Here is a 70,577-nt window from a genome sequence, read left to right as displayed (position 1 = left end):
AAACCCGGAAGAGCCATAGTGGGAGACCACGACAGCCGCGACTAACGGGCTCCTGATTTCTATCTCGAACGGTGCCCTTGTCAGGTTTGGCGCGCTCTATTCAATTATCGTTCGGTATCCCGGTGCGGCTGACTCGTTGACACCGGGGATGATCCACCCCGAGGGTGGGCATTATGAAAAATCGCTTCCTTCCGCCTATCCGGAGATTGTTGCATCGATCAATCGGATCCAGTGGCTTTTGGTGGGAAGTAACATCGTTGAATACGTGTTGGAAAGAAGCTGACGTGGGAATGGCGAAGAAGTAAAAGATACAATCGTATACCGTTAGGTGGTTCCATATGCCCCGAAGCCAGATGGTTATCTGTCGAGAACCCTTCGCCCACGTCCGCCATTGGGCTTGCTTTGTTGGTGTGCATCAATCATCTTCGTGCCCGGCTGGCAAGCCGCCGGCCCGGATGAGTAAGCCGTGCATACTTTTGTGTACTTCAACTTTCATCTCAGAGTGCCATGCTTTTTGCCTAAACCGATCGAAATCGGCTGTTTTTCGTTTTTTGCAGGCTTATTTTTGGCGTCTTTGACTCGCTCTCGTCCCACATATCTGAAGGACGACAAAAGAGAGTCTTAAACCGGCAGCGGTACGAACAGATTACACTTATCACAACATTCGCTTTGGTCGCAAAAAGCACCACAGTTCAATTGTTGCTCGTACTACAGGAGCGGATCTGATGCCGTCGTGCTTGGGGCTCCCGAAAGTGGAGAATAATTTTATGGGTTGAATTATCTAAGCCATGTGTGTGAGAGAGCTTGAAGGAGATGTCACGCATTATTTTCGAGTGCCTAAATGGCAAATCCGTTATTGATTGACGATCAATAAATGAGTGATGAGGGTTGTTTCGCCTTCAGTTTCCATTTTATGCCACTCGAAAAGAACCGATTCAATGAAGCGTGTTGTTGTGAAGGCAAAACATGAGGCTGTGTGAACGTTAGAAAAAAAGGCTTAAATATATTTTAGAAAAAAAAACAACTTACTTGAATACATTGTCAGTATTTTTTTACAATAATAAATTACATTATTTTTTCTAATGCTGATCAACTAAGCATTCGATAATACTTGTAGTTTTAAAATTAAAAGTTTTATTTGAATTTGAAAAATGCCACGAATTTAAATACTAAAATTTATGGAATATGAAATAAACTCCACAAAAAATAGGATATGTCTAAAACAAAAATGTTGTGATTGAGGCTAAGATTTAGACACACTGAGCAAATGGCCGATTCTGAATGAATTTCATAAAAGGTAAATGTTTCTCTAATAAAACGAAAAAGGTAAATGTTTCTCTAATAAGATCATATCAAATCATTAAGATCAGTAGCAGTATATTTTCCCATAATGCGGTCAACCATAACGATTGTTAAATAAACAATGAGTAGTTTATGAAACGATTCCAGCATGAATCAATATCATTTACATTTGTACAGCTTCGAATATTCCCCTAAAACAACTCGAATAAGGACAGATTTTGTATGTAATTGCCTGTCTTTTTCGAGGAATCGTCTCAAAGCAAGTGAACATGAAATAACCAGAAACCTTACATAGAAATGGCTCCTGTTAGGCGGAATTAGCGATAAAAGTAAATCATGCCACTCATCAGGGCTTCCAGGTCTTTTCCACTGGCTAAATGGCTCGACAAGCTAAAAGCCAATCGATACATCATCAATTACGTGCTGCTAGTCCTTCTCCCTTGTACTTCTCCGATTTCCTTCGTTGGTCGTATGAGAAACGTATCAGCCAGATTGGCTCTATTTCTTCACCCTGATTTCGACTATTTACCACCACAGATACTACTCGAAGAAGACGCTGCAATTGTTTTAATAGGGCAAGTAAAACATAAATCCCTTCTCAAATAGAATAAAAACTGTAAGTGCCGCAGAAAAAAATGCATGACAATTGTTCAATGTCGTCCTTCTATTTGTGCGGAATTACGTTAGCCTTCGTTGGCGTTGTGATGGCTTCCATTTTATTGTGATGAACGTAAAATTGTGTCCTGTTTACCGCGAGATTGCCGCTCGCTTTGCCGTGAGCCTCACGTTTCTTTTAAACGCGAGTTTGTTTGACTTTTTTTATCGTCCCGGGCTCGTTTACTTTGCCACATAATGGTGATTTTCCTGCAGTCCAGGACACAGCTGCGCCTTTGCAACGAAAGTTAGTTGCTGTCTTTCATCAGCACAGCACTGGCTTTTGTAGTGGGTTGAGAAGTGTCCCTTATTTTTTCGTCCCCGATGCATTCGATGGCGCTTCACGGTTGATACTTGACGGTGACTGCATTCTTTTTACCCAGCTTACGTACCACCGTGGCAGTTGAGATGCGATGTCACAAAGAGCTGCTCTACGTTCTTCTGTCGCTATGAGAACATTCTGCCAGGATGGGCAAGTGGAAATAGAGAAAAGCGAAGAGAATCTCTTTTTGAAACCACCTTTTCGATTGGCAGTCGGTTTCCTGCTATCTGCACAGAGGACTTTTCCCTTTTTTGCCTAGTTGCATCCGGTCCGCTCTCCGGTAGGGTCGAATACAAAACAAATTTATTTGCACCGCTGAACTGTTGCCGGTTTTGGTTTATTTCCGGTTAAGAGTTTCTTCTATTTTTTGACCATCAAGTTTAATTCGCGTAGAATTTTGTAGAAAATTCAATGATTCTGTGAGATATTTTTTGCTGAATGATTGGCTTGTTACAACCTTTTTTCATTTATTGTTTTTTCCTATCAAATTTAATTCATTTTGTATTTGTGATACGTATTTTGAAGGTTGCTCAATATAAAAGTTACATAAAAGTCAGTATCTACTGGCTTACTTAAAACACAAAACATAAGATTAAAGTTTGAATAAAATGTGTTTGATGTAAGTAATGCACTTGAATTTGATAACAACGACATAACCATTTCCTAAATTGAACACCCATTTCAATTTAACTTTGATTTTTATAAAAAAAAATCCTTAATCGTCCGTGAATGTAGGTTCCCCGAAGCAACGGGTGTGGTGTTGCGGAAAGTTTCCATTAAACGATCATTTTGCACATTTATCAGTGCTTTCGCTAAGCGTATTATTAGATTTATAGCATTTGCTGTCATTGCAGGTCAGTATCTGCTAGCGGGCAGCGAATTTTGCGCTCCAACTTTTCGTCGAACTTTGGGAAGCGAAATTTCTCGGAAAACTTAGGAAGGGAAAAATCCTATCGTTTATTTTCAACTCAAAAACCCACTAGTGCAGAAAGTGAAGATGGCTCTAGCGTTTTTTACAGCATCTCTTCAACGTAAATGGCTCGTGGAGTTTGCGTTAGCCTAGGAAACCGTAACTCTTCCCGGAAACAGAGAAATATGAACTATTGATAACGGGCGGGAGAAAAACGAACATTTTTTTTCTGATTGGAGTAAAATCTTTTTCTACAGCATTGTCAATTAGGGCAATTTTTTCTTAAATTTTTGTCATCACGATAAAAATTCCAAGCCAAATGAGTACACATCAGAATAGAAAGTCAAATAATACTTCTAAGAAAAGTACTTTGATAGCCAAGGAAAAAGCTCAACTTTTGATTCCAAATGAAGCACAATAAATAAAAGTTATTAATAGCTAAGTAAGGCTTTTTAAAATGAAATTCAAGGATTTATTTTATTTGGTGGTTGAATAGTTCAGCTATATATCTTATAAATAAAAAAGTGTTTATGCTATGAGGCTAAGCCGTTTTTCGGCAATATCTGTTTGATCCTGTTGCTAATAATGGTGCAAGTTTGAAATTTCATATTTATATTTGAACAGTTGGCTTTTGTGGTTTGTGATTCACTATAATCTTAATTAAGTTAAATGAAGTATGAAATTATTGCCATATGAATACCAAATGCTCCCAAATCAAAATTACTGATATGATTGAATTGCAAAATGTATTCTTCTCTGTTTGACCTGATTCACTACACTTTGCATCACTGATCCAGTATTTTGAACTTATTGCTCATACTGAACAAGATTGACGATAGCATCAGTTTACAACATAACATTTCAAAAACCGCCTGAAACTCGAAACACGTTCACAGTCCAATTTCTGCACCGTATGCACATTGTGTGCTCGAAATGGAATTGCACGGCCATCGGCACACGTGTTCGCCTTTCGCACGGGTAATTTACAATCCGTTGCGTGTTTTACACCAGCGCCATGCACCATGCGTTCACCTGCCACCCCAGCGGTGGGCCATAATTTATTTCAGAATGAATTGCTTGCCCCCATTAGCATGACATTCGCGGTGAAACCTGGCAACTGTCAAAATGATAAATGGCGTGTGAGAGAACGCTCGTTTCCGTGGTTTCGTTTCCCCTTTTGCATGAAGAAGATACTATGGCGTCCTTGACAGGTGACTTCATAAAATGTGCCTGCCTTCGCGATCCTTTACCGAGTTTAGGAGCTTCTACCATCCTTGCTCTGGTAGAGTGCGAGGCGATTGAAATGCAAAAGCGAAAGGACACAGACAGGCGCACATTTACGATCACTTTTTTTTCCTCTTTGTGTGCTTCATTTTAGCCGTAACTGGATGCAAAATGGTTCAGGTGGCTTGGCTATTGACAGCTTTGACGGCATTTGCATGTGCTGCAGTATTCATAGCTCGGCATTTGAAACCGGCCTGAAACTGATGCCACTGCATGTTTTAGCCGCTTTTTTTTAGCCCTTACGCTTCGGCACTCGTAATAGACACCGTGGGGAGCGTTTGCGTGACTAGAGCTTATAACGTGTTGCTCTGAAGTGAACACGAGAGGCTTTTTAACGGTTCCATAAGTATCCGGGCGTGATTTTCACCATTTAAGCAATAATGAAGACGCCTCCAACTTTTCATGATATTAAAAGGGTTCGTGTAAACGCCACCATGCTAGAACTAATTGCTTCTTGCAAAAGTTTTGTTGCGTGATAGTCAGCGTTTAAAATCAGGACAATTGACAGCTATGAAAATATGACTTATTTCAATATCAGTGCTACCTTATTGAATCGAATTATACCTTGTGTTATTAATATTTTACCACATTTTATAAAACTCACTCCATCGCCTTCCTTCCGATGTAATCTACTGCCATTTGCCCAACAATCAGCTCCACTCAATGGAAAGTAAATAAGCATTAACGTTCCCGAATCAATCGGGCCATTACGAAATGACTGATTGTTCGGTAAATTAAATTAACATAAATCACACGAACCAGAAAGGGTTATTCGTCGTGTGTGATTGCAGCAGTATCATTCGGCTCCTTGAATGTAGTTGTAGAAATACTCTCTCGCTGGAGCCTTTTCACACGCATACAATTACACTTCGATTCAATCAGGGAGGGAGGAAATGTCAATGAAAACTCGATCGGTTTGATTCCACTACGGGCGCTTGAAGTGCACGAAGAGAGTGCTCCAATTTTCGACACTAATGTAGCAGGAACAGGAGCCTGATTGATAAGTTGCCTTCTAGTGATAGAATGATTAATATGTTCTTTATTAGCTCAGGATTTCCTTTAGAAAGATCAATGTCACGATTTCGTTATTTTGAAACACTTTTTTTGTATGTCATAATCATTTGTTGTAAGATGTTTCAATTTTGCTAGTAATAATCAAGATGCGATTTTGTTTAGAATATTATTTCAAAAAAAATCATTCGCAAATCTGCTGTACGAAGTTCATATATTGAGCAATCTTTATTGCAATCCTTCACATGCTATCTTTCAAATTAATATTATCCGCACTATACCTTCAACCTATCAATTGGCAGTATCAGCATCTGATCCTACCTAGGACGGCAGGATATATGCCGATGAGATTTCGGCGGTCGTTAGAAATACGATTACGGATTCATGCCGGCTGAACGTATGTCAATCTGGCTTTTGCACCAGAATGCCCTGTTCTCGGTGGCGGCAATATCCGAAGTGACACACTCCACAGCGGCCCCACGAGTTGAGAAGGGTCGTTTTGTGGGCTGACAAAATCCTCGAAACGAAAACATACGCTGTAATTAAACTTTGTTGCTCTTTCTGATTGTGTTTGCTTGGCACACAAAATGGGCAGCGATGGCCACCGAGCCGACGGAGCGAATAAATACATTAGCCGGTGAGTCCGTTTTATCGATTTTCTTAGAGCCTTATGTCGGCGAAGGTTCGCAAAAAATACGACGCTACATTCAAAGAAAGCAAAACCGTTGAGCGCTCATTTTACAGCCCTAATTCCCGTCGTCCTTGCTTTCGGGGAGTGAAATGTCTCAAGTTCGCGTTGTATCGGGCATATTTGATTAAGGCAACCATTTACATTGGGTGAGGGCACGTTTGATGAACTTTGTTTAAAGTGTTTGTTGATCGTACAGCTTCTGCTTGTATGGTTATTAATTCCTTGATGATTGCTGAAAATGTATTTTTGATTTAAAAATGTAACGCATTTTTATTCATATTTATGCATTTGCCAAGCACACATAAAGTTGATTTGTTTTTTTTTTGCATAACAAATTTTGCGGCGTTTTCAAAATATGGCGCATAATGCAATTAATTCCGATTTACGCGAGCAGATCTTCGGCTTTGAAGTTATTGTTTTTCACTTTTATTCTCGTGCATACACCCATCGCACATCTATGGCGCCATTTGCGCGCCCGTCAATAATAAAGCCACATAATCCGTGCAATTTCTATCCTTCACGTACGCCGGTCGCACGCCAAGAAGTGGCGAAGATGCATGGTTTGTAATAAAACAGTAATGCGAGAAAAAATCCACACAGTCGAAACTTGATGCCCGGCCTTTTGATCGTTTCGAGCGAGAACCCTGCGCCAAGGCAAGTGTAAACAGCCAGGGCGTAGCCTCGTAGAAGTAACATTTTATGATTAAATTTTGAACACTACCCTCCAGCCCCGTGTCGGTGGTCCTTTCGAGCGAGGTTTTATTGACGCGTGTGCTTTCCGTGTTGGGTGGCGCGAAAGCGTTGCTGCTCCATATCCAAAGCGCCTCGAATGAGCGGAGGATAAAACGGTCTCCAAAATTTGGAATAAAACACGCGCCTGGATTATATTTTATTATCATCTTTTCGAGCTATTCGTTCAGGTTAGGAAAAAATGTCCATCAAATTAAAAAGCGCCATGCTATTGATGCTAACAGTGCGTTGTGATGTAGAATGCGCCTTGGCTTATAGCCAACGTGTCAGGAATTCCGCATAATATTGCTACAAGAGTTACAGACGATCCATTTTTGCTTACGTTTGATGTCATTAACTAATTTTCAACGCTGCTGCAAAGCGAGCGAAATTAGACGTACCGTTCGGATTGATAAATACGCGCGCTCTGTCCACAAATGATCAAAATCTTCCTCCGTAACATCAAAGAGCGGCTCATTCATTTGCTGCCGCGAGTGGCAGTGGTAGCGGTCCAGTTCCCCTTTCGGACATGGACGTTAACGCGTTACAACTGGTACCGAGTATAAAGCAAAATTTCCAGCTCGTTAGCCAACCGCAATGGATGGACGGGCGAAATTTAGCGGAAAATTTGGCCAGCGAAAGATAAATCCCCGGGAAAAGTTTATTTGCATTCGTCAGACGGTTTATTTGCACCACCACCCGGAAGCGTCCATCGCTCACTTCCGGAATCCGGTGCGGTCTGCGATGGCCATCGGAGCCGGTCACTTCAAAACCGCTTCGACAGCAACGGCCTTACAAAACACCGTTTATGTGTACTTTCTTTTATTTTAATTCCATTTTTCTGTCCCCCTTCTAGCGAGGGATGAAGTAAATCTTTCCGTACCTTGAAGTACTGCTGATGATGTTCAGCTCGAAATCACAGCATGTGCCACGGTCATTTTTAGCGTTCTGGACGCTTTCATTAATGTTGGCACCGTTTAATGTTTGGCAGTTTCGCCGTATCCTGCAGCAAAAACATTCTTTTTACTGTCAAATTTAATGCCTGTCCATCGTTTTGTAAATTTAATGCAACTTGTTAAATGTAGATTTGTATTTAGAATTGTAACATGATAATTATATTGGCTTGTTCAGCGTAATACAGAAGCATCCTAATACAGAACAGTTTTAATTAAAAATGAGGTTGAAATCCCATTTGTCACGGTTGAAAAAAACTTAAATTTTAAGATAAAATAATTCTTTAGATAACTGTATAGTAAAATTTACATGTTCTAATAAATTTTTCGTTTTATTTTTATCATTCCAGCTAGTATCATTCCAAGCACTAGAATATTCGCTTAATATTTTACTGTTGAAGTTTTGGTAAGGAAAAGTTTTGCATATTTTAGTATTGATCTTAAAGAGATACAAGCACATAACGAATATAATGAATTCTTTCACAGCTGAGTGACATAAGGTCGTAATTTATGAAGCATTTTATGAAGATTTTGTTTTTCTTCTAATACAACGATCAACTACGCACCTGAATCTTGTTTTGTAAGATCATGTCAAATAGAGCTCTATGAAAATAAGCCCAACTCTAGCGACATACCCCGCGCTGATTTGATTTCCGTAGTTACATCAGGCAAAATTACATGGATCAAATGTAACTTATACACACGTTTCGATGAAACTACCCTATGCTGAGAGCAAATCAACATTTCATAGCAAATCGCACCATACCCGGGGGACCATTTTTTCCCGCTTAGCATTTCATTAATCTTACACCTTATCTGCCAAAACATACCAGCATGGCGTTCGTTTCGTTTGATTAGTTTATCGGATTACTCGAAACCAACGGCCATCCTTGTTGCCATTTTTTTCAATAAGCCCACTGCAATCACCTACGCGCAGCGTGAAACTACTCGGGTGAGGCCCCAGATGGATTCACTCAATTTCCTTTGCCTGGGTGGCGGCCGAGTGTGAACAGCCGCCTCCGCTTTCACGAACGGTCTCGTACTGCTGATCTGCAGTACGCCGTACGGGCAACTGGAGCCAATCGATTGCGAATGAAGCAGCGGGAAAATGTCGAATTCGCTTCCACCGCCATCCGATTTCATTAGTGGCACTACGTGATAAAGCAGCCGGTTTCGCAATCCAGTACGCCGGCACTCAAAGCAACGACTACCAAATGGGGCAAAGGAAAATCTAATTAAATAGTTAATTTTCTCTCAGTCGTCTCTGTTTTACTTCCCGTGCTTTGGTTTGGGCTGAATCGGTGTGTTTTCAAACAGATCCACAGTGGTATTACATAAAAAAAACGTTACCGACGATGTGCATCCACTGGTGCCTTGGGGCAATCTTTTGTGAGCTTTTGCTGGAGCTGGAGAAAAAGTTTGCCGCATAAAGTCAATTGTTTTTGGGATTGAAATTCGAGATACGACATTTTCAACGGATGCATTGAGCTCTTTATTTTTATTGGTTAGACTTTATATGTATGTATGATTTATTAAAGTCATATTAAACGTACTATAAACTTTGTTAATGATACAGAGTTAAATTAAAAATATCAACAAAAATAATGTTTAGATAAAAGATATAAATTATGTAAAAAGAATGATTTTATTTACATGTTGTCGTGATTCATTTGAAATGTGTTACACTAGCAAAGAAATTTAATTTAATTGTAATTGTGTTAGTTTTTATACGTTTATTTTTCTTCTTATTGAGTAATGGAAAATTTATTGTTCTTGTGGTTTAAATTGTGATTTTCACAAGATACTTTGCATTCAAAGTTAAAACTCCTTAAGCTTATAAGCCTTCAAAAAAAAAGATCTCCAGCTTGTACTTTTTGTTTCAACTTCCTGCTTTGTTTATTCGACTCGGTGTACAGTTACCTCCGCTCGATACACTCAGTTCGAAAGATGAGAATCAACTCGACGATTGTCAGCACAGATGGAAGCCAGAGAGATCGGACCAAAGAACATTTCACATCTCCACGTATCAGCTAACATTGGTACCACTAGCTTGACATGCAGTTTGTTCGTACGCTGTGAAGTGATGCTAATCACATTGGAGCGATACAAGCCGGTCCCGATATTAGCGCCCCCAGATGGGAAACGATTTGTGGCTGCTGATAAATATTGGTATAATTGATGGATCCCCGAAAGGTATTGACGTTGATGGGAAAGGCCAAGAAAATTGATAGCCACCATTAGCGGAACCGTAGCACCAAAGCGAGGGTTTGGTCGCTTGAAACTGTAGATGGCGCAGGAGGGCCAAACACCAGGCGCCTCCATCGGCGTACCCACATGGAGGCGCCTGGTGGTATTCTCTTACCGAAAAACCGGCACTAACGATGCGAAATTTTTCCTTGTGCTTGAAGCAAATCGGGGTTTTTTTGTGAGGGGTTGTGAAAAACCTAAAAAGTGGGCGAATATGTGCCCTTGCGTGGGTAGTTCCCGCGCCGGCACATAAATCACGCTCTCGAATGGAGTTAGGGGTGACACAATTTAATGGTTATGCAAATATTGTGTAAGCAGTTTTGCACAAACAAGATAATGTAGACATACAAATTTATCTAAATGCTGTTGAAAAAACACCTTTTTTCAGTCTTTCCGCCAGCTTTCGGTAGGCGAATTTCAATTAAATTTAAACAACGCTTTGGTGTGAAATTATGCACTTTTGGCTCGCATATCCTTTCCTAACAAAATTTCTTCCATTCGCTACGGCCCATAAACGCCCGTCCATCATGGAACGAACTTTTCTGTATTCGTAATTGGATGTCACACTGTCCTGTCCTGTCCTGTGTCCGCCCTACCATCGTACGTGTACAAGGAAATTGGACGTAAACTCGTTTCTTCTGAAGACCACCAGCGGATGTCAATTTTTATGGTAGCACCTTTGTGATGGGTGTCAAAAAACGGAACGATAAACTTCTTGGTCATATTCTGTGTTCACCGAAACGCCATGGAGCAAATCTGTCATCCCTCTCTCTTTCTCTCTCACTCACTTTCGGCTTCTTCTATCATACTGACCACAAGTCTGGATGAGCTATCCTTTGTGGCGCCACGTCGGTATGACGTTGAAGCTTACACCAGGGCTCGAGTGCCAGCACAGGAAGCGTTCACGTTCTAACACGCGCCTTACAATGATTTGCAGCTTCTTTTGTGTGTTCGTGCTGCCCCTATCCCGGAAGCCGCACAGTGACCGACGGAAGCGCAACAAGTGACTCGACGTGAAGGCACGATACCATTGCTGGCAAGGCGATGGCGAGTTCCGCCGGATTTGAAGCACTTCCTTGTGAGTCAATCTCGCAAATATGACACTCTGCGGTTGCTGGTTGCCCAATTTTCGTACTAGTTTGAACGACGAGCTGCAAACACGTCGGTACTTCATCAGCAGCAGTAATCAATTATCACTGGAACCGCTTTGATGTCGACCAACTGAAGACGCGCGGGAAGCTTGTGATTGATGAATATGGAAAAGGCAAAGCAGTAGCTTTGTGTGCTGATTTGTTTGGAAGAGCTCGTTCCCACACTTTATTGCTTCTTTTTTTTTATCAGCAAAATATGCATTACCATGCGTTTGTTTGCTTCAGAACTTTTAAAAGCTCTTTCGGATGGAATAAATAAGATACCACTTTCGTGTAGAACATGAAGCCATGCAAGCATTTAGCGTCGACATTTGAAGGTCCTTCCACAAAATGGGGTTTCAGATATCAATGTTGATAAACATTATGTCGCTTTACGTAATCCGATTTGTCGGTACGAAATGCAACTTGCCGGCCGTGACGGCTGTTTCTGGAGAGTTTTCCGTTTCCAAGGTTGCTCCAATCTTTGGCGTGCTGCACGATATGACTGAGAACAATTTTCTTACGAACCAGCAAAGCATGTTGCCCCACTGCAATGGAAGCCTACCAACGGCAAGGCGAACATTCTTCGCTCAGCCACACACAAAAAGAAACACCGCACAGATGTGAATGCCGTAACGATGAGCTTGCGGAAAAAAGGAAACTGTGCGGCAAAAAGGAATCGTGCAATGGGAACAGAGAAAAAAATATCAGCACGAGAAAAGAAGCGACCCAAAGCTGAACGTTTTTGCCACCGGAGAAGATGCCCGAAAAGTTGACATCGCCCTTCGTGGTTCGTTTTCCGGGCAATGCCGCGATTCAGGTTTCATGTGCGAACTGGCACGCAATACACCTGAAAATTTAATCAATGCCCGCACCTTCGTCGGTGCCGTTTTTTCGGTTGGATCGTGCTTTCGTGGAGGCTAGAGTAGCATCATCTCGCCCAAAGCAACACACGCATACACACAAAAAACCTGAACCAGCAGGTCCTCAGGAATGTGGATCTCATCGGCTCCGGGGCCGGATATTTGCCGTGAATCTTAAGCGGAATAAAATTCCTGTAAAAAGCACATAAATAAGCTTAAATCTATGCGCTTTTTTTTGCGTTGTTGCCGCATTTTATTTTTGCGCAATGAACCGGTGGGTGGGCCCGTGCCAAAACCATCCGCATAACTCGCTTCCTGGAACGTTTTTGCCTCCGTCGCGGATCTGCGCCGGTGCTTCTTTGGAGGGAGAGCGCCGGTTGTGGCACGATTAGAGCGATTTATTTGCTCCAAAATTTGGGCTTAGCCAGCATAATCCGGCTGTATAATGGATCGGTGGGTGGTGGAGAGGGCCATTCTGAGCGCTCGAAAGGCGGAACGGCGAATGTTGCACTTGGCCCATTATCTGATTCAAACATTACGGTAAGCAAGCACCGACGCGAGCACCATACTTTACGAGCCATCGGTGCAGAGTGCTGAGAATCCGAGAATCGAAAACGCGCGGGATATTATATTATGCTTTCATATTTGGCTCGATCTAACGAGCAGCTTGTGGTCCGGTTTTCTATGCGGCTGCAGCAGTGATTGGTGGCGTTGCTGCTGCGGCTGGGCCAAAAAACCATTAACGAAATCATAAGCCGTCAGCAGTTCTGAAGGGCAGTTTGGTGTGGGGTATTAAATTTTGGTGCTCTAGATGGTGGCAGTGCCAGCCATTTATTTCAATCATTTTATGCTAGTACTTTGTTTCAATCATTTTATGAGAGCACGTACGTGATATAAGAAAACGAAACGCGTTGAAAAAACCATTTTACAACAGTCATTGCTCCATCAAAATAACATAAATTCTAAAGTCGAATACAAAGCTTCGGATACAAATTGGAATTTTCTAAAAAGATACCCGTCAAATTTCTTAAGTCCTAAAATAATTATGTAGAACAAATCACGATAATTAATGACGTTTTATTGTATCAAACTACAGCCCACATGATTATTTAAAAAATAAATTAATGCAGTAACAATCACCTAAGTAATGCATTCAAAATAATAAATTTTTCTATATTAGTAAAAAATAATTATGAAATGAAAAATTACTCAACAAAATATATCCATAATCTTCTACAACATTATCTCAATTTGAGTTTATTTATTGTTTGCATTGCCTTCATTGTTATTTAACTCAAAACAGTATACATTTATCATATGTATAGTTTATAAAACATCTTTTAAATTCAACATAATATTTTTAGTATCGTTTAACATAACAACCAATAAAAATTGCTATTAGTTGACCCCGTTTTCATAGCATAACAAACAAGGCTAAGCTTTAAATAATATAGAAGTAATTCCTAATCTCACGGTTGAAAATCGACAAAAACACGTATCCGTTCATTATTTGGCCACCCCAAATGGCAGTAACTCGTACGGTTCGTGCGTCCACGTCCGAAACAAACCACACCGCCTGTCGAATGTTTCCGGCTGCTTCATCTCGTTTGTGCGGCTCTCGTTGCATTTTTTATCACCCGGGACTGTGAAGTTAATTTAAAATTCATTGAAACTGTCGTTACTTTCCCCTCCAATTCCGCATGTCCGCTTCCCATTCGCCTCGTAGCGCGTTTCGTCTGGATAATCTTTTCATTGCCGCTATAAAAGCAAATTGGCCACCGATTGCTAGATTTCTCGTAGTTCTCGTGCCTGTCGGTGGCCGTGGCACGTCTCGTTTTCGTCGTTCCGGTCGCAACTAATTCGAGCGCAATCGCCTCAACCCTTCCGAAGCAATTTTCAAAATCGATAAGGGCCCCACGTATTTATCAATTTATGATCGCTCGTACCCGCTGGGGAGTTATTTTTTCCCCCTCGAGAAGGGGGAAAATTTTCCCTGCATTTGTGTTTTTCCTGGTTTCATTCCCAACAGGGCTTTTTTTATTGTAATCTATAAATAAGTTTTCTATACGCGCCCCTTCTACAAATGAGGAAGGGACGAATTTTTCCCTGCTATCAATAGACAAGAGGGAAAAATGTAAAACGCATACAAACGAGCGTCGGTTTCGCGGGAAACGACGGTCCGAGGCCACTTGAGCTTTCGCTTCGATACCTTTGCTCAAATTATTCAGCTCGAAATATCGGCAACGCAGGTTTCTTCCTGGAAACCAAAGGGAAGCTCAAACGAGGCCCTTCGGTCATTCGTTCGAGAGCGGGTTTTTTTGTGTATTGGCTATCGAATTTCCTTCAGCCCCACGTGGTGGTTGCGTGAAGGTTTCCTTCGGACCGGTTACTTCTCTGTGTGTATGTGCTACGAACCCTAATCTTTCGCCTAATGTTGTCTTTTCCGATCGAGAAATCCCTAGAAACCACGCAAGAACGGGATCGACCAAAACGCTATCGTCCTTCGGTTGTCGATTTTCCACCGTTTATTTAATGCGTTTGTATCCATTGTGCTTCCGAGCGTCCGTTGTGATGCGAAAGAAATCGGAAACGCCTTGGAGGTGGCTTGGCGAGCCGTTCGATGAGATGAAAAATAGAATTGGCTACCGTAGGGATTTTGGAAACAATAAAATCTATTCAGAAATCCATTTCCCCGCAAACAACCGATTGCCGTGATGACAATCCTCGGAATTGTCACAACGTTTGTTCGCTGAACGAAAAGAAATGAATTTCTGAGAGGAAGATTTTCCCGTGCCGGTTGATGCGCTATGATGCAATCCTGACGAACGTGGCACGTATTTTTCAAATGCAGATTGCGTCCAGAGTCACTGAAAAACTGTGATACAACGGAACGGATTCTCTCCGGAGATGGAGAGATGCAAAATACCGCATTTCCGGTGCTGGGAATGAAAAATGCATTTGCTACAAATTCCCCGCCACGATCATGATGTGGAAAATGGCAAATTCAAACTGTATGAAAAAAAAACACGATTTGCTTCGAGAACAGTTTGTTTATCTCTTCAGCGAATGGGAAAAAAAACTCGAATATCGAGAGTCACGATGAAATTGCATTTCTTTCTATTTTTGCCACTCGTTCGGAAATGATTTCGAATTTGAGATGCACTTTTCGCAAGGATTCAGGGAATAATATGTTTTTTACACGCATTCTTTTGGTCCGATTTTTTTAATATGTTAAATCAAATTGATATTCCTTTGCATACCACTGAGTAAATCTGTTTCTGTAGTGGCCACGGAAAATGATTATGATAAAATGTGTTTAGTGAAATCATTAGCTTTATTTTTGTTTTTGTGAAATCATTTATTTATTTTTATTACTTTAAATAAAATATTTTTTTCTTGATCTGATTTCACGTAGTTAACCCATATCTCTTATCTCAATCCATAGCGTCGTAATGAAAAGTCACTTTTTTTTCAAATATACAAATGGTGACCTACAAACAATTATCCTACAAATGGTGTATTAACAGGAGATTCAAATCATGTTTGAAGTATGGAAAGTGAAAGTGAATAAAAGTATCTGAGCTTAAAAAGTTATTAAACCACTTCAAAAAATGATTCTATAATCACAAAATCAAATTATATCCAGCTCATTCGATTCAGTTTTCATAAGTTTAAAAATTATGTTTTATAACTAAACTAACTAACTAAACTAACCTCTTAATGCAACGAAAGCAAGACTTTCTGCAAAAAAACGCAACCACAATGTTCCTATCCAACATATTTCGAACGAATTGCAGTCGTGCAACTGGAAACTTCGAAATTGAAACTATTAATTTCCCCCAAGCTCATCATAAGTGCCGTGTCTGACAGACGTAATCCTACCGTGACGTTACAATCCGCTTACGATACTGTCACGAACGACGTTGGGTGACGATTCAATTGAATGAGCACACCGGCTAGATTTGATGTTTTATTGCCTTAACATCAATACCTTCTCTAGCATTACACCACACCGCTGCATGCACGGTACAACGTAGTCTTCCCGGAATGCTCGATCCTGTGCACATCATGCAGAAATTCACTTCACCAACGGTGCTCGCAAATCATACCCAGAGAAAGTGCTCGCCTTCAGGCTTCTTCCATCCTATGGGTGTTTTTGTTTGTGTGAAATCTGAATCAACAATGGGATATATTGTCGTGCGCTAATCTTTCGCAGCTGGTGGCACGAGCCACGATTCCCCGTTGCGCTATGGAGGTGGAGCTTTTCTGCCGGCGAAAACGTCCCGAACAGTCACATGCGAGCATAACTCATGCGAAACGATTTGTGCAAGAGCACCCAGCTGCTCGCTGTGTCTGCCAATGTCCCTGCAAATCGTTGCAGCCCGATGCAATCTCGATAATGTTCGGTTTTGTGGCGCAAAAGCGCAAGCTAGCATGAAGCTTCTGAGCAAAACGAGCTGGTATGGGAAGGATTTAGTATCGTTTTCAGTCATATATGCACATTCTGATCATACTGATCTTATTATTTCGTTTTTATTCATACTTTTCTTTAAATAGTTTGTGTATTGCACTAGAGCCAGATGCTCTTCTGTTTAATATTCTTATATTTCTATTATTTATACAGTTTTAAAATAATAAAGGCTAATCGTTCTCTTCAATAAAAAAACAGTGAAATTGACTATTGATGTTTCTTAATAACATGTTTGAATAACTTGTTATATTTGAATTTGAATGATTTAAAGAATCCTAATCAAAAAAAGGATCCTAAAGGAATCCTAATCAAAATTGGTAAAAAAAGGATTTCAACTATATCTTATCAAAACCAGTGCAAAAGAAAATCACAACATTGTCTTCTAATTCGGTGGAACATTTAATATAACTTGTGAATTCTACTGCAACAGTGTCAATAGCTCCATCAACATCCAACATCTCCATATTCGACTAAAGTATTGACTTTTGGCTCACCATTCGCTTCCAATGGCCTTTCCGCAGCCCATTCTCCGCATTCCACGATCTCCTCCAGCCAGGCGTTTGTGTGGCTTCTATCTTGTGATTTAACTCCACCAAAGAATCACCATTTTGGCGTTGGCCCTGAAAGTGCCGCCACGTGCATCATTGGAATGTGGTTTCTTTTGACAGGTCGGTAACACACACAAATACACATTCTTTCGCCTGCGTTCCACGCAGGCTTCGTATATTTCCACTGCGCAAACCCTTTTTGTGCTTCTCGTTTGCGCCAACAATGGCATGAGTTATGTGGGTGGACTTTCGTTCCCGAGAACTCCACTCGGTCCTCTCGATGCCACACTTTGGATAAGCATCAAAAGCCGGATGCTGCATGGATAAAGATCGATCCCTTGGTGTAGAATGCAAAACCGGTGCCCGAAGGGTTCTAAAATTCATTTGTGTGCATTTCTCACGCGCTGCACCAAGATCCGGGCGAGCTATGATTGGCTGCCCGGTTTTATCGTGCGGTACATAAATTTAAAACTAGCGCCTGAAAACGTGGTGCCGAGGGAGCGAAGAACGGAACCGGAAATAACTAAATCAACCCCAGCCCCATGCTGGAATGAAGACACGTTCGTTCTTTCCGGTTGAGGGGTTTTTCGAACACGCTTTGGAACATCGTAATGGACTCATTGGCATAAACGGACGCTAGGAAAGGGACTTAGTTCTGGCAACTATAATGCTAAATTGATTGAATTTATAAAACTGACTTGACCGTCAGACATTCTTGCAGAATTCATATTGAATTGATTTTCGATTCCTAGCACCATACTACATGAGAGAAACTATCCTCAAGAGTATAATGTAATGATTTATTCATACCGCATTGTTTTATTAGAAAGGAATAAATCTTGTAAATCAAGTTCAAATTCTGATTATTAAACGTAGAACGTTCGTTTTTTTAAATAATAAAGAAAAAATTACAACATGCTATGTTACAAGGACACCACATTTGAATTTGGTTATTCAATTTGCTTTACTTTTTTCAAATGCTGAAATAAATAAATCAAAAAGCGAAAATTACAATATTCTACCTTGCAACGACATCACATCTAAATTCGAGCGCCAGATAAAATGAGCAACGAAATCATGGAATCCAAGCAATCCAAGCAATCCTTTCCGTAATTCAAATGCAACACAAAAGCCCCACTTGGTTTGTGCATTTCATCTGCATCTTGTTCTTCTTCGGTGCACAATCCTTGACTTCTACCGTTGGTGTAAAGTGCAAACCAAACTGAGCAAGCACGCAGCACCCGGACTTCCGAAGGCGATCCAATGGAACTTTGATGCAACTGGGCGATGTCATGGGATTAATGCTCGTTAGATGCCCTTCCACCGAGCGGCCCTTTGGGAGGTCACCCTGGCAATTGCAATTTCACCAACATCCGACCGGAAGCGAACGAAAAACGACCAATCCCTGCTACATCGGGTCTCATTTCATAACCGACGAACGATTTTCATCCGTCCGGTTCGATGCGCCCGCTGAGTTGGTTTGTGTGCGTGAGGCTCCCTTTAGCTTCGATATTCGACATCTCGACGTCGGTGCTATTGAAGCGAAAAGTAAAGAGAAGAAAAAAAAGCACAAAATTTCCTAACCCAGGCTTCTTTCACCGGCAACGACGCCATCCTGCGACAGCCGGAACGGGGTTTGCCCATTCGGTGACATTGTCCTCCGGGTCGGGCTTTGCTTAACCGCGGAGACATCGACTTGGTCGTGGTGAAATGACGTTCTGCGTGGCGGCGTAAAGGACATGCTCATTCTGCTGCCGGGGTTTGCTAACGGAGATGAAACACAATGAACCCCGGGTGGCCCACCAGCGGCAGTGAGCTTATATCAGCTCGCTTTTTTCTGTAAAACCCCCATTGAAAGACGCTTCTTTTATGAGGTCTTTCATGGATGCCTTGCCTGCACGTGGCGTGGTTTAGAGTTCATGTTATACACTGCAAGGTCAATCGCCGAGAACCCTCAAATCGGGTGGAAATTCCGAGAAAATTCTAAAACCACTCGTATCGAAACTGGTATGCAAAAACAGATCCCGGAATCCATTTTTGAAAAGCGGAAAGGATGATTTTGTTCGTTTAGACTCATTTACACACTCATCGCATAAAGTTACAGGTATATAGAACTTTTCTAACACACAAGTCTATAATATTTATTAGCAGTAAATATTATAATAGTTTATTAACGTACATCATGGAGAAACCCAAAATATAGTATTTTGTTATAATATTATTGCAATATTTTCTTCCATGAACTAAAACTAAATATTAAACCGCTTTTCCGAACAATTTAATAAATACATAGTAATAACAGTTATTACAGACAATATTTGAAGCTGGGTTCAACAGTAATATAAAAAAATATTTTTGAATGCATGTTTCAAATATCAAATCATTTTTATATATTCTAAATCTCAAATCATTACTATGTTGAAATCAAGAACAACAGAAGAAGCCTCAATGTCAATGGCAATGTCAAATGACTTCAACCTGAAGTTCTTGAATGTATCACATTTAAAGCAGACATTCGTAGTAGGCGGTTGCTGCGTTGCATCCTTCGATCTGTTCACTCCTAACCGCCGAAACTAATCTGGTTTGTTTGTATGTCTGTTCGAGCCTGCGTGTGTGAGAAAAAGAACATCCGTTGGGATCCTTTTCGCAACCACACCTCAACACGTGCAACGGCCTTATACGAAGGTATTACCGGTATTAAGGTGGCTCTACTCCGACCTAAACGGAAACGTTTGACTCGAGCTGTAGCCCTTGCGTCCCACGTGGATCCTCTTGCGTCCTAGTCCCTCACCGGTTCCGCCTGTAATTAGAAAAGTTTCACCGCTGTTTTACTTACTCGGGTGCACTTAACGGAGGTGAACCGCATACATGCCGGTGGCTGGCGGTCATGTGTAGCCAGCTGACACCGGTATAGGTTTCGCTTCGGTGCCGGATGCAGTGTGCACGGTTTCAATTACGGTGACGGGCCCGGGAACTGGGTTGCTTTTTCTTTCACTCCTATTTTGGCATACCACTTCGGTCACGTTACTGAAAGGTGGCCCGAGTCCAAGGTATTGTTTTGCGGGAAAAGCGACAAACGTCCACCGAGGAATGTGCGGCATCTTTGGACTCCTTCTGTAGTGTGGTTAAAAACTTTGCTTCGAAAATTGTTTCGTGCACGTGAGTTTCATCTTTATCGCGTTGTGGGTGCCTTTTCTCATATCAAAAATAGCGAAAGTTTGGCACAAGGCGAAATTTTAAAGAAAAAACCATTGAAGAGATTTTTCATCCGCATTAATCCGTCTAATTGGTGCCATAACTTTATAACCTGTCCAATTATGGATTGTTCAAAATATATATACAAAAAGAGCGAATTTTGAAAATTGTTTTCAGCATTGTTTGTTGTCAATTACTATAGCAGAAAAATATTTTCCTCTCGAGAGTCATCACACTCAGCAGTTGCCCAAAATCACATTCCATTCCATTCCTTCAGACTTTCTCGTTCGGTGGACACTTCTCGCTCTTGGGACACTCTTCAGCATTCCACAAAGTGCTCTCAAGCGACCAGACCAGTGTTTAGGTACTGTTTCTCGTATTAATTCACTCTGGCCTACGCTTCTTCGCCCTCCCGAGAGCTTCCACTTGGCCGAACGTAGGCTAATCGAAAGTTTTCGCCGCTCGCACCGCAGCCAGGCACAAGGTGTCGGTGCATTAAGCTCTACCGTGCAGTGCAACGTTGTGACGCTCCGAAAACGGAGCTACCGAGCGGAACGGCTGGAGATTATCCGTCTGGTACGTGATTTCCCGGTGGCCTGCGGGAGGAATGCTTCCCCATCACCGTAAGTGGACCCATCAATTATATAATCCCGCTTGCCGGCTGTGGTCCTGGACCGGAGGTCGGCTCGAGTTGCACGGGTTGTCCTCTCGGATTAGCGTTTAGCTGCATAATTGAGTCGAAGTGTGAATATTTGATACCGCTGCGCTGGGGGCTGAGCGGGAAAGTTTCGCTTTTCCGGCGGTGAAGCTGCATTACACGAGCGAGCGAGCAAAGTTTCACAATCCTTGGGCGGTGCACTATTTTTTTTGTTTGAAAACTTTTTCCGTGTTTCGTTTCCGCTGGAATGTTGTTTTTATTAGTGTTGGATTTGGTCCATCGACAAATTGCACGTGACTGCGCTATTTAGCTACATCCTAAGTGTTAGCATTTGTTACGATCGAGCACTTAGCATGGATGAGTTTTGTAAAATATGGTAATAAATGAGATGTATAGTTTTTTTAATATTTTTATTGAACTCATTGACTTCATTTGGCACTGATGGCATAAATATATTACTAAAATAAAGAACTCTCTATTCACAATATACTCTTTTTAGCATCTTTATATTTAAAAAAATATGATTTTGCTGCAAAGCTAAATTCTAAAAATGTAATAATCATAGTAAAAGTGCGAGCTGTTCAAAGAATCATCAAAACATTGATCATCTATGTTTTATATTATATACTGTAAATGAGAAAATAATTCCGTTACAAATGACTTTTGTAACGCTCTCGTGTTTTTGCTGCGCGAACTGGTTTAAAAGCTCGTAACGATAAGCTTTTAAACCGATAAAATCAACGAATAAAAAATCAAAGCGGGTGAACTGCTGTGAATTCCAGGAAATAAATAAAAACACCTCTTTGAAGCGTTGTCGCTGAGGCTCTTTCTCTTCATAAAACTGAGAAAAAGTATGAAGATAATATGTTTTTAGAAAAGAAAGTAAAAGCTCTAGCATATGCTGTAGCATGTGCTTGCATAGAGCTTTGCAATAAAATAAAACTACGGCCAAAAATAATTTCTTTTGAAAGAAAACTGGCTAAAATTACTTAACGATGCCTGGAGAACTAAGAGGGAAAATTGCTCCGAACAGTCCACGTCTCATGCGTTGATAAAACATGCTGTTTCATCATGACGCCATGTTGGCTGAAGGCTTTTCCTAATTAAATTACATCTTATTTGACCTCAGTAACGCTCCCGCTCAGTCACCTCTATGAAGGTGAAAACATTCTCTTCGACCGACCGATCGCTCTTATTTGCGGAACGATTTGTATCTCTGCCCCTAGCCGGTATCGTGGGCGAAACGTGTGGGTCGGATTCGGTTGAGCTCGCATCAAACTTCGGTGGCAAACAAAACTGCCCAAAATGTTTGAGCAACGCCGTTATACCTCCATTCCCATCACATCGCAGGCACGTACGGTTTCTCGTCTATGGTTTCCACCGTGCCTTTGACAGCTTGTGTTTGTCCTTAAAATAAAAATGGCCCCAAGACAAACACACAAAAAAAATCTAATATAATTTATGCATTGCTATCAAAACTAACGCACATACGCCCGGTACTTCCGCCCGGGCCGCCCTTCCAAGATGTTGGAGAAGAAACATCGGAAATCAAATTACACCGTGCAAGGATCCGCGCGTCATGGTGCCTGCGGTCATCTCAACTTGCGAGTGAACAACACCGAACACCGTAGTGCTTGAATACGACATCCTCTTTTGCTCGCATCCGAAGTAAAGGGTTTTTTTTTTGAAAAACAATCTCAAAACAGTAGTAAAACCTTGAGCACGACTCGCAACAAGTGCCCATATCGAGCGGAACTCCTTTCCAGTTCCGGGGCGAGACAACATGGCCGTATGTTTGCTCGACCCACTCTCAATCCAGCAAACCCTTAGAACAGTTACGAGCGATCTTTGTCACCCCAGTTCACCGTACGCCCGCAGAATCAATATCTCGCAGGCGTCGTTTGGAGCTCGTGCGTGTTTTGCCACTTTTTCGGTTTGAGCTCGCCTTCGCCCTGTTTCGAAGGGTACCGAATCGGCCGTTCTGGGGAGGTTGGCCATCGATCCGTGTCCACAACAGCAAGTCCACAACGCGCGTTACACGCTTCATAAGAACCCCATCAGGGTTGCCGGACCAGGTCAATCTGCTTTGAGTTATGGCAACGTTCAGTGAAGCAAGCAACCAAGAGACCCTTGGCATATGTGCGTGTGTCAGCATCCTCCCAGACGGTGGAGTTCATTCGCTTAATCTGATGATTTCAAAAATATGACTTCTTTATCCTTCATTTTCACTCTCGCTATCTCTTCTCGGCTTCTTTCAGACATCGGCTGATTCGCGCACGTCATACTACTAAAGGAGAGATTAGGTAAGCAACCGCCATGGAGCCTCAGTCACCGAACAGCAAGGTACATCTGGAGAAGGCGCAAAACTTTATGCGCCAGTATCGGGATCCGGAGTCACGCGAGCTGAAGAAGCTGTCCGCCAACCAGTTCATGGACGTCTGGAGCCATTACGACCGCGACGGTGAGTGTCCTGGCGGCCGACGGCAGGATTGTTTACGAAAGCGCGCGTTTCGTTAACTCGCGAGGGTTTGCTGATGTTTGCCATTTTTTTTTCTTGTTGTTCCGAGCAAAAGAGCCAAGGAACGCCTCAGGCGCCAGTGGAATTATTTCGGGGCGTTTTGTTTTTGCGACGCTTTCTTAGGAGGGTGCCTGTTTCTCTCTTATTTGAAGATCTCTAACGTCGAGACGATTTAGAGATTATTCCATTTCCGTTTCCGCGTCGATTTCAATTGAATCCGTGTAACATTTTAGGATCGCAAAACCTACCCCACGATCCGGGTGGGGTATTTAGTTTATGAATGTTATTTTCCCAAGTCTACATTCAATGCCAGACGGAGTAGAACAAGGAAGCCGCGTCTTGGCTAAACTATCACGTTGGAATAGGGAGCAAAATAAAGCGATAAACATCGTTGTAGATAGAAAAAAAAATAGTTCGTTCATTCCACGCTTTCGGGCGGGTTTTATTAAGCGGTGTTCTTCCGCCGAGGTTCTCCCCTCAGCTTCCGGTAGAGAGCACCTTCAATTTGACTGTTTGTCTGTTGGTAGCACTTTATGGCTTGCGGAAGACAGTGTGCTTTGGAACTTTTAGCGCCTTCCCGTTTAGTTTATTGCATGTCGTAATAGATATGTTAAATGATCCTGTCAAACGAATGCCTTTCACACATCTAATGCATTTGTGCTTTTATGTTGGTTGATCCTGAAACGAATTCCTCACCTTGTATGGTGGTGTGTTTACTTTGTATGGATGGGTCTTTAATTTTCGGGAACCGGGATTAAACTCGTTGTAATCAGCAACATAACAACGTGCTTGATTTCAATTACAAATACCAACACTCCTTGACACTTGCGGAGTCCTTGACTAACCTCATGATGAGCATTTCGAGATCACGAGATCTGCTAAATTAATTAAAACTGCTCGTTCATTAATACGTCACGAACCAGAACCTCGAGGGCAGATGTGATTAACAATTTACACAGTCAACACATCTTGAACGGAAGCTTCATTAGAGACCCGTAACGAGCATCGATACGAACGCACGCACCTGCGGCGGAAGCGATGGCGAAGTACTTAGCGGTGCTTTCACGTCCGCGCCATAAAACGATTAAAGCTCGTATTTACTGCGAAAAGCCCCTCACGGTAGAAGTACATCACGTAGACGTTTCGCTTGCGATGTAGATTCATGCTAACAAGTGTTTTCTTCTTTAAAGATCAGCTACATATTCCTTGATTGAAAGATGTATGCCGAAGATCAAACTCATTTGGTAACACCTGTGACTTTTGAATTGTATAGTAAGTCTATCGTTTTATCGTATAAAATATTCAAAAAAATAAATATTTTTAATATATGGACAAAAAAATCGCTCCTACATTACAGTGTGTTTATTAAACTATAATCTGATGTAGATTTTTTAGCTCTAAAAAAATTGGGTCATAAATAAATCAACAAGCAGCACTATAATTTATGTTCCTCTGAAACAAGGTAGTGGAGGGTGTGAAACATGATTTTCTATTGAATTCATAACTTGTGCGTGTCTCATTCGTCACGTACGATTCCATTTTCGATTTTCCCGTCTGCTGGCTTATGTCCACTCGACCAAATGTTACAAGAAACAACCCGATAATAGGCGCCCGGTGACATCGTGTACTACCCACCCGCTACATAACTTACCTTCTGTTTTCACTTGACAGGAAACGGCTACATCGAAGGATCCGAACTGGACGGGTTCCTGAAGGAGTTCGTCTCCAGCGCCAACGCTACCGACATCAGCCCAGAGGTAAGAGCATTACTCTTCTGCAACGCCATCATTTTTGAAGCCCCTTCTCTTCCTTCTGTTTGACTGCGTGCGTGAGTGTGTTTGAGTTCAGGTACGTGTGCCTGGCCAGTATGTGCGAGCGTGTGGACGTGTTTCTGGTTGTTCAAGTCCTGATGTCCTGATGAAGTCCATCTTATCGGATCCGATTCGGTTGGTCAATTGTCCAACCGGTCCTGCCCGGTACAAGCAACACCATCAGTGTGTCTCTCGATGCGCTCTCTGTCTTCTTTCTCTTTCTTTCTCTTTCTCTCAAAATCCCGGTCCCTGTTCCCTTCTCCAATACTCTTTAGACACATTTAAAAAGCCCATGAATTAATTCACCGATGTGTTTCTGTTTCGGTTCTCGTTTCATTTCGAATTACGTTTTCTTTATTTCGGTTCCCTTCAGCAAAAAGCGGTTAGTATGTAGAAAGCCTGCGTGTGTGATGATTTGTGCTAGCCTAGACAAAGTACAACTAATACGAACTGCAAAACCCCATACTCTTAACCACTAACACTACTAATAAAGGCTTCTCCGGCATGCCGGTTGCAATGTCGGCCTACTAGATCAGCTCGGTCTAGGGGGACTAGGGTGTCCTTTGTTGAATGTTTCATGGCGTGCTTAGTTTGAAAATGTACGACTTATATCCAACTCAAGTATGACAGCTAGCATGAGTTGCATATCCTCAAAATTTAAGCATTAAAGTTTAAATTTTATGGAAATATTTAAAACCGCTCTTAGTTCAGTCTCATCGACATAAAACAGACAAAATATTTCGTAATGTCGTGTATCTATACAGCCACTTTTACCAACCTGCCATGAAAAATTAAATAAAGCGTCGCCCTGTTTGATCCACACAGACTTTCGAAGTCCTTGAGTAAATATAAAACCAGAAACATAGCATTGAAACTTTCTCTTTATCTAAATTTCAAAACTTCAAAACAATGAAGACAAAAGATGCGATCATATGAATAATTTCCAGCTCACTACTTATTCAAAACATTCAAAGCCGGCTTGAAATTAGCGCTAGTAAAAGTTCACTAAAAAACGAACCCACCCATCTCCCGCAGCTGGCGTGTTTTTAGGCTAAAATTTTCCCAAAACGCACCCTTCCCATGTTTCGGGATCCGTTTCCGAACCAATAGCCCCAAAGCTGCCACGTCGGAAATCGAGCCGAGCCCACTCGGTTGCGCCCAAGGTCAACACGACAACCGGCGTGCGGCCGTCGGGGGGCCAACGTCAATCTTCGGTTTGCGCGATTTCCGAGATTGATTGCTTGACAGGCCCGACCTGCCATTCGCCCTCCGAGGGCCCTTAAGCTCAGTTCTAAATTGTTAATAGTTTCACCTTCCCAATGCCAAATAGAAGAAACAGAAAAGCCTCCTTCACGGCCGCTTGATTGCTTTCAAACCAGCAAACAATAACAGGACATCAGCCTGCTAGCGATTTCTTGCGATTTAATTTCCCCCCTCTAGTCAACCACGGGGATCTCGGGGAAGAGTCACAGAAAAAAAAATAGCAACACAACCACAGCCAACCGTTGTTTCCTCCTTGCACCACCCACGTCCTCCTGCAGTGCTTTGTTCTATTCTGCTTTTCACCGCAGGACCTCGTCGTTTCGAAGGTGTCCTGCGTTGGAATTGATCTGGTACACATTGCTCACGTTCCTTTGCCACCTTCTTATCAAGGCACCGTTTCACCCCACGGCATCGATCGGTTTCGTTTCTGTGTTTTACTTTTCGCCCCTCCTTTACAGCGTGCTTTTAATAACGTTGTCTTTATTATTTTTTGTATTATTAATTTTTCATCACGCATCGTGGGGTTTTGGCGCTTTCATCATTCGACCTAAAGCCATCCGTTCGATTCGTTCGTTCCGTTCGTGTGGATGGGATTCGTGAAAGCGATCGTTTCAACCGCACCGTCCCCGCCTTTGATAATTTGTTGCCCGATACCGGCTTTGTTAAGTCAGGTGAAGATGATTGAAATTTCGTGCCACTTCGTGCCATCCCGCATTGGCCCCGTTTTGCGCCAATTGGAACATTAATATAACGCTCCAGCTCTGACGATCCATCGACATCGAAAAAAAAATGAAATACATTCTCATAAAAATATGGCATTTTTGTTCGTTTTACCATCCGTGCACAGCTGGTGCTGGTCGGTGCCAGAAGGTACCAACGGAGCTGGAGACATTTTTTCCCTTCAAACACGGCAAACTTTAGCTTTGGAATGCGATCTGATGATTTACGGTCGGACCGTTTATTAACGGCGAGTCACATTGACCTGGCTTGTAAATCACGGCACGTTTCGTTTCGCTTTAACATGAATATTTCCAGCGCAAAACGCGAACCGTTATCCGTGCGGTCGTTGTGGTTGCGCAATAAATGTTTGAATTTGTCATTACAACTTGGAATTTAGTGCTTGTCCTACTCCACGGCGATGATTATCACGCGCATGGCGAGCACTTTATCTTCACGCCGCTTCGTTTGCTCGTAGTTTAACGCTTTCCCGTCACGTTTACATTACATTTGTGTTTCTATTGCTGCTTTTGTATAATTCGTTTTGTCGCACACTTCACCGCACGCACCCTGGTGAAAATCCTGTACAAATTCTCTCACGATCCTGCTCTCGCAACCCCTCCCAAACCGTGCACTAATTGGATCGAGCGTTTTGATAAAAAAAACAAATCTGTTTGGTGATCGTTTAGCTGCCAACATAACTAACAGCATAATACTAGATCAACTAGTGAAAGTAGCATTGCTTCAGTGTGACGTTTTGCTTTCATGCGAAGGAGTGTGGAGCGTTGGAATTAAAATTTTATTCATGAATTTTCCCATGTCATTCAACTGCTGCGCTTCACCATCCAGTCCCTGACCGATGAGATGCTGGTTGAGCTGAAATCGTGCTTCATGGAGGCGTACGATGATAACCAGGATGGAAAGATCGATATCAGAGAAGTAAGTATGAACCGTTTCGTATGTCTGAGTTGTTGAAAACTCTACAGAGAATTGGAAATAGACAGAAATATTGCCTCGCGATAACTTCTATTCTATGGTGATCTATTGCTGTTATATTTGTTAAGAAAACTGGTACATAGTCCTTCAGAACTAATTGGTAAATGTTCGTGGACGGTTGATCTAATTAAAACCATTATAATACCATGTTTTGGTAAATTTTTTTTCTACAAATATTATGTGAAATTTCGCTGGTATTTTATAAAAAAATTCAACTGCATTTTCCTACTACATCAAACATAACTTTACAAGATCTTCAAACTTTACGTCAACTCTTTTGAGTAATAAAAAACCAAAATTCACTTCATTTAATGGCTAACAGTTCATTTGCATTATGTCTGTTCCGTTTTTCACGCCATTTGTGCTCCAATTTAACCTTTTCCCCACATTCATTCCAATGAGCTAAAGGCTTCTAGCTTGCGCGTTGGCGGAACTGCATCGCTCGGGCGCTAAAATATTCCTGCACTCGCCCGGATCAAAAGCTCCAGCGCGGAAAGCCCCATTTGGCAAATTGCCCCGGAAAAAAGGGGAATGTTTGCTGGCACCGCTCCATCTAGTCGCCCATTTTGCATGCATCGCACGTTTCGCGACGATAGTTCAAAAATTGCGCGTGGCGTTTCTGCGGCACGGTCGGCTCCATTTTCTGCGCGCTCCACGTGGTCTATGAGCGAAATGTATTCAAAATCATTTTACCATAAATCCATCCCGTCCCTGTTTCGGGCCGGGCTTTCTAGACGAGTCGCACGCGTGCGTTTTTTTTTTCCCCGACCGGAAGGAGTTTTGTTCGTCGTGTTCTTTTCCGTCTGTGTTTTTTTTTCGCCTTCCGGTCATGACGCAGCGCATATCGCGCTGGAAATGGTCGGGAAGTTCGCTCCAAACTGCGAGCTCGCGTCTATTTATAGCACCAAAGACAAATTCCTTCACAATGCTGTCCATCCCAGAGCCCATTGTTTGTGCCGATGAAGCGACGATTGCGGTTTCGCCGGAGGAGTCCTTTTCCCTCATCAGACAGATGGTTTCGTTGCCCAAAAAAAAACTCACACACACAAACACACGCAGAGATATGACTAGCGAAACCATCACCGATTACGCCCGGAAAAAGCCCTTCGTCCGTACCATTAAGGCGCAACAGTAAGCCTTCGCTCTATCTCTTTCATTCACCCTCACGTCCTGAGACTCTTTTTCCGTGCAAGCTTTTCTCGGAAGTCGCCGTAAGTGCGTTATGTTATACACGGCAACGTCCTCCATCGTCCGACACGTCTGTGAGATTCCGAATCGAGAGGCACAACTATCAAACCGGTCGTTATGAAACTAATTGTTGCTTAATTATCTACGCGAGCGAGTGAACGAACGGGTGACGAATTCCATTCGCTGGTTTGTTCGCACCAAAAATGGATAAAAAAAGCTCACCTCGCAAGACTACACCAGCTGGTGTCGCTTAAAGCGATAGAGAAGATTGAATTTTAAATGATTTCTCTCCAAACTCGAAGGAAACTCGGAGCCAGTGAACGAAGCCACAGAAACGTGATCGAAAGTTAATCGTTCCATATTCCTCCTCCTCTTCCTCGATAACATCGGGCGTGATAATTTTACGATGCAATTTATTACCATCAGTTACCGCGACTATTTTATTATCTCCTTCGTCCAACTCATTCCGCGTGTGTGTCCTTTTCTTTTCGTCTTCCCACCCAAACCGTATCGCATTCCACAGCTGGCGCAGCTGCTACCGATGGAGGAGAACTTTCTGCTGCTTTTCCGGTTCGACAATCCGCTCGAGTCGAGCGTCGAATTTATGAAGGTAAGCGAGACGGCGATCCGGAATCGTGCTGAATAATAACTTGCATTTTTGCTCCCCCCGAACAGATTTGGCGCGAGTACGACTCGGACAACAGCGGTTACATTGAAGCGGACGAGCTGAAGGTGAGTGTCCCTAAAAGGGCTTAAAGGCGTTCCATTCATCGCGTAAAGACGGCTTTCCGGTTGTGGGATAATCTTTAAATCGAGTGCTTACAAAATTAGGCTCACCTTTGATCTTACCTGATGCGATCATCCCCAGTTCGCAGCCACCCACCGGCGAGATAAGCGCCATCTCGGCGCAATAACAGACAATTTAATTCTTCGTACCATCACGCCGGTAACCCTTGGGCTAAACACCACGCAAAGTCTCTTTCTCTCTCTCTGTCGTGCAGCTCTCGTGCGGCACGCCGGGCTAATTTCGATAATAAAGTAGCGATTAAACGCCCACGGCACCCGCTCGGTTGTGGGGCAAAAACTTTGACAGCGGTGACAAATCACTGGAAGCATAATTTACGACCCCAACCATCCTGTGAGTCTGCTCCATTTCCACACCGAGATAGTTGAACGGAGGAAGCTCATCCACGTACTCTTAATTAGCCACACCACAGACCCGTTGCATTCCTTGCACGGTAGAACCCGCGAAACCACATCAATCAGCATAACTTCGCTAACCGGAAGCCGTTGGGTTTACGTTTCTTTCTTTTTTTTGTTTCGCTCTCCCCATTCTGCCACTTCAGAACTTCCTGCGGGATCTGTTGAAGGAAGCCAAGAAGATAAACGACGTGTCGGAGGACAAATTGATCGAATACACCGATACGATGGTAAGTGTCTGAGGCGGTGGCCTCGCGGAACGCGGGTTTTCCCGAGGAGTCCTTGTTGCCGGTGCTGCAGTGCCTGTATCCAGTTCAATTGTTATTGACGCTACCGACAAACGGTTGCCCTTTGTTTCAGCTTCGGGTGTTTGATGCAAACAAAGATGGAAGACTGCAGCTGTCGGAGATGGCAAAGTGAGTTCGATCAACCGTGTGATATTATCATTTTATTTTATTTTTGTTTTTTTTTCGTTAAAATCAATCGAATTCACATCTTTTGGATGTCGTCCTAGCATGAGAAGGTCTAAAATGACACTAAAATTATACGATCAGCCTTGAGTAGAAGTATAATAGGTAAAAATTATCCTTGTCATTCATTTTGCTTCACTCGTAAATGAACTCTCAATAATACTGATATCAAAGCTAACTATGCTAACTATACTCAAATGAACATATTCTGTGCTGTTTGACAAACCCTTTATATACACTAACCCTATACTTGCCCGTGTAAAAATGATTTCCATATAAGAATCACAACACTTAAAGTCTTTTCATGTCATTCTCGACGGAAAAACATACGTCGAGTGCCAAAATTATTCTAGATGATTCCAGATGCTTTTTATAACGGTCACAACATCAAAGGACTTACTAACAAGCAAACACTTCCAGCACACAATATCTTGGCCTCAATGTTGCAAATGATTTCTTATTGATTTTATCGATCACTTTCGGAGTGAAAAGTTGTGCGAATTTACCCTTTCCACTCGTTTGAAGCCAAATGAATACCAAATGAATGAAAAATGATGTAAAAGACCTTGAGAAGTCGTCTTCTAATGACACGGTAATGGTTATCGGGCTGTCATTAGCAAATAGCTGACTTATTGCACCAAACTATGGTGTAGAGAAAAACATCAGAAGATGATAAATTATTACTTCAACTATTATCTAAGATAATTAGATGTAGCTTGGATTAATTGCAATTGACACTATAATTAATTGGTTTGGTAAGATATATCTCAAATATCTCATCATTCCTAGCAAGTTATAAATAACTTATATGACCATATTTGGTTTTCAGGGAAAAATATTTAAAAAAAAAACCCTTGCACACAAAATGCGCAACACGCGGATCCGCAACACGGCAACCAATATGTCTGCAAATGATTTATTCATGTACTTTTATTAAATTTTTGCTAAACACTCGCCCTCGAGTCCTTTGCACTGCAATCTAGATCCACCGAAAGAATAATGAAGAAAAGCTGTGAAAAGGATTTTCAACAATCAAAAGTTTCAGCACGGGCGGAAAACATTCTACCCTAATTGATAAGCAACTTTCTTAAGCGCTGAATGAAATGTTTTATGTGTGTGGGAGAGTGAGGGTTGGTTTTCTTGCAGGATATAAATTTCGTGCAAATTTTCACACCAAACGCCACGTGATGCCGCTAGGCGCGTGCCAACATAAGCTAACCTTGAACACCGACACTTGTTGCGCTCGGGAGTATTAAATGGGACCTCCTTACAAAAAGCCCCCATCTTCCAGCAATGGCTGGCTGTGCAAGATCATTTATACACTCATCCCGTTCAACACGCACACATTCACTTTTTACACACACTTTCACGCACCACACGGGCTACCTCTTGCTGGGCCACGGCGTTATCCTGCGCTCCTGTTCCTCGGAGTATAAACTTTCTGCGTTAAAGCCCCCGTGCGGCACAGTTTTCCGGTGCCTTTGTTATGACTTCGCCCAAAGTTTGCTCAAATTTTATCCGTTGTTGTAATTAAACTTTTCCGTTCTCTTCTCGCTCTCTCTCTCTCTCTCTACAGATTGCTTCCAGTGAAAGAGAACTTCCTCTGCCGGCAGGTGTTTAAGGTAGGTGTCAATAAGCCGAATTCCCGAGCGCACATTGCAGGGCGGTACGCAATTCACGCAACCAGCATTTAAACGAAGCTGCTGCACCCTTTGCTAACCATGAGAAAAAGAATACCATTTCTTGCTTCTAAAAGCGTATTCAAATTTGCATTATGCCTCGCAAAAAAAAAACAATATCTCAAAAACATTCCAAGGAACCATCTCTTGAAAAACGCCAACGCCCCACGGCATTAGCAGTGTGCTAGCTAATTAGAGAGAACGATCTTCTGCTTGCTAAATTAGGGCAAAAAAGGCACATCCCCCAGAATCTAATGAAGCTCGACAACAACAGCAACAACAACAAAAAACCAACACAAACAAAAACAATTAGACTTCCCTATAGAGACGAGATGCTTGCACCATCCCCTGCCCGTAGACGAGCAAACCGGCCAGTAATATCAATTTAAGCTTCAAATTGCTGAAAATTCCTCGTAGGAAAATTAGCTCATCTACACGCCGGCCACTGGGACCGTAGAAGTGTGCTTTTCGCGCGCTTTCCTTCACAGTTTTCCCTCGAGTTTAGCATGAGTAATGTTATCAATTCCATTCCATCAGCTCGTCGATTGTGAGGCAAAAGAGAAAAACCTTCCCACACACTAGCGCATACATTTCCCGACACATTGTCATGCAAACCAGTCTTTAGCGATTTCATTTTTCCACGTTCAGTCGACATCGGGTTTGGCCGGCGTTACATTTGCGGTTCCCGGTTGCTGATGCTCTGATTTACGCCTTTTCGCCTCACCCGTTTTCATATTTTCCCCGTGGAAAATGGGAGCGGGAAAAATGAAAGTTTAAACGTCGGTCTGTTTGTCGGAAGTTGCGCCTTCGGCCTTCGGGTACACCCGTGCTGCTAAACGTGACCGGAAAAAGTTCTACTTCTGTCTCGGTGGGGCTGTTAATTTTTGCTCTCTTTCTCTGTCTCTCTCTCTGTCTCGCTCTCTGTCTCGCTCTCTGTCTCTATCTCGCTCTCTCGAATCAACCACGCTTTTTCCCAACGGTCAGTAACTGTATCATTTTCGCCCGGCCGATACTAAACTGGGGATACATATTAAGCTAATTTCGGGCGCCCTTGTCGTTCGCGTTTGATGTCACGGACGCGAACCGAGGGCTCGAATTTCGCTCCACTCGTGCGCACCCATCACGATGGCATCGCAAACCCTTAAATGCCATGGTTGCCGATTTGGGGATAAAAAATCAAAAATCTTGCCCCAAAATTGTTACCGTTTGATTTTTAGACCATGCCGAAACAAGTGCACATTTTTTGTGGCTTTTAAGAAATGTGCCCCCAAAAATGTCCCCAAAACCCAAACAACCGGCAAAAGTTACGGACAAGCTTCCGGTAGCCTCCGGGCGGTTTCTTGCAACTTTCTCGACCGGTCAAATTTGTGCAAAATTGTGAAGCCCCAAAGTTTTGCTGGCCGTCGTCTGATTGTCCTTGATTTCTTTTCAGGTCAATTTCTCTCTCTCTCTCTCTCTCTCTCTCTCTCTCTCTCTGTTGCTGGGTTAGTCTCTCTCTTTCTCGCGTTTGATTCAACCAAACTCCACCAAAACTGCTGATCGGAATGGTCCCACCGAACCGCAAAACCGTTCCGGCCCGCATCAAGGAGGCTGGGCGTCAAAAATTGCTTACGACGCGAGTTGCGAGTTTTGACGGGGTGGCGATGAAAACTTTCATTACCCGCGTTTTTGGCTTTAATGCCAACGACTTCTTCCCTCCCGCAGTGCCCGCCTTGGATGTCGCACCCTTCCGGTGGCACGCATCGCAAAACTTTCATCTGCGCTGCTGGTTTCAAACCTGCTCGCCTGGTATTTCGCTAAAACTTTTTGCTGGCTAAAACCGAAGGAAGGAATCCGATGCTGTTAGAGAGAGGTGGTAAAATTTTACGCCAATGGCTGGAGTGCTGGGGTTGTGGCGGGACAAACAATTAATTTATACCAACCACGCAGCTGGCTGCGTGCCGAACGAGGAGGCTGTGGCACTAATCGGCTTTTAGAATGTTTTAACTTCGTTTTCCGTCGTTCACCGTCTGTTTGCGTTTTGGTGGTAGATGTGAGCGCAATTTTCCATCGGTTTCTTTTTTTTGGTGATTTGTTAAGAAGTAAAAAAATACATCCTTATAACGCATCTCGACACTTGGAAATGCACCCATGGAATGCATCTTGCAAAATTGTACAACAAAAAATGCAATACATCTATTGCTGCATGAAATTTGTGCGTAACAAAACAGTAGAGGCAAAAAAAATGTCTTCTCATCGGAATATGCTATTTCAGGTACAATTTTCGACACAATAATGTTGTCATATTCTTGGTTTGAAATTCAAAATTAAAACCAACCGTCAGATACTATGGGTTTTAAAATTATAGTTGAAAACTCCTCTTAACTTTTCGTTTACATTCGATCAAAAAAGCAATAATTCACAGTCTAAAAAACCTTAAATTTCATGTTTAACTGTTTTTCAATCCAACTCCATCGTTTTTCTAGCTTCAATACTGCACATCCATTTCGTTTCGTTCGCATAAAATCGCTTAAAAACTTTATCCACGCAATTCAATTAATCAATCCGATCACTTTCTTCTCTTTGAATCTTTCTACCACTGCACAACTTCCACGCTTGTCGCAAAAATATGAAATAATTCACTATAAAAATAAATAACTCCTGCTAACAAACCAAAATAAACGATGGAACGAAACCCTCACCATCCTCGGCGGGCTCGAACATGAACAACATATTCCGGGGACGTGTCGAACTTACAACACCTGGTCGCATTTGTAATGACATCTTTAACCCTACACGTGTTGGGTGGGAAAACACCCTTGATGAAAATGAAAAAAAAATACCTCCGTAAAAACAAATAAAAACAACAACACTAAACGAAACATTGTAAAAACCTGATCGCCATACGGCAAACACCCACCACCGAAACACCGAAACCCCGTAACATCCCGTAAACCGAAAACAAACGCCTATTTCCATCCTTTTTCCAAACTTTCCCCACACCGACCGACTCCCTAGGAAGGGAAAATAGACGAAGAAGTGAGTACTGACCCGGCCACCCACATGATCTTGTTCTCTTTCTCTCTCTTTTTCTCTTGTCTCTCTATGTCTCTCTCTTGTTGTATCTGGTTGGCCTCCGTAGTGGTAGCGAGTTGTTTGTGGTTTGGCAATTTTCAACTGCAACCACCGTTCGATTGTTTCGTTGTTTTGCCGTTGTTGATGCTGCGCCATGCTTTCATGTTGCCGTGTGCACGGATGTAGAACGAGCCGGTAGCGAATGCTGCAAACATCATTCATTTTATTGTTCACCTTTCCAGCATCCTTCGTGCGCTATCCGGCGGGCTCTAAAAGGGTTGCGGTTTTTCCCTTTCTTTCTTTCAATTCGACGATCATTGTCATGTGAGCCAAAAAGGCCAGCTTGTCTCTCAAAATTGCTTTTATAATTGCGCTTTCTTGTGTTTGGTGCTCAAACATTCCGCTCGTTACTGCCCCTCGGTGCACGGCAGTGGCAGGGTATTTTTTTCCCTCCCGGATTTTGCAATGAAAATCGGTGAAAATCGCCACATGAGCCGCAGCGATGACACATTTTATTTTTGCAGACCATTTCACGCTAAGCTCAGGTGGCGAGGGTTTTTGTTTTTATTTTATTTTTCCTGCCCTTCGATGCCGGTGATTCGATTCTCTTTTTTTCCGTTCTCCCCATTTTGAAAACCGCATTCCAACCTCAGCCACTTCACACATATCAAGTGCATTCGCAGGTGTGGCAATAAACTTTTCGACAAATGAAAAGCCTTCGCACGATGTATGGGTGGTTTTAATTACACTTGCTCGGCCGCTTAATCGTTTGCTAATGGGATGATAAATCGTTCACATTCCTTCCTGTTACACATCCTGAGAGCAGATAAAGAAGCCCTACATGCCCTCACCATCACCGCTCACGTTAAAACTATACGGAATAAATCAAATGCATGAGTTAATTGCATGGTAGTGAATTGCAAATTAAATTTACCTGCATGATGTTAATCTTAGTATCTAGTATAGTGCTTAAATACAACATTAAATAGAAGCATAGACATTCTGTTTTGCGTTTGAAATTGTCCATTTTTTTATTGCAATGTTCAATTATACACAAATATAAAGGCATAATTTTAAACATGATTACAAAACATTGTATAACCTTCTCATGGGATTTTATTATAAAATACACAACCAAATTACTTAAAAGTATTTGTTATCGAACACTTAATAATCGAAAACTACACCAGGAATATTATATTTGTCAGTCATTAATTTTTTGAAAAAATTTCTCCTGAGTGATATAAAAAACGAGTCTTTTAAACGCTGCTTTCAAATGACGAAAATAGAATATTGAAAGCATCCATTTCGTGCTTCCCACTCGACGTGAAAGGCATCATAGCCGTCCTCGTGTCACCGGCTTCCTGGCGCATTTCAATTGAGCCACAGACTTTTCCCAGTGCATTTGGATCCTACGACCAGCTCTGTCAGTATCGGTGTCATTTCGGGTAATTTATGCGACGTGCAGTAGCTGTGAAACCATCCGAGAGTGTCTCCGGACGTTCCAGGCAGCCCCGGAACGACCAATCCTACCGGGAGCGTAACAACGCCTGTTCGTGGGTCGATAAGAGCTGAACGCCAACGATCGGAACGTTTCGAGGAACTTGCTCCGTCTCTAGTGAGATCGGTAAATCAATATATTAGCAGGGCATGGTAAAATTGCGCCTTGAATGTCGCATCTTATTCGAACACTCAGGTGCAATTTGCATAATAATGATTTTTTTTTTACCACTTTACCATGTACCAAGCATTAAGCAAGCATTTTTGCAGTATAAGCAAGCATCTTTGCAATATAAAGAAGCAATATTCTTCTCATATGAAACAAATACCGATATACAGCACGCTGTCCGTTTTTGGCAATAGTTTCGTTCGATTTTCTCCGGACCATATCAAATCAATTTGCCTCGGGCCATTTCCCTTATTACACCCAATACACCGAATGTCTCGGGCAAAAAAAAAACGACAACCATTTGCGTACGATAAAATGGAAAACTTGCCAGATTGTACCATACCATGCCAAAAGTCTACCGGTGAGCTCGTTTCGTATAATCACAAATTACCCTCACCAGTTAAGCCGGGTAGCGTTCATCCAACCCTTCGTTATCGGTCCATTGCCGAAATGTGACCGTTTTACCTTCACACGCCGGCGTGAAACCCTCGTGATCTTCGCCAGCCGCTCATAAGTAGCCCCTATCTGATTCACCCCGAAACGTCCTCCAACGATTACCATGCACTGGAGCATACGGTGCCGTTAAGAAGTTGTCCTTCCGTACGCGGGAAAGAACTTTGTTTCGCCGACGGAGACACTTTGACCGCCGCTTCCGCTGTTCGAGCCCTTCTCGGAAGGCTGTAATGTAAGGAGTAAAATAACAGAAAAGAAAGGACGTACAAAAAAACACTCGACAGCTTCCACAGGGCATCCTTGCACGTTCTTGCGTGCTCGTGCCATTAAGATGATTATTTTGCAGCCATCACATGGCGTACTTTCAGAGTTTGTGACAACCCAGTGCCGGTGTGTTTCATTTCCGTCCGGGAAAAGGACCGCTCGGGCGGGAAGCTTCTTCGGAGGTTCAGCACAATTGTCGGTTCACTGGATTCATTTTAATCCTCCATTTAAATGCGCACACGTCTCAAGTTTATTGCCTCAATACCGAACGGTTTTATTATTGTATGCTCTTGGTGGCTCCAGCGAGCATAATTTCGTATAATTTATGTTCAATAACTAACCTGGAGAATTGATATGGTTTTATAGACGCTTAGCTAACTTTATGGTTTAATAATAACAAAGGATTTTTTTGTGTCTGTATTTGTTTTTCAACGATTCCAGCAAGACAAACAAGTCTTAAACTTAAAGCTCATTTGTTACTCAATTCATTAAAAAAGCTGAACTTGCGCAGTGTTCGTTTTTGTTTGGTTTAGGCGGTAATTGGTGTGTATAAATTAGCCAAAATCGTTACTTCATGATCTTATCAGTAGGCAACGATGCAAGATAGCTATCATCGGGAATGAACCGTTTAGCAATTCGACTGTTTGTGTAAAACTATTTCATGCGAGCTGGTTTCAAGTAGCGTTTGCTGATCACATCTCTTTCGTATTTCTTCTTTCGTTTGTGTTGTTGAAAACTGGACGACTGGCTATCGTAATTCATTGCATCATCGACATATTGTTTGTTTTTACTATCAGTAGGAATTCGTTGTTACTTCGCTGATCTGTATTGGGTATTAGCAGTTGGTTAATGACAAAACAAACCGTCGATGTTGAGTGTGAACCGTTGGTGATTTGATTTACTCTATTTGAAGCATGTTTGCTGCAATACACTAACATTTACTTTTATTTTTGAACAGGGAGCCGCTAAGCTAACGAAAGAAGACATCGAAAAAGTGTTTTCGCTCTATGACAGAGTAAGCAACAGTGTTTCAGGATGCCGATAAAACCGTTTTACTTTAATAACCTACTGTGTTCGTTTCACCGTTCCACAGGACAATAATGGTTCGATCGAGAACGAAGAACTAAGAGGTTTCTTGAAAGATCTGCTGGAGTTGGTCAAAAAGGTATGATAGCATTTTTTTTAAACAGCCTCATTGATGATTTCAGCGGTTCTAATAAATGCACTTTTTTGCCTTTCCGGCAGGACTATGACGCACAGGACTTGATCGAGTTCGAAGAGACGATCCTGCGTGGCGTAGGCTACGACAAGGATGGCAAGATCTCGCGCAAAGAGCTCACCATGATCCTGCTGACGCTCGCGAAGCTGCCCCCAGAGGACGACCAGTAATTAGCGGCGTCGGCGGTCTGCATCGAGACTACTAGTAGCAGCCAGCCCTGTAGTAGTAGTGGTAGCAGCAGCCAGGACGCGATCACCAAGGACCTCTTTCCGCCCATCGCCACCGTGCAGGACGGCATCCGGGACCTGTATCGAAAGTTCCGGCGAAAGATGCACAAGAAGGACTAGCAGCACCAGCAGCACTAGCCTAGGAGGGCGGCTTTCCGTAGTGCTTCTTTAGTGCTTTTTTCCGGGAGCGATGGATCGAAAGAGGGCGAGCGGAAATGACCCGCCAGCGAACGAATGAACGTAACACCACCAACACCAACACCACGAACAACCACAGACACACGACACTTAACACGCAAAACTTCGGCAATGCTACAATGGGCGCTGGCCATTCCGGCATTCGTCCTGTTTTTGCCATTGAAAACGCTTTCACAAAATGCCGTCGAAACGAAAGACTCGTACTTGTAAGGGACTGAAACACACGAACAAACACACACGTGCGAAGTGTGTGTACGATCAAACGATCGTGCCACTCGCGGAAGCCGAAAAATGAGATGAAATTTGACTGCTTGAAAATCGTTGTTACGCGCGTTACCTTTAAACACTTGAAAAGCATATCTATCCCCTAAAACGAAACGGAACTCTATTACATATGCGCTTTCATGCCCTTCCTTCGCTACTATCTACATCCCTGAGCGCTGTTCAGATTTGCGCGCCCGTTCCTACGTCAGTAGATTGTGCTTCAAAGCTTTTCGGAGCGTGACATTTTTCGTCCTCAATTTACATACTACTTGTCTGTTTTCTCCCGTGGATAACAAGTTGAAAACATCGAGAAAGTGTGATTCAGGTTTTAGGCGCGCTCAAAAAGGTGATCCGTTTGGATAGAAAACTTTGGGACAGCACAATACGCAACATATTCTCCGAAGCGTAGAAAGAAATCGGAAAAACCTTTTTCATTCTCCCCCGAACCTTTTCGGTTGAATTGTCCTTTAAGCGTGTCACAAGGGGATGCTGCAAGCTCAGAAGAAAAAAAAACATTTTAATGCAAACGGATAGAGATAGTCGAAAAAAGCAGCAAACAGTGAGAGAATCAAGAAGAATGTGAGCTAGAAATTAAGCGACCATCCTACTGTACGTAAAATTTGAGTGATAGGAACATTGAGGCCTAATGCAGGAACGTTTTAAATAACTATGGCACACGTGGTAAGAAGGCCGATTATTAAATGCTCGATTGGTTCCGAAAAGGTACTAAAGCCTCCCAGACGTGATGAACGATTAGACAACATCCGTGCAGAGCCAAATACGGCGAGCTTGATAAATAGGTACAAAATGGAATATTCGAAGTACGGTAGTGAAACGTTCGTTGAAGATACGTTAACATGATTTTACTCTAAAATCGTTACAAACTTATGGAATGTAAGCCACGATGGGGAAGAAATGTGAGCTTGATGATGTGTTGTTTCCTTTTTCGGTGTAGCCAGCCGTTTGTTAATGTTGACGAAAATGATCCGCTTAGAAGCGTCGTAGGTAAATGGAACTAATGCCTTCCATACCAGCGAAATAACGAATCCTTCCTGCCCTTGCATAAACTCCCAGCGAACGCATGTTAGAGAGTGTTAGTTGTCAATATGCCGCCTGTAAACCTGTTACTTGTTCCCATTGGTGTGGAGAAATGTTTAACCGATAACTAAACTAAGCGAATGGTATCTGTGTCGTGACGTGAAGGATCAGGCGGAGAGGAGTGTGTGTAATGTGCATGTTTTTTAATCCAGCTAACTAACCAGCAACCAGTATCTTACACTTTTCTCTATCTAAATGTTTCCAAACGTTTCAATCGTAATCGGCGTAAGGACGTGCATGGAGTTGTTCGTCCAGCCCATCTTAAATACTAACACTCACCTCTTGCTCTTTCTCACTCCTTCTCTCTCTCTTTATCTCCTCCCATACGAATTGTTATCGCGCATCCACTGTTTACCCTGCCACTGGGTTTTCCGTTCTCTGGCAGGACGTTAGCTAATGCTTAATACAACCATCAGCGAGCTATACATGCGAGCAAAACACAAATCCGATCTATATACCAGCGTCAATTTGCTATCCTCTGTTTTGGGTTATGCCGGTGAGATAATCGGAGGCTTAACAGGGAGCAAGCATGTATCCCAACATCTCACGTTACATTGGTTGCATTATCCGGCCATGATCAAAAGCGGAGCACCAGAAGGCCATTGTGCCGCTGGTCCATAAATAAACATATATAGTTATATTTACGTCGAAGCCAAAAACACCACCAGATTCAAAGATGTGCAAAGATGTGCTTCAGATCGTCTTGATTCGAAACAAAAACCCTCCCAAAAGCTCGTTCTTTGAACCAGCGTCCCGTGGGGGAATTTATGCCTCGAAGCGTCCATTATCCTTGGAATACAAAAATACACACAACAAACACACGGACACAGACACCGACACACGAACACGTACACGCAGAAACGCAGCAACACGGCAGAATGGATGTGAGCATGTAGAGGATGCCTTTCGTTATTATTAGAACTCCATGCAGCAGATTTTTACTGCACTATAGTGCAAGTGCAAGATGCAAGATATTACTGTTAAAATATAAACTCAATGCGAAACAATAAACGTTGTCTATTTTTAAATTGATTAATGCACGTTGCAGTGTTTAGTTATCGATTATTTTCGGGATTTGATGCGTTGTTAATCTCTTGCGATTTGTTTAACTGTTGGGTAATGGTGACGGAGTTTCGAAATCAAATGAACATAACAACCAATTTGGCATTTTCTGAGGATAGCAATTTTAGCTAATAAACCAAATCAAAAGTTCCAAGCACAAAGAAAAGCAGTAGAAAGATTATTATTGAGAGATTTTTTTTAATTTGACCGATTATTTATCCTCTATTGTTCGCAGTGCTTGCTGATCAAAAAAGCACTATATGAGCTTTCGAGTGCTTTGTACACCGGCCACCAGATGGTGTTCGCACGTTCGTGTGCGGATATTGATTATCCTTACGAGGAAAATGTGTCTAGGTTTTCCAATGCATATTTTGATCGTCATTTAGTACGATTAAATGCATTTTTGGCTGTAATATCAATAAATACAACCCGTAACTATCGATAAATGTAAACATAAGTTCCAACTCAAGTTAAAAAATCATCAAGCAAAACGCATTGATTCATTATTTTGGATTTTGTTCAGTATTTATTTATTAGACCTTCTTTATTTTGAGCCTTATTGTGAGTTGTTATTAATTTCAAGATTTTAAAAAAGTACAAAATGCGAGTGGTTATATAACAATAAGCTTTACTGTCTATTTCTATAGATATCCTTAAAGATCCTTCAATAATCACAGCTGCACATTTCGTGACCCATGCAGCTGGTATTCTCTTGTTTTTTTTGTTCTTTTCTCAAAGCTCTCGAGCTCCCGTGAGACAGCAGTAAGGGCCGTGAACACCTTTCCAATAGTCAGCAGCAGCAGCACCACCATCAGCAACGACGAACGACAGGAACTTAAGTCGTTTTTTTCTCTTCTCTCTCACATTCACTCCACCCGCCTTGAATGCCGACGGGGAATTTCGTTTCCCGCTTCCCTTCGCAGCAGCCTGGCACGTGCCGGTGCTACCCACACTTTGGACAGCCGGCGAGAAAGGACATCCGCTTGGAAGCGGCACAGACACAGGGTTCGCGGAAATCATCCCAAAAATGAAACTCCGCCGAGCGAATCTCTCACAACCGCAGCCTACTCTGCTCGGAGCAGATAGACTCATGCGCATAAGCACGATTGCCGTCCTCTGGCGATGCGTTGTGTCGCCCGGTTGAAAGAAAGCCAAATGAACCGAATGTCCTCGTGAGAAAAAAGGGTGCACGCATTAAGGGGGGTACAGTGTCGAAATTGGTTTAGATAGAAAATATGTTGCGCGAATAAATCAGTTGAAAAGCTACTCTCAAAAAAACGACGCAGTGAAGGCGCGAGCATAAAAAAAAACCATGCCAAAAAGCAAGAGAGCGATTGTGAGCAAATTCACGCCTCACACATCAACAGAAGGTATTTCTAAGCCTCGCGCCAGATGACGTTAGGGTGGCATCGCGGCAACCTGATTTTTCCGTCGCGTGACAAAATGCCGTGGCCCATTTCTCTGCGCCGTCTGCCTGTGTGCGTGTGCGTGTGTGTGTTTTTATCACTCGTTCCAAGGGGTGGGAATGCTTAGGGGATGTCGAAAATGTAAAAAAAACACCAGACCGCCTGACGGTGACAAACGCGCAGGCTCGGTCCGAGGCCGAAGCGCTCAGCTCGTGGGCAAAGAAAAACTTGCAGCAACGGGGCCCTTTTTCGGTCTACCCCATGTGGGAAGGAAACGCCGACCACGCGCAACCCTGTCCTGCGCTACCCTCACAGCTAAGTCGTTTGTGTTAAAGGGAACGTGCTGGATGAATTATATACGTGTATTTTTTTTTCGTCTAAGCCACTAAGGGCACTCCCTTAATCAAACCAACGCAAGTGTTTGTTGGGGAACAAGCGTAACACGCTTCAACACTGACGTGTATGCTTTTTTCCTTCGTTTTTCGTGTTCCGACGTGACTAGCACTGCAGGTATCGATTTTAGTTCGACTGCGCACAACCACCTTGCGTCGTTCGTGCGCACCAAGCCACGGGGTTGTCGAGAAGCGAGGAGGTGGTGGAAAAACTCAACACAAACCTGGAAATGCGTCAACCCTGCTAGTACAATGAGAGGGTGGTTTAGGGCTCGAAATGAGACATCGGAAAATCTGCGCGCGTACAACAACAAGCACAAGGCGCTTGAAATTACATTTCGTTCGATCTGCAGCGTGAGAAGATAGTCATCATAAAAATGCATTTAAACAAATTTCTGCTTTATTATTAGCATGTGTATACTTTTTTTAATTTACTTAAGATCAAGTAGGATCAAATAATATAGTATAATAAGCTCAATTGCTATTTTTCAAGTTGCAAAATATCATATCCTTAAGAAGGAAGAAAACAAGTTTAATCTATTTTATATTCTAATATCATTTTTTCACAATCGACGCTTCCCAAAATTATTAATTTTACTTTTCAAGTTTATATTGATATAACAATTTCTTTGATATCCTAGATGGTTTAACCCTATCAAATATCATATCATATCATATCATATTGATTAATAGATTATTCTCGAAGCAATGTCAAAGTAGATATTTTGTTAAAAGAAGTGTTTTTAGATTACTTATTGGCATAAATTGATAATTTACGAAGAGTGCTAAAAACTATACTTAAGTAAGACTGAGTCCGTTGACGAACAGGAAAAGGACATACGCATAAGGTTCCATTGCGTGTCAACCAGTTACGCACACAGTTGATCTGAAGGGATGAGGAATATGAGATGGTAAAATCTTCGAAAAAAGAGGGTGCAATCTGGGAAAGACCGATGAGCGAAATTGCCAGACGATCAACCAACTGAACCGACTGGGGTTGGCAGTGTCGAGATTGCTTAAACCGGTCGATCGAAATACCCAGGGAAGCCATACGCCTAGGTTTACCAACACCGGCGTGCGCAGTGACAGGATAAAATCCAGGCAGATGGGTAGAATTTAAGCCCATTAAGCATACTCACCGTTGCATTAAAAATTCGAAGGGGAAGCTCGAAATTGCCTCCGGGAGCGCTTAGCTAAGAAGAGAAGACAAAATAGCATTTCCCTGGATTGAGAAATTTATAGCCAAAGGATAAATAAAAATTTTCAAGCGTTTTACTTAGAGAACATTAGGATTAAAATTATTTCGACACTGAGCGGCTTTCGCGATTTTGGACAATTTCCAAAGAAACATTGCAATTTAAATCACATTTCATCGGTCCTCTAACACGCGTTGGTGTCGATGACCGGCTTTAAGAGTGTATGCGTGTTACTGCAGTCCCTGCAGCAAGGACCGTCAGCCCTAAGCGTAATCGACGCCAGAGAGTTGGGGTTGAGTTCGCTGTACACCCGGGAAGGGAACGAATCGGTACAACGCATAAGCCACGTAGACCTTCAGGCGCTGATGAACGCGTTTATCGATCGAAATAAGGGCCCTTCCACCAGGGCGGCTAAGCAGCACCGTTTTCCGGCCGCATAGCAAACAATGCCCCGGTTGCTGAGCGGCGCTCAGCGAGCAAGGAAGCCTACTTCGATTGTGCTTAGCGGTAACGGTGCGGCACAAAAAGGAAGAATTCACCCTCCCATTACCTACCCAAGCGGGCACATGCTTTCCCACGAGCGCGTCTGTATGCGTACCAAGGACCAAGCGCAAATGAAAGGACTTGAGCCTGGCTTGTTTTTTCTTTTTCTTTTTTTTTTGTTTTGCGCTCCTGGAACCCCCGATTGGAGCCTCGCGCAAACATGCATGCAAGGAAAGAAAAAAATAACACAGCCCCGAAATCCGCGACGGTGAGTTAAAAGGAAGAAAAACGCTCCTGCCTCGTAAACATGTCCATGTGGGCGGTAGGGCATAGGGAGGCGAAATAATTGAACGACCGAGCGCCGGCTAAGCAGCTGGGGAAAATGCGAACGCAATACCGCACACGTGCGTTCTGTCTCGCTTTCCCAGCTGCTACCCGGGTGTGATGCCATCCCTTGCTCTCACACACATACTTGCGCTCTTGCGCGATGGCTCCTGCGAAGGGGAAAACCCAGCTGAGCACCATTTATTCTACCCGTGTGTGCAGGCTGAACCACTCGGGCCTCTTCTGTGGCTCTGCCGACCGACCTGGGCGCGCGATTGTGCGCCTTGACCGACAGTGTGTGTGTGGCGCTGTCAACGCAAGGATCTGCAGGACTCTCGTGCTTCGACAGTACGGCACGCTGCTACCGGGTTTCCCATTAAAGTGAGGCTACCGGTTGAAAGGAAGCTTTTTCCACCGCGTGTGATTCTGGTGAGCTTGCCGCGCGAGTTGATTCGAAAGTGCAAAATCGACGGAGGCAACATTTACGTTCGCCAGCATACGTATCCTAAGCGGCGCCGCTTTTCGTGCGATATCGATTTTTTTGCTCCGTCGCCTACCCAAGTGCGCAACTGGAGAGTTTCACCGCAGTGCCCAGCGGTACCGCGTCCGGTTGTGAGATAGAAAGAGAGAGAGAGAATGTATGGTGGTTGTACGATAAAGAGAACGAAGTTTAACAACCCTCTTTAGTAAGGTGTCAATTACGATCCTGCTGCGTGGCTCTGGTGCAGCGCCTGACGTAAGCTTCCTGCTTTTGGGTGTCTATTTTGTGTGTAAGCGAGCAAGCGCCAAGACGTCTGACAGTTTCCTACGCCTTCGAGTCCGCATCCGGAAAACACGATGACAACAACGTCCTCGAGTTCACCCGCCGGAACGGAAGTGGGCACGCGATCCGGAACCAGCAGCCGGATAAGCCAAAAACAACGCTCACCCAGCGATGGAGCCGATTCCTCCAGTGGCAGTGGTATTGCTGGTGGCCGCGAACCCTGGATATCAACAAACAAGATCCTTAACAGTAGCTTGTGTGGCAGGCGGATTAACAGCCGCAACCCGAACTTTGACTACGACGAGACGAAGCTGCTGATAGCGCTTTGGGGTGATCCGGTTGTACAGAAGACGCTCATCACAACGCACAAAAAGCACCCGGTCATCGCCGAACTGGCGCGGAAAATGCGTGAACACGGGTACAACCGCTCGACGGAGGAAATCAACACGCGCATCAAGAACCTGAAGTGTTTCTACAACCGCATCAAAAAGGATATGGCCGCGGGTATCATCAACCAGACGACGTGGCGTCACTTCGCAGAGATGGACGAAATCATCAGCCGGCCGGTGTTCGGAAACGCGCACCGGTTGCATATGATACAGATGCAGAAGCAACAGGAGCAGGACCAGGTGAAAGCGAAAAGCGAGGACGAACAGGAATCGGGCAAGGATCAGCTGCACCAGTTTCCGGTGAAGCTGGAATTGATGAGCGACGATGAGGAAGATGATGACGCGACGGAGATTCGGGCGGAAGATTTGCTTACGATCGACACCAAGTTCCCGGAGGATTCTCCGCTGGTTCCCGTTAGGGCAGTGACCAGACCATCCGGTGCCCGGAAGACCATCGCTAGCAGAAATGGGCGGGTTGCGAACAGAAAGACCGACGCGGATGAGGACGATGAAGATGACGATGATGATGATGACGAGTATGACGATGATGAGGGTAGCGATTTTGATGTGGAAAAGTAAGTTATCGATGCCATCAGTGCGATGAATCTTCAGGACATCATTTTAAATTTCCCTTTAATTTACAGCGAGTTTAATGACGGTTTGGATGAGCTGCTGCAAAAAGCACAAGCGACAAAATCTAACACCACTGGGGGAGGATCCGGAATGGCAAAATCCGCTTCCGGATCAGCCACGTCAGCTGCATCCAAACCACTGGGTAGTGGATCGAGTGGTTTGGTAATCGAAACCATCACATCCGGCAACGGAACCACCATCACGGCGACCTCGACAGCATCCACGACGGTACCAACAGCAGGAAAGATATCAGTCGTCCCTGCCAACCTGCTGATGAAGCAACCCACGGTCGTATCCAGCAGTATGGCCAAACCGATACAGATCTACACGCAGCCCACGATGAGCATCGCTAAGGGCGCCGGTTCCGGTGTGACGGTTGTAGGCGCTTCACAGAGTGGCGTTGGAACGTCTAATGTTGGTCCAACACCGATGAAGCTGCTGCTGGTGAACACCGTTGCGAAGGATGGAACAACACAGCAAATACTGACGCCTGCACCGGAGTCCTCCACGTTGCCTAAGCTCATACCAGCACCGGTGCAGCATACGAAAATTCCAATCTCGGTAGCGGGCCAACCACCGATCGTTACCATTCCGGCGATGAACGTGCCCAAGAAAGCGAGTGAACTACCCAAATCGACTCATCCGGCCGCACGTGGTCCGGGCGGTGGACAGGCAGCCGGTTTCCGAACGCTTCTTACCCAGCTCGTGAGTATTCAACGCGAAAACCTAGCCCTCAACCAGGAGCGGTTGATGCTGGAAAAAGAGCGGCTTGACTTCGAGAAGCAGTTCGGAGGATCGCTCGTCAGCATGGTGCGCAACATGAGCACATTTTTCTCCGGCATGCTGCAGCACCAGCGGAACGAGCTGCAGATGAAAGAATCTACGGAACAGACGCCCAACGAGAAGGCGATAAAGGAACAACCTGTAAATGATAAGGACCCTGAAACGATCAAGCCAACCGAAGACGAAAGTCGATCGCCGGAGGTGCGAGAAATTTCTGCTTCACCCTCGCCAGGAGCATCCAATTCAAGAGTTGCATCGCCCACGTCCACTACGAAAGCTCCAACCACGGACAATGGCATCGAAAAAACACCCAAAGAAAACCAAAGTGCGGCAAAGCGATCGGAGTCATCCCCGCCACCAGCTGCGACACCGGTCCCATCCGCAAAACCGACAGACGAACAGCCATCAACGTCGACAGACGTGTCCTTGCCGAAAAAGCGCCGCATGATGACTCGCAATTCCACTCAAAATTCACAGGGCACATCACAGCGCGGCACACCAGCTACCAACGGTGCGGATGATCCCCTTAAGTCAGAGATCATTAGCGACGTCGACGAACATTAAGAATAAGAGGAACTACAATGGATACATTATTCTAGTTAAGTATATTTATAAAAGCATTTTTTCGTTCCCAAGCCAACATCAACTTGTGGATGCAAAATTGAAAACTGCAACGCATAGTACATTGTTGGGTATGCTCGAGCTGCAAGGGGACTGTAGGAGTGGAACAATTGTTACACTGCGTTCACGCTGAACTGCTCGTATTAGCGCGAGTCGAAGAAAAGATCCAACTATGTTCCCTGCAGCTGTCGAGACGAGGTTTTGAAACCTCCATAAAGAACAGGAATCATTCCATCAAAAAGAGAAACATGAAACTTTCCAAACTATAGATTTATTGTAAAGCATCGTACAAGTTTAATAAACATCCAGCACGGGCCACATTCCTCTCCGGCAGGACATGCTTGGGGATTTTCTAATAACAATTTTGGTACACGTTATTCATAAGCTCCATATCACGAATTTCCATGATGTCTGTTTTCAACCGCTGCTTGATGATTTCTCGCAGGATATCATCTCGATCCTTCTCATCCTCAATACCCATCCGTTGAAGCGTCATCTCGTCGGTGATCCGTAGCAGCGCACGGCCGGTAATTTCATGCTACGAAGGGATCCATGTTACACATGCAGTATAGGACTTTTTGAAGAAACAAAATTACATACCCGCTGGAAAACATCTTGATATTGTGCACACCGCTCGTTGCAATGTCTTCGCAGCCATTTCAGCGTGTCGACGACGGTCCACATATAAACTGGCTTCGGACGGGCTGTTTTTGTCTAAACACAAAGCACAAATTTAAACTTGATCCATATATTTACCAATCACACGAAACCTACCTTTAATTTCGCTACCGGAACCGTTTCTTCAACCATTTTTTCGTTTTATTCCGGTGTTTTTGTGGCACTAGCGAATAATCTGTGAGATGTAAACAAAATAACACAAAGCTGCTGCACCAGTCTGTCAAAATTTGTTGTCGTGTAGTGTTTACTTTCCGAACACCAGAGGGCGATACTTGCCTTACAATAATCTCATAATGAATACATTCTGGAGAAAAAATTACATATTTTAATACTATTATCTTATTTTGTGTAACTATTTATTCTGTATTCATTACAAACTATGATTTATCTTTTGTTTTATTCTATCCTTTTTCCTTTGTTTACTTATCCCTTTCACTGCTACGATCGTCCTTGCTGTAATGCTCTCTTGCGCTCTTTAACAACTCACGCTTTGTTAGAAATATGATTTCCATATTTTGTTCATCTTCTGTTTATGACCTTTTACAGGATACCAAATTTAGCTTAACGTAATTAATGCGACTTTGGTTTGAAAAAAGAGGCAACTACCTGGATAAACCGGTATTACATTGTATGCTAGGCCTTTAAGTCTAATAATTCTACAAAATCCTTCATGGTTATGAAATACGTTTGCCAACAATTCAGAGTCATGTTCCAGCTCTGTTTGAATCCTCTAAAATAATGAAAACCACGCTTGAGAAGAATAATGCAAAGTAAGGAAAAGAAGTCGATCATACATCGCGTTCACTATACGCTTAGTTGCCAGGACGAAAATGTAGGAACCAATTAAAATGAAAAAGGGTAAATTGTTTGCAGTGTATACTGCCATAGCAACCTGCGGTACGAATGGTGCGGAGAAGCAGTATGCTTTACAAAGCTCAGGCATGCGTTCATCGTTGGAAATCCCTTTGGTGATATTAGTTAGGTTTAACAGGATTTGCCCCTCTTTATCAAGCAATCCTACACATCGGCGAATGTGGATAACCACGATTAATGTTTCGGTTGATCGTTCGGCTGATGTTTTAAACGATATTAAAAAAAGCGCTTTATAATATATTGTTTACTATCCTAAAAATAATGATTTTTTACTACAGACGCTTTGCCACAAGGATGCCAACGACAGACGAAGACCGGATATCGAATAATAAGTAAAATAATGCAATACATCTCACCGTACGGTTCACGCAGATTACGCCCTTGCGTATCCTTACGTGGAGCGTCGGGCGTATCCAGCCCACACGTATCCTGTTCCCATCGCTTGTACGCAAAGCACACCCGACACGCGACGCGTGTTTCACACACGCAAGCACGCACCGCCGATGTGCGCCTGTCCTTAACGTCAAGAGCTGGTATAGTCTCGCGCGAGTGACGCAATGGAAGGGTGACCAAGGGTTCCGAGGGAGAAACCACCGAGGGCGCTGCAAGATGCACAAGTGCACCAAGGCCCGAGCCACGCAAACCACCATGCTCGGAAGCACGCGGGCGCATGCGTGTCTTGCGCACCAAGTTTACCAAGCCACCAGCCGAAGCAAGGGTGTGCGTGTGCGGAGAACAAAAAAAAAGGCCCAACCCTGAAAATCCACCCCCTTTTTCACTGGCTAGCGGCGGCGGCGGCTAGGTCGATCTGGACGCGCTCGGAAAATCGCACCCATCGCATTCACCACGCATCGTCAGTGCGCCTAAACCGGGTGCGAGCGTGTGCTTTTTAGTACGCATTTTCCGAAATCCGCTCCTGCTGGCGTGTCCTGTCTCTTGCCCGCTCACCGGAAGCACCAGTCAAGCAAGGAGCGGCTGCCAGGCTAGAAGAGAAAGAAAGAAAGAGCGCGAGTAATTTTGCCGACAGGACAACGCGACGCGCCTGCTCGTGACTCTCCGGTATCGATTTTTCGTCATTGCACCGTGTGTCCACGCAAGCAGCGGCAGCTCTTAACATCGGTGCAGGTCGATTGTCTCCGTGCGGCGCGAGTTAGATTGATTTAGTGTAGTTTAGCGTGCTGAGGAATGGGATCCGGCTTAGTGCGGAAAGGAGCCAACTGTGTGAACGAGTGAAAACAGGAAGTGATAGTGGCCCCACCCCCGCTCTCCACCATCCTTCCCCCCAAAGGCTCCGGTAGGTACGGGGCGTCGAAAGGCTGAATGCCGCCCCCGCGAGCCGCCGCGATACGTTTGCGTTTGCGGAACACGGTGCTAGCGCAGCGTCACGGCAAACGACTCCACCTCGGCAGTTCAAAGCAGCAAAAGCCGCAGCGTGTCGGTGGTGGAACATCGACCGGTGGCCAGCGTAAACCCTGGCAGAAAATGTGGGTGTCCACGAACAAGGTGCTGATCGGATCGGTGGGTGGGTTGAAGAAAACGCACTGCCGCAACCCAAACTTTGACTGCGAGGAGACAAAGCTGCTGATATCGTTGTGGGGTGACCCACAGGTCCAGCGGACGCTCATCACCACCCACAAGAAGCACCCGGTCATCGCGAAGTTGGCGGAAAAGATGCGCGAGTATGGCTACAACCGCTCGACGGAGGAGATCAACACGCGCATCAAGAACCTAAAGTGTTTCTACAACCGCCTCAAGAAGGACCTCGAGACGGGCGTCATTAACGAGCCGTCCTGGAAGCACTTTCAGGCGATGGACGAAATCCTGACGCGGCCAGTGTTTGGTGGTGGAACAGCAGCGGCCCGGGCCGTGTCGGCGTTTGGAGTGCGGTATGGAAAGGGGAAACCCTCGGTGGAAGGGGTGAGTGCGGCTGAGCTCGAGGCCGAGCTGGAGTCGGACCAGATTGAGGTGAAGCTGGAGCTGGTGAGCGATGATGAGAAGGAACTGTTACCGGAGGAACTGCTCAAGAATGCGGAGCAGGTCGAGCTAAAGGAACCAAATCTGCTGATCCCGAAGGACGAACCGATGGAGCAGGAAGAGGAGGACGACCCGAATGATCCGGATTTTGAGGATGATGGTGGCAGCGAGACGGATGATGAAAGTTCCGGCATGGATGATGCAGACGAGAGGTAGGACAAGCGTTTCACTGGGTGGATTAGAAGTGCCGTTCCGTCGGTGCGTCAAAGTAGAAAGGCCGAGCGACGTTTTTATTGCCCCCGAAAGACGGTGACAACCGAAAACAAACCTTAAAAAAAATATACCAACCCTTGAACAAGCGTAACAAACGCGCACAGGGTGGTAAGCTTCCTTTGCCTTCGGTTCGGTGCGTTTGCGCGCCGTATGGTTGTGCCTAAACTTCCCCTAAATTCGTTACCAACCGCGTACGGCACCCTCCGCGTTTGCGCAAAGTGTGCGTACGTGACGCACACGGCCACGTGCTCTGAAGCGGGTGCTCTCGGAACGGAGCTCCTGCTGTGCTCGTTGCCACGTGCAACTTCGGATTGTTTTGCTTCGGGCTCTCACCCTCGACGACACAGGCACTCACCGGCAACAGGTGGTTTTGATGTTTTTCCAAATTATAACGCCTTTTTCTCCTTTTTCTCTTATCGCTTTCGATTGCAGTGAAAGATCCACGCGGATGCGACGCCGTACGAAGCGCGTGCCAAAGGTAAAAAAATTCGGATCATCCTCTGCTGGTCCTTCGACCATCACCGGTTCCGTATCGAACGTTTCGATCGCATCCAGCAGCGCTCCACCGGTGCCTGGTACGATTAAGATCATCAACTACTCCGGTGGTTCGAACTTGAACCTAGCTTCGGTCGCTAAAATGGCCAGCGTGGCTTCTTCGGTGCCGTCCTCCATCGGGATCACGACGTTGGCCGGTGGTTCTACCACAACCACAACACCTAGCAAAATATCGCTCGTACCAACGAACTTTCTGCTCAAACCGCAATCGTCCACGCTGGGTTTCAAACAGCCGATTCAGCTCTACACCAAACCGACCGTTTCCATGGCAACAAGCAAACCGACGCCTGATCTACAGCCGATCGTGACCGTTAGTGCGAGTGGAACGAATGTTAGCTCCTCAGGAACACCAGGCGCCCCCATGAAGCTGCTGTTGGTCAACACACTCCCGAAAGACGGGACGGCACCGAAACAACAGCTTATCACACAATCGTCAGCGAAACAGATCTACACCACGTCGACGGGAGTGTCCTTGCAGGGTACCTCACACGTGTCGGGACTCCCGCAGATCAGCATCCAACCGAAGCAACTACTGACAGGTACGACAGCTACCAGGACGCTTGGTGGGACATTCCTTCAATCAGCGACACAACGGCCAACTCTAAAGGCTCCACCGAAAATGGGCGGATTCAAGGCACTCCTTCAACAGCTGGTCGGTTTGCAGCGTGAAAATTTAGGCATCACTAAAACGCGCCTGGTGGCGGAACGTGAACGCTTACGAAACGAGAAGTCTGTCGCTAATTCGCTGTTGGACGCGCTTGGTGAACTTAATGGATTGCTGATGGAAGTGAACGCGGATATTCCCGGCGGGGCTGGCAAATTGGTCGAAGATATGTCGGATGATAGCAGCCCAGGACCTCGCAGTCCACGAAGATCCTTTAGCCGCTCGAGACAGCAATCGCGGATGGTTCTGCACCCAGTGGTCGATGACGACGACAACGTGAAGGCGGAAATCATCAGTGACTCAGAAGAGGGATAGAGCATGTAAAGCAAATAGAGAATCTATTTGGGACGGGCTGATTGGGGGCGGTTGCAAATATAGCTGTGTAAACAGAGAACACAATGCTTTGAAAATATATGTGTTTTATAACGACTATTTTAAATCCTCTCAATGCAATATGTGCTGACATAATGTTGCGATTGCGACAATGCACTTAAATAATTATCAGTTTATCTGGTTTATATTGAAAATTTGCTGAAAATGTGGGACTTTCTAAGCTGGAGAAACGATATTAGGGAAGTTGTTATTATGGTTTAAAAAACTCAAAAAAAGATTGAATATTATCATTTCTTAACTGAATACACAATGTATGATATCATACAACCTTTTTAATTGAATTTTATTTCAGTTTTATGACAATGGTATCGTTCTGTTAAATATACTTGAAACCAACATCTAAAAATCGTAGAGTAATGTCCAGTAAACTTGTATTATTTTGTTTGAATGTGATTGTCAAGATACATCAATATATATCGAAAATTAAATTTCCAAACAATTGTTAATGAATTTTACCTTTACTGTTTATTTGAGCATTACATTTGTAATGTACTTTATGTAATTAAATTATAGCAAAGCTGTGCTCAGTTTCAACGGTTTTATCTACGTTTGACGCGCGATTTGAAACTGACAGTGATGATGTCAAAATGCGCAAGTATGCGTGCGTGATTGTTTTGGTCGATATTTTATTGAACTTTTTTATATCAAAAAATGAAAAGAACTTAAATTCCTTGTCCTTATGGCAGAAGTTTCCTAGTGTTCGCGGTTAAGTGGATAATTAGGGTGCAAACGTTACCCAACGAAAGCTGTTGCGGTGGAATTTCCCTAGCATTCCGTAGTATAATCTGACAGCAATAAGGGAGCGAGGAAAACGACGTCAGGTTCGGTTTCGTGTAGCAACGGACTCACAAACAAAATCGCAGTCCAACTTGTCGGTCGTGTCCGTCGCGCGTCCGTGAACGCCAGAAAAGTGCTGGTGGCGGTCTGAACCCCCATCACGGGGTAAAAGGGTGTACGCGTGTGCGACATAACTGCCAGCAGCAGAAGTGTAGGTCCAAACATCGAGCCTTATTCAGGTTTTCCACGCGAAAGCAAACACCCCACATCCGCAGTGCGAGATATGCGTTCCCGCTACGGTCGATCGATGTGAAAACAGAAAGGAATTCCCTTGCCCTATACCATCACCACCCCCGAACGGGTAAGAAAAAGTGCAAAGCAGTGATTGTAGAGGGGGGTTGTTTTTCCATAGAACCGCATAAACGACCACGTTCCGCAAGTGAATTCCGTTCGATAAAGTACGTACGATCCAGTGTGTTGATTGTTTTGCTGCTAAGAAAGTGGTCGAACTCGAGCGGCCATATGGTTCGGTGCTCCGTGTCGGACGAGACCTTGAAGACGAAAGGGAAAAGAAAAACGCGTTGTAATGTTGTGGCGTTGTTTTCACTTAGGGGAGAGGGAAGCACGCAATGCAATCCGTTTCCCACTCGCGCGCGTCCTGCTCTGGTGGATGTGAATTTTTCCTTGCTTACGTCATGGGTCGCTTCCCACGCTGTGGTGCAGTGATTTCGGGGCTAGTGGCCAGTGGATGCGCCGGTTTGGTTCTGCTGGATGCAATGTTCGAGAAGAGGCAGTGCAGTGTAATTTAACAAACCAAAATGTGGGTGAGAAAATTCCCAAGCAAACTGGCGCCGGAAAGGGGCGTCGAATAAGCACAACCGGATGAGAGACGGGGAAATGTTGCTTCCGTGTTGGAAGACGGATTTGGTGTAATCAGCGGAAAAGCAATGTCCCGCGGGATGGTGCAATTTGTGTGATTACCAATCTGGCGCCCCAGAAGATAAATGAGGAAAAGCATCCGACTTTTTCGGTGTTGATTAGCGCATTTATCAAGCGGCTTTGTGTTGGAGTATTTATTCAAGGTTTGATTTGATCATGCTTGCTAAATGCAAAAGATTCAAGAAGATTGCTACGTGCAATCTTCTCTCCCACAGAAACGAAATTGAAATACGCTTTGAGCGGAGGATTATTTTTTAGACATATTTCATTACTCAGCAAACACCTACGCATGGTTCAAGGTATTCTGTCATGAACAAACGAAAGGTCAAAAGTTCAGGGCGATGGACCAGAACCATAGCAACCAGAAGCTCTAATCTTAAATGACATTTAAGTAAATGGAGGTGGCATATTAAAATTACGTGGGATAAAAATAATTAAAAGTCAATTTTAAAAATGATTTAATTATTTCCACTGAGAAGCAATTATAATGAAAAATCCTGTTTATCAAATATTTCTTATTATGGAATCATTTTCGGAATCATTGACAATACTATTTAAGAATATTGCACCACCCTGTGCTAAAATATCCTTGTATTATTTTGATTAGTTTAGATGTTCATTTACTTTCTGTATGAAGCAATTAAAAATGTCATTCCTTAACACTATAAACTGCAACACATTAATACATTTTAAATCGCGCATTCCTGCACATGCACATGCTGCTCAAACAATTTACTTGCACGATAAGAAAAGCGGGATTGCTGCAATTTCGGTTCATTTATTTGACCTTGCCCACGTCCAGCCTAGCACTTCGAAATAATCAATCACGAAGGTAGGCGTTTGATGAAGACGAAAAACGAACCCTCTAGTGCGGCTGGGCGAGCTTTAGCGCCCAGACAGGATCTCCCACGGATATAGATCCCATCGGAGGAGATCAGCCCGACGTTGCAATCGGCAATAAATAACACGTCGAGTTTCTCTCTCTCTCACTCTATCTCCAGGGTCCGAGGGGGTCTTCATCGCGAGCCTTCGACACATGCAATATGGGCGCCTTCCAATGTGGCGAAGGTGAAGGCAACCACGGGATCCGCGTGGGATAAAGCCTCCCCTATACACCACCCATAACCAGCGGGTTCTGTCGGTTCTGAACATTGTTTGCATGAAGCGAACCTTAAAACCCCGCCGCACGCTGGGAAAGAAACCGAAAACGGGAGAAGTTCTTGACCGCGACCGGTGCTTTGCCCCGGAATGTCCAGAAGAGACCCCCTATGCCACGACTTCTCTCCACACGCTCTCCCTTTTTTGTTGTTGTTGTTGTTAATCCTCATTCCGCGTCGTGGTTGTGGGTTTCTTTTTCCTTCGGTTTTTCTTTCCGTTGTTGAGCCTGTTGAATGAACTGATCTTGTTGTTTGCAGTGCCCGAAACGCGAAGCAAAAACAGACCCCGATAGAACCCGAGCAGGGGAGAAGGAAAATACGAGGAAACAAAAAAAAAATGCCGCACACACAAATCCACAAGTAAGATATTTCCCTAGCCGTCGAGAAAGCGGCACGGGAAATACCATAGGGTTTCCACGTCGGTCTAGGCTCCCCTTTGGTCCGAAACCGAACGATCGAACCCAAGGAATGAAAAGGCATAATCTGTAATTAACATTTGTCGTGGGAAAATTTCCGAATCGTGAGAAAGTTCATAACAAAACACCTCTGCTCGTCTTCGCCCCCGTGTACGCGGCTGTTCCAGAACGCGACCCGGTCCCGCTTGGAACCAGTTCCCTGTGGCTCCCAAAGACCCGTGGGGAGAGGTTGGAGGGAGAGGGGGGGGAGAGGTTTGGCTGGCGCGGAAGAGCGGATCGTTCTCGGAAGCGACGTACCTCGCGATCTCGCGCCGCTGATATTCTTCCACCTTCGGGAAAGGGCGCAACCTGTGTGGGAACCCGCCGTTGGGTGGTGTTTGTTTCCAGCCACGATGTTGGTTAAGCTCTCGACGTGGCTTAATCCACCACCTGGGCTGCAAAAGCGGTTTGGAAAGGGGTGAAACGAATGAGAAGGGGCCCTTTCGATGTCTTGAGATCATCACCAGCGGCTAAAGGACCCCCAAAAGTGCGATGGGAATCATCGCCGGGGTCATTCGTAATGGCGTTGTTTCGGGTTGTTTTTCAACGATGCTCACTATTCTTTCATTTTGCAGCCGACGGTGGTAGAGCTAAAGGAGAAGGCTCCCCATATCGGGCCCCCAGAACACGGACGCCCTCGACGGGCGATCGGAGCGGCGAAAGCGAAAGTGTTCCGGTTGCCTGCACGGTAGAGTGACTAACTCGTGCCAATATCCAGCGAAACACTACCAACAGCAGCAGTAGGAGCAGTAACAACACCATCACCATGGCCATGTCCAAGGGATTCCGTGTGCTGGAGAAATCCAAGCCTCCATCGCCGCACAGCGTCTTGTTGGAGCACCGGAACAAGCCGGAAACGCTGCTCTTCGAATCGCAAGCCGTTGCAGTGCTGTGTAAGTATGCCACGAAGCTCGGATATCGCTCGGATCGAGCACAACTCAACACCCTAACAAGGACTCGAATTTCAGTCGATGTGCGGATAATATGTAGTGTGTATTGAAGGCTCACCGGTTCAATCAGAGAAAGCCGGTACGGTTCGATGAGTGGTTTACGGTTCGGTTGACGTATCCGTTCAATCCGAGGATACTCGAAAGCTCTTGGTCCTTTGTTTTCGTGAGCCCATTGAAGGTAGCGAGAAAAATCAGGCTGATGCGCTTCGTTTTCTACGCACTGCTGGACAACGAATACAAAAATCAATGGCCTCCTTTTTTCGGGGAGGCAACTAGAGTTATTTAGAGCACTCAGGAAAAGCCAAGCCGTTGCATTGAAATGTTTTACGCACACTGTAAACGACAAGGTGTACAGACAATCCTTGTAGAGAACCAAATATATCATGTTTGCATGTAATGTGTTGTTTTCGTAAGCAAACATTGCTGCATTGTTTTGAAAAAAATTAGAATTTTATGATCTGTGTGGATTATCATTTTTCACAGATCGAATTGTATGTATCTCTTATCAATCAGTTTACGTATGCGCGCAGTCGAATGTTGGTACAAGGAAAAAAAAGTCATGAACATAGCTTTCCTCGAAAACGGTTTCCCAAGACTTCTCAACCAAACCACTCCCAGGATGTGCTGGACAAACAAGTCAAGAATATCGATGAACAAATATCGATTGAAGCGGCGTCGTTTACGTGGTTCGGTATCGGTAGTATTCGGTGGTTTTCGTAGCGTTGATAAATGAAAGAATGCTTTTGTAAACGGACATATAAGTTCGTGCTCTTGCAACACGGCGGTACCGTTGAATTGAGGAAAAAGATTGGACATGAGAATTTGATAAGCCGATGAAAATATATATTGATATTTGTTGTAATTTGTTTGATTAATTTTTATATGAGAAGCATATAAAAGCAACCCTTTGTAGATTTTGTTGCAACTTTTGATATATTCAGTCTTATGCATGGCTATCATTGAAATATCTAGCATTTTTTCGCTTTAGAAATAAACGAGAACAGAGGGAGTCGCTTTTTCCGGCATGAAGTTATCGCAGCTGATAACAGTTGGAGAATTTGTCCTTTTATTCAATAGATATGCAAGTTCTTTCTCTTCAAACTGGGTAATTAACAGCACAATATTGGAAGATTTGATGCAACTTGTTGAATAGTTATGAACCATCTTTTTTATTTTTCGATCCTTGTCTCACGCGTTAATGTACCATTCTACTTGAAACCAACAAACGAAGATCATTTCCGTGTCTTTTTCGTCCTGTTTTTTACCCTTTTACCCTACGCCCGGGGTGTTTTGTAATGCAATGCATTTTAATTTCCGGCATTCGTTGCATTACATCCAATTACAGCGGCACAGGAAACAGAAATCGTCCGTAAACAGTACACGAAGGTACTCGATGCGTACGGATGTCTCGGAGTGCTGCAGCTAAACGCAGGAGACAGCTCCCTGCTGTACCTGGTGATGGTGACGGGTTGCTTCTCGGTGGGCAAAATACTGGACAGTGAAATCTTCCGCATCACCCAGACCCAATTCGTGTCGCTGCAGTACCAACCGACGAACGAGGATAAAGTGGCTGAAATACGCAAGGTGCTAAACTCGGGCACGTTCTATTTTTCCTTCTCGAACGCCGGTGTTGCCACGGGCCAGGTGACTATCGCGCAACCGTTTGGGTTTGACATTACGCTGTCCGCGCAAAGACGCCGTCGTACGAAGGAAACGGATAATCGCTTCTTCTGGAACCGGATGCTGTTCATCCACCTGCTACGGTTTGGTGTGGAGTGTAATTTTTGGCTGTTGAAGGCGATGTGCGGTTCGGTTGAGATTCGCACAGTGTACGCAGGCAGCAAGCAAGCCCGAGCGGCCATCATCTCACGGTTGAGCTGCGAGCGAGCTGGTACCCGGTTCAACGTGCGTGGGACCAACGATGAAGGATGTGTGGCGAACTTTGTCGAAACGGAACAGTGCATTTACCTGGACAACGAGATCACTTCGTACGTACAGACGCGTGGCAGCGTGCCACTGTTTTGGGAGCAACCGGGAGTGCAGGTTGGCTCACACAAGGTGAAGTTATCCCGTGGCTACGAGGCCTCCAGGTCGGCGTTTGATCGGCATATGTGTACCATGAAAGGAAGGTACGGTCAGCAAGCCATCATCAATCTTCTCGGCACCAGCCTGATCGGCAGCAAGGAGGGTGAAGCGATGCTAAGCAACGAATTTCAGCGGCACCACCGCGAATCGGATCATACCGATGTACCGCATTTAGTGTTCGATTACCACCAAGAGTGCCGAGGAGGTAACACGGTCGCTCTATCTAAGCTACGTCAGAAGATCGACGCAACCTGTGCGGACTTTGGGATGTTCTACGCGATCGGAGATTCGGTTTATCGAGAGCAACGAGGCGCAATTCGGACGAACTGTCTCGATTGTCTCGACCGGACTAATTGCGTCCAAACGTACATCGGACTGGAGATGCTGAACGAGCAGATCACGATCATGGCGACACTGGCGGACAAGAAGCAGCAAATGAGTTCCCGGTTCGAGGAGGTGTTCCGGCAGATGTGGATCAATAATGGCAACGAAGTGAGCAAGATCTACGCTGGAACCGGCGCCATCCAGGGTGGCTCGAAACTGATGGATGGTGCACGCTCAGCAGCTCGCACCATTCAGAACAACCTGCTGGATAACTCGAAGCAGGAAGCGATCGACGTGCTACTGGTCGGTTCGACACTCAGCTCTGAGCTAGCGGATCGGGCAAGGATACTGCTACCTTCCAATATGCTACACGGTAACGTCGGACTTCGATTATCGGCCTTGGATGGGTTTTGATCTAGATTTTTGTTCACTTATTGCAGCTCCAACCCCCGTCTTAAGGGAAATGTGCAAACGCTACGAAGAATACGTCAATCCGCTCGTTTTCCGGGTGGCTTGTGGAACGTACAACGTCAACGGTGGTAAACACTTCCGAAGTGTAGCGTACAAGGATGTTTCGCTAGCCGATTGGCTATTGGATTGCCATCGATTGGCACGATCGCGCTGTAAGTGAGCCTAAACCATAAATCTTTCATAATTCCTGTCGCTCAATTAATATGTTTATTATTCTTTACTGCTTTCTAGCCCTGGTCGATTTCAGCCAAGTGGAAGATAGCAACGAACCACCAGTGGATATATTTGCGATCGGATTCCAGGAAATTGTTGATCTGAATGCATCCAATATCGTTGCTGCAAGGTTTGTAATCAACCTTACTTCCTATAAGTTGTCCTTTTGCTAATCGTTGTCCTTTTTTATTATCAGTTCCGATAATGCTAAAGCATGGGCCGAAGAGTTGCAGAAGGTGGTAAGCCGAGATCATGAGTACGTGTTGCTCACGTACCAGCAGCTGGTTGGTGTGTGTCTCTATATCTACATTCGGCCCCAACACGCTCAGTTCATCCGTGATGTGGCGATCGATTGCGTGAAAACCGGACTCGGTGGTGCGACGGGCAACAAGGGAGCAGCTGCCATCCGTTTCGTCCTGCACGGCACATCTCTGTGCTTTGTGTGTGCTCACTTTGCCGCGGGTCAGTCACAGGTGGCCGAACGGAACGCCGACTATGCGGAGATCACACGGAAGATTGCGTTTCCAATGGGTCGCTCGCTAAAGTCGCACGATTACATTTTCTGGTGCGGTGACTTCAACTATCGCATCGACATGGATAAGGATGAATTGCGAGAGACGCTGAAGCAATCGCCGAACGATCTGTCTGGAGTGTTACCGTACGATCAGCTACGCATCCAGCAAAACGCGGGCAGTGTGTTTAACGAATTTCTCGAGGGTGAGATTGCGTTCCCGCCGACGTACAAGTACGATCTGTTTAGCGATGATTACGATACGAGCGAGAAATTACGCGCACCGGCCTGGACCGATCGTGTGTTGTGGCGACGGCGCAAACAAAGTCCGGATGCGGATCGCCATCCGGGATGGAATCCGGGCCGGCTCGTGCATTACGGGCGAGCAGAGCTAAAACAGAGCGATCATCGGCCGGTGATCGCGATGATCGACGTCGAGGTGCACTTTATCGATCCGCAGCGTCGTTCGACGGTGTTTGCTGATGTGATTCGCGATCTTGGCCCCCCGGATGGTACGATCCTGATACAGGCTAACAACGCTTCGGCGGGAGGCGGCCCGCAGGATTCCGGTGATGAAGACGAAGGAAGCATCTACGATGAGAACCTAATGGCGGCCCTTATCCAGGAGCTCACGCAAATCGGTGAAGTCACGCTGGTGCGTTTCGTCGGTGATACGATGTGGGTGACGTTCCGAGATGGCCAGTCGGCCCTCACAGCGGCTCAGAAGCGGTCAGTCCAGGTGTGCGGTGTTCAGTTGTCGATTAATCTTAAAACGGACAACTGGGTCGAGCAGGTGGAGAAGGAGATCTTGCTCTGCACACCCAACACGGTAAGTTTCTGCGACAGCAGCCAGAGCAGCGGAGACTACAACAGCCTGGGCATTCCGGAGATCCCGTCGCGTCCGAAAAGTCCGCCATCGGTATCCCAACCTACTCGTCCCGGACCACCGAGCCGTCCACCGTTACCAAAGTCCCCGCAAGCATCACCAAAGCATCAACCCCATCAACAGCAGCAGCAACACCATCACCACCATCCCAGGGCGGGTGTCATTAGTCTAGGACCGGAGGTGTTGCTAGCATCAAAGCTACAGCAACAGAAAGCACCACCACCGGTACCGGCGGTTCCGGCACCTCCACAACGACCTACACCTCCGGTGGAGGAGTACGCCAGCTCATCGCCGCTCGCCGGATCTCCGTCCCATGGCGCAGGGTTGCCATCGAATCCCTCGCAGCCGGACACTGGGGCAATTTACGAGGAAATCAATGACGACATTGTACGTATAACATAACCATTCTTGTTTTAATTACGTGATACTCATTGCAATTTTTAATCGGCATCTTTTTTATCATTTGTGCAGCCTGTTCCGGAACAACCACGTGGACCACCGCCACCGCCTCCACGCAGCGACGTGTACGACCTCGACGTCGTGAGCAATAGCAGCAGCAAATCGACGACCAACAAATCGTCCCCACCGGGCACGTCGGGCAGCTCTGGAGCTGGTTCTCCTCTCTCGACCGGCGCGGCCAATAGCGTTCCGTTACCATCCGGGCCGCCAAAAGGCGCTCCTCCACCACTTCCGATGCGTCGCGGCGCACCACCACCCATACCGAATCGAAGCGGCGGTCCTCCGCCTCTACCAGCACGCCCGAACAATCCTTAAGCGGGAGTGTCTTTCACAGTGGCGCATTATGCTTCTCATTTCCGTAGTCGTGTCTGCTTGTCCTCGTTTCTAAGTTATAACAGCTTTTCAACACACTATCATGGAGCTCGACTATCTCCACGACGTTGGCGATGGTTATTAGAATATAAATCAACAGTGTAACCGCTCTCTGTCTATATCCCCATCATGCAACTGCGAAAGTTCGATTTATGCGTCAGAAGATTAGATGAAATAGGATTCCTTGACCCCCGAAGGATGCCTTTTGGATGACCAAATGTGCAACAAAGTATCCAGCATTATATTTATCTCGTTCGCAATATCTGCATACCTACTGCGAATCTTAAATTGCGATTGAACCAATACTGATATTGGTAGCATCACTACCGGGACACCTATCTGTGTTCTCTGTAAGTGACATTCCATTAGTACGCTTCATTACCTTTCTAGGTTGCGGATAATTAATTGGACTGCTAAACGATACTCCTCGTTACACGTTAAAGCGTTATTCTATTATTGCCAGAATTTCCAACCCTTCTTTTGGGTTTGTAGAATTCCAACATTATTATCATTGATAATATTATTATACCATTATTATATTATTATCCTTATTGTAGGTGTTATGACGAATGTGATTGAACACGCGCGTAAGCAATTAGTAGTTTGTTATGGAATTGGGGTTAATTTAATTCGCAACAAAGAAACTATTACTTTTAAGAAACGTTCATCGTTGGCTTGGAAGGGACGATGACGGCAAGTGATTCAGATTGCTGCGGCACTTTGTTTCGTAGTACATATAGATGAAGCAATATTAGCTCAAAAGTGTAGACCAATAACAGCGCTTAACTAGTGATGGGCTCTGTAGGGCTCTCTACACAGCCGTTAAGGATCAATTAGCGAATCGCGAACCTTCCCACCATCCACCCTTCTCCGCTTGACGAATGGGCGATCCCAAATGCGTCGTAGCAGTCAATCGGGTTTGTGCGAACCATCCAAACATATTATATGCGCTTTTGCAGTTCTTGATTGTCACTCCAAGGTAGACAAGCCAGTGCTGTATCTATATAACTATACCGTAAAACAGTTACTATACACAATTAGCCGGTTGCAGTTCAAATACCGTAGCGCATGTAGCCAAATCGTATCACCACAGTTAAGCGAAACTGTTCGGCAAAGTAAGGAATCAAGCAATGCTGGAACAGTTGGTATACCTGTGCAAGCGCGTTGAACGTTATCAGTTGCAATAATTACGCATAGCATGTGAAAGTATCGAGAGTTGAATATATCGTACGATGTCTGTCTGTTTGTAAGTTCGTGTGCGCATGGTATGAATGTACTGTTTCGTTTGCGAAAATATTTATCTGATTGAACGTGTTTGAACGATGTGAGCGGACGGCATCGTTTGCATAGCGCATAAAAATCATGTTATACAGAATGAACCATTATCATGAATCGAATGAATAAAGATAATGATAAAATATCAACACCTTTTTCTGCGTTGTACTACTGAAGCATGAAATCCATGACATTCGGATTCGACTCGTGGACTAGGCAATTTGCTAACCGACTAGTTAATACGATCGACACGATTAATAGCTGCCCTGAATGACTGACATGATCAGTTCTCAGAGTCTCTGTTTGTCAGAATCTGCGATGTAATACTCACGGTAATTACTGAACTTTATCAACGTAACTTTCTGTTCAAATTCGCTTGCAATTAAATTGAGCAAATGTGGCATGTTTGAAATGCGCGCCTTAACTGTCACTGTCGTAATGCATGTGACTTTTGTTTTGACAACAGTTGTTTTATTCCACTACGTTTAACTACACTCCGCCATAGCCGGTTGTTGATAATTAGTGTTGTTATTATCTCTATTTTAGTGCAGACCAGTCAGTATTTTAGAATTGATTTGTGTATTTTGGATATTTGTTTCAACATAGCTAAAACAACGTATTTTCACGATCATTGTATAAACACGCGTGTGCAGCATTCCGTACGTAAGATCTAATGTTTACTGTTTACTCATAGATTGTTCCAAATGTAGAAAAATCGTTTCTGATTTGTTCGTATCTTCGCGAAATCCAATCGTATCTTTAAATAGAGTTTTTCTTTCGCATTCGCATTAAGGTCATGGAAAGTCTTTCCATTTAAATTTGTCCCTGGAGTTTTGAGTAGATCATCGCAACAACAACAATAAGTGTTTTAAATAAGTGTATATTTTGCGTCGGATAAATATGGCCAAATCTCTGAAGGAATGCTTTTTGAGGCCCATATCTAGCGATCTTCCGGTAATACGCATCAATTCTGAGCAAACATTCGTCGGTCGCAGTGAGGAGACGAAGATACTGGATGTAAATTGTTCACGAAAGCAAGGCAAGTAAGAGCGCGGTTTTGTGCGGACGCATAACGAGTTGATATTAAATTAATCTCTTTTGCATTGCAGTTTGTCTGAAGGCTAATTTAGATCCAGAATACGTCCTGGTGAAACGGCTTGGAACTAATTTTTCGATTTTGAATGGAATGGTACTTAAAAAAGACGTCGGCTATGAAGCGGTAGACGGAGATGTACTTGAACTTTTGCCCGGATTGCACAAGTACCAGATTGAATTCAAGTTTGAAACTGGTAGTTCTATCGAAAAGAACTCGTCAAATGAAACCACTGCAAAACCCCTGGAGCAAGCCAATTCCGATGACAAACGATCTCGAGAAAAAAGCTTATCCAATAGATCGGGAGGATCGCAAGGATCTTCCAAACGGTGTGATGTACTGCACAAAGCTCCAAACTTTGAAGCTCCTTTGAAGCAAACCGATTCCGGCGGTAAACGATCGCGTGAAGAATGCTTACCAAGTAGATCGGGAGTATCGCAAGGGTCTTCGAAACGGTCCAAGACGCTGCATGAAGCTTCACCAACGCTGAATTTAGAACCAGCGAAGAAACAGCCTTCGATACTTACCACGGAAGATGTGTGGGAATCGCAAGATAATAAACAATTGCACATCTACACCAGTGCTGGCGTGGTAGCGTCGGTGAAAATTGCATCGTATGACATGGACGGAACACTCATAAAGACTAAATCGGGTAACGTATTCCCTAAATCCATCGACGATTGGCAGATCGCCTTTGCTGAAGTGCCGGGTAAACTAAAATCGTTACACAAAAACGGCTACAAACTGGTCATTTTCACGAATCAAGCCGGTATCGGTAACGGGAAGATACGCATTGAGGACTTTCGGAAGAAGATAGAGGCGCTGGTAGGCAAACTGGGCGTTCCGATGCAGGTTTTCATCTCAACAGGAATGGGAAAGTACCGCAAACCACGAACGGGTATGTGGAAAATGCTCTGCGAAAATAAAAACGATGGTTTGGTCATCGATATGGCGCGCAGCTTTTACGTCGGAGATGCCGCTGGACGGCCGGAGTTGAAAAAGCCTGTCAAACGCAAAAAAGATCATTCCTGCGCCGATCGGCTCATGGCGATGAACGTTGGCTTGAACTTTCTGACACCTGAGCAACATTTCCAAAATGTTCCTGACACCAACTGGACGCGGCCGGAATTTGATCCGAAAGCGGTGTTCAGCTCGACGAGTAAGAACACGTTGCTCTCACCTGCAGGAGCGCAGCTCACTAAATCACGGCAGGAAGTGATCGTGATGGTCGGATATCCAGGATCTGGTAAATCCCATTTCGTGCGGACCCATCTCTCGCCGAAAGGATATGCAATTATAAACCGAGACACGCTGGGGTCGTGGCAAAAGTGTGTCGAACAGATGGAGACGTTCCTGAAGCAAGGCAAGAACGTCGTCGTTGATAACATGTGTCCGGATGTGGACAGTCGGAAACGATACTTGGTGGTTGCTGGTCGTATGAATGTTCCTATTCGGTGTTTCGTAATGGATGTCGATCATAAGCACGCTCGTCACAATAACGAATTTCGGATGATGACGGATCAGACCCATGCAGTGATACCAGAACTGGTTTTTAATTCCTACAAGTAAGTTGAAGCGCAGTAATTCAAGATGGTTTCTTTCTTTAAATTAATGTTTGGTTTGCCTTTCTAGGTCCAAATTCGTAGAACCATCTACCAGCGAAGGATTTGTCGAAATCGTCAAAGTGAAGTTTGTTCCGAAATTCGATTCAAAGAGCCATGAGGAATTGTATAAAATGTTTTTGTTAGAAAAATAGGATATTTAGATTTAAATTATCGCTAGTAAAGTAAAAAGTTCTGTAGAGAAAGAAAGATATTATGATCCCGTGTTGTTGCACAAACCTGTGAGTATGTTTATTTTTCAATCATTGGCGTTGAGAACTACTCCCATATTTCCTACAAAAAAAGTTACTATTTAAGAGTTGATTGAACCTCAACCATTCAAATTGAAAGATGGAGGTTCTAAGCAGAAATTATTTTTTCAAAACTTGTCCTATTCATTCATTGTATGTTACATTGTTATACATAAATTAAATCAAACATATCAGCTAGGAACCGTAGTACTTCAATATTATACATATTCGCAAGAAATGTCCTAGCTCGCACTGTTGAGCAAAAACAGTTGTTGATTGTAATGTATATATGTGGTAAGTATAATGTGGATAAAAATAGTGCAATAAAAAAAATTGAAAAATTTGATTATATAATTGTTAATTTAATGTAATATTTCTTCTTGGTTACTAAACACGGAAAAAAGTTCGTTGCTACTTTTGTAATTTAAAATTGAGCAAATTTGCTTTTAGTACAGCAGTGAGCACGATTTAGTACTATACTATGTTCACCTTGTGCGGTGCTCGAGAACTACATCTCACGAGATTTCTCATCACCCACTATAGTTTTCTCTGACTCATTAATATATGTAATAAACATTGTGAATTGCTCATGTACATGGTAAAGGAAAATTCACTTCCTATAATTTTATCAAGCCCCTGCAAAATTTTGAACTATTCTTCCTCCATCACATTTGAAAGTTTTATTCCTTTATTATATTTGATTCCAATGCTCAATTTAAAAGTAAAAGTTACACAAATTTGTGCATACTAAAATGAAAGTAAATCATTCATGGAATCAATGAGCATTTTTGCTTATTGATATTAGAATAAAAAATAATGGGCTATGAAATTAACCGTTCCTTGTTTCGACTTGTATGTGGATATTTTTTTCTATAATCATAAGCATATAATCTCCTAATACCATAGTTCCATCGACAGAGATTTATGACCGTGAAGTGTAACAAGCAGCGCCATAGTTGCCACTAGGCCATGCTCACGCTGGTTCTCTCATTTTTTATCCAGCCGTTGGATCGTTCGGACGCGTTGGCTGGACTCTTGATCCGTCGCTAAAGTACATTCCCGCGTTTCGAAAATCTAAGCTCCGAGTGCGGCTTACGAGGCTTGAATACCTATCAAGTGTGTATGGGAAATTTACGTGCCAAAGTGCAGCTGTTGGATAATATTACTGTTTATTACAAGCTTTAAATCAAGGGTGTTGTGTAGGCGTGTTGATGTAGAAGGGCGCCAACATTTGAACGCAAACTGTCTGTTTCCATTAGGTGTGTGTTAAGTGAGCTTTCGATTCGGAAAACGTGTATTAGGACTTGGTGCTTCATTTCACTCCCTCGTACGTTCGAGAAACAGTGTACTATGAAGAGGGTGCATATTTTAACGGGTTATTAGCAGCAAAGAAACATAACCAAACGGTTTTAATCATTCTTTGAGATGAGTAAAACTGTTGGTTAGTTTTATACCTCCCGTATAACCCGCAAACGGATAACGGTATCTGAAGATCATGCATCCGGTCGCCATTCAGGATCAGCTGATGAGGATGGCGCGTTGTCTCGCCATCCTTTAGCTGAGTGTGGCTCTGTATGCGTGTGAACGATTCGTGGCCAACTCAGGTTGTGCCTAAGGTTATGATGCAACGCGGTTAATGCACGGGCTAATGCTTTCTCCCTCCTTTCCATCGCAAGAACGCACGAAAGAGACAAACGAAAGGCAGGTGAGAAGCACAACAAACAACCATCAAAACAAACAGTAAAGTTGATGTGTGGTCACTTCTTCGCCAAGCTCACGGTCTTTTCCCGTGCACCTTCGCTCTGCTATTCTTGTTCTCCATCGACGGGGAAACGAAAACGGCACGCTCGAAATAAAACCACCTTGCCCAAACCGGCTTTGAGAAGCAGAATCTGAATCTGAAGCGCTCGCGAGTGTGTATGTGTTGTGTGCGAGCATTTTGTGGAGGGTAGTTTTGCGTATCCGTGAATGGAAGGCAAACAAGTTGGCCAGACATTCATATCCGATTGGTCGCGGTGAAGATCGAATATCCTTCCCTAA

General features: G+C 44.2%; 6 protein-coding genes across 6 annotated transcripts; 5 read left to right on the top strand and 1 right to left on the bottom strand.

The window, feature by feature from the left end:
* The first annotated feature begins 23,284 nt into the window (after positions 1-23,284).
* Positions 23,285-39,639, top strand: LOC128726480 (calbindin-32). Its single transcript, XM_053820296.1, has 13 exons — positions 23,285-23,429; positions 25,158-25,243; positions 25,671-25,679; positions 28,127-28,216; positions 29,985-30,071; positions 30,137-30,193; positions 30,808-30,891; positions 31,022-31,077; positions 32,708-32,753; positions 35,808-35,828; positions 39,209-39,265; positions 39,344-39,415; positions 39,496-39,639. The coding sequence occupies exons 1-13, from the start codon at positions 23,285-23,287 to the stop codon at positions 39,637-39,639; spliced, it is 954 nt and encodes a 317-aa protein (XP_053676271.1).
* Positions 39,640-46,956: 7,317 nt separating this feature from the next.
* Positions 46,957-49,251, top strand: LOC128726468 (serine-rich adhesin for platelets-like). Its single transcript, XM_053820285.1, has 2 exons — positions 46,957-47,846; positions 47,916-49,251. The coding sequence occupies exons 1-2, from the start codon at positions 46,957-46,959 to the stop codon at positions 49,249-49,251; spliced, it is 2,226 nt and encodes a 741-aa protein (XP_053676260.1).
* A 69-nt stretch (positions 49,252-49,320) lies between these two features.
* Positions 49,321-50,168, bottom strand: LOC128732282 (protein aveugle). Its single transcript, XM_053825468.1, has 3 exons — positions 50,083-50,168; positions 49,909-50,022; positions 49,321-49,846 (listed from the first exon to the last, which is right to left on the bottom strand). Exons 1-3 carry the CDS (start codon positions 50,116-50,118, stop codon positions 49,661-49,663), a joined length of 336 nt encoding a protein of 111 aa, XP_053681443.1. The 5' UTR covers positions 50,119-50,168; the 3' UTR covers positions 49,321-49,660.
* A 2,011-nt stretch (positions 50,169-52,179) lies between these two features.
* On the top strand, positions 52,180-54,700 carry LOC128732166 (uncharacterized). The gene is made up of 2 exons (XM_053825336.1): positions 52,180-53,045; positions 53,539-54,700. Exons 1-2 carry the CDS (start codon positions 52,180-52,182, stop codon positions 54,638-54,640), a joined length of 1,968 nt encoding a protein of 655 aa, XP_053681311.1. The 3' UTR covers positions 54,641-54,700.
* A 4,112-nt stretch (positions 54,701-58,812) lies between these two features.
* LOC128730582 (synaptojanin-1) lies at positions 58,813-64,438 on the top strand. Its single transcript, XM_053823655.1, has 6 exons — positions 58,813-58,939; positions 60,342-61,778; positions 61,846-62,028; positions 62,108-62,219; positions 62,286-63,873; positions 63,958-64,438. Exons 1-6 carry the CDS (start codon positions 58,813-58,815, stop codon positions 64,258-64,260), a joined length of 3,750 nt encoding a protein of 1,249 aa, XP_053679630.1. The 3' UTR covers positions 64,261-64,438.
* A 2,054-nt stretch (positions 64,439-66,492) lies between these two features.
* On the top strand, positions 66,493-68,502 carry LOC128720396 (uncharacterized protein F21D5.5). Its single transcript, XM_053814065.1, has 4 exons — positions 66,493-66,631; positions 66,702-66,957; positions 67,066-68,250; positions 68,318-68,502. The coding sequence occupies exons 1-4, from the start codon at positions 66,493-66,495 to the stop codon at positions 68,439-68,441; spliced, it is 1,704 nt and encodes a 567-aa protein (XP_053670040.1). The 3' UTR covers positions 68,442-68,502.
* Positions 68,503-70,577: the final 2,075 nt, after the last annotated feature.

This window comes from Anopheles nili, chromosome 2, assembly GCF_943737925.1.
Source record: "Anopheles nili chromosome 2, idAnoNiliSN_F5_01, whole genome shotgun sequence".
Lineage (NCBI taxonomy): Eukaryota > Metazoa > Arthropoda > Insecta > Diptera > Culicidae > Anopheles > Anopheles nili.
The sequence above is the reverse complement of the archived record's forward strand: the minus strand, read 5'-3'. Positions and strand labels throughout refer to the sequence as shown.

What these genes read in the sequence shown, in the direction of transcription:
- LOC128726480 (XM_053820296.1), top strand. Translation starts at nt 23,285, where the DNA reads ATGGAGCCTCAGTCACCGAACAGCAAGGTACATCTGGAGAAGGCGCAA. An exon ending in GAAAGATCGATATCAGAGAA is followed by an intron (nt 28,217 to 29,984) that starts GTAAGTATGAAC and finishes CGCATTCCACAG; the next exon opens with CTGGCGCAGCTGCTACCGAT. An exon ending in TCTGCCGGCAGGTGTTTAAG is followed by an intron (nt 32,754 to 35,807) that starts GTAGGTGTCAAT and finishes CCGACTCCCTAG; the next exon opens with GAAGGGAAAATAGACGAAGA.
- LOC128726468 (XM_053820285.1), top strand. Translation starts at nt 46,957, where the DNA reads ATGACAACAACGTCCTCGAGTTCACCCGCCGGAACGGAAGTGGGCACG. An exon ending in AGCGATTTTGATGTGGAAAA is followed by an intron (nt 47,847 to 47,915) that starts GTAAGTTATCGA and finishes TTTAATTTACAG; the next exon opens with CGAGTTTAATGACGGTTTGG.
- LOC128732282 (XM_053825468.1), bottom strand. Translation starts at nt 50,118, where the DNA reads ATGGTTGAAGAAACGGTTCCGGTAGCGAAATTAAAG. An exon ending in TTCCGGTAGCGAAATTAAAG is followed by an intron (nt 50,023 to 50,082) that starts GTAGGTTTCGTG and finishes CTTTGTGTTTAG; the next exon opens with ACAAAAACAGCCCGTCCGAA. An exon ending in ATCAAGATGTTTTCCAGCGG is followed by an intron (nt 49,847 to 49,908) that starts GTATGTAATTTT and finishes ATCCCTTCGTAG; the next exon opens with CATGAAATTACCGGCCGTGC.
- LOC128732166 (XM_053825336.1), top strand. Translation starts at nt 52,180, where the DNA reads ATGCCGCCCCCGCGAGCCGCCGCGATACGTTTGCGTTTGCGGAACACG. An exon ending in ATGGATGATGCAGACGAGAG is followed by an intron (nt 53,046 to 53,538) that starts GTAGGACAAGCG and finishes TTTCGATTGCAG; the next exon opens with TGAAAGATCCACGCGGATGC.
- LOC128730582 (XM_053823655.1), top strand. Translation starts at nt 58,813, where the DNA reads ATGGCCATGTCCAAGGGATTCCGTGTGCTGGAGAAATCCAAGCCTCCA. An exon ending in GCAAGCCGTTGCAGTGCTGT is followed by an intron (nt 58,940 to 60,341) that starts GTAAGTATGCCA and finishes ATCCAATTACAG; the next exon opens with CGGCACAGGAAACAGAAATC. An exon ending in TCGATTGGCACGATCGCGCT is followed by an intron (nt 62,029 to 62,107) that starts GTAAGTGAGCCT and finishes ACTGCTTTCTAG; the next exon opens with CCCTGGTCGATTTCAGCCAA.
- LOC128720396 (XM_053814065.1), top strand. Translation starts at nt 66,493, where the DNA reads ATGGCCAAATCTCTGAAGGAATGCTTTTTGAGGCCCATATCTAGCGAT. An exon ending in AAATTGTTCACGAAAGCAAG is followed by an intron (nt 66,632 to 66,701) that starts GCAAGTAAGAGC and finishes TTTGCATTGCAG; the next exon opens with TTTGTCTGAAGGCTAATTTA. An exon ending in GCCAATTCCGATGACAAACG is followed by an intron (nt 66,958 to 67,065) that starts ATCTCGAGAAAA and finishes TTTGAAGCAAAC; the next exon opens with CGATTCCGGCGGTAAACGAT.